This window comes from Leptosomus discolor, chromosome 1 (assembly GCF_034619465.1).
Source record: "Leptosomus discolor isolate bLepDis1 chromosome 1, bLepDis1.hap2, whole genome shotgun sequence".
NCBI lineage: Eukaryota > Metazoa > Chordata > Aves > Leptosomiformes > Leptosomidae > Leptosomus > Leptosomus discolor.
Genome location: NC_141391.1, coordinates 108,246,306 through 108,318,394, shown reverse-complemented (window position 1 = coordinate 108,318,394; position 72,089 = coordinate 108,246,306).

Sequence of the window (72,089 nt, the reverse complement as noted above, 5' to 3'; positions counted from 1 at the left end):
AAAAGGGAAAACAATAAGGAGGAAGAGGAAGTATGTAATGTTCAGGGAAAGGTATAGAAGACCTCTTCTGGTAATTCTTGAAAAATGAAAGGAAAGCATTCTAGTGTGACTTCTTGATTCTTCTGAAATCTTGGATTTTATGGATAATAACTTTAATAATTGTTATTATTATTAATAATAGCTTAATGTATAAGCACAAAGCCAATTCAAAATTTCAGAATTTAAAACAGATTCAGAAGTTAAAAGCAGTTTTTTACAACACGAAAGTGAGAGCTTCTAAAGAAACTGAACTGTCTTGAAATGTTTTTTTGCAGGGGCATGCCTTTTTAAAATTTTTCTTCCATACAGTGTGACTCCTTAATTTAGTCCTGTCAGTGTACTCACATTTGTATTCATTATGCACATTCCTAACAATTTTTCTTTATAAATTTAGTATGCATCATGTTGTTTCCTCAGTGATACTGAAATGTAATAAACAAAAGCAACTCACAAGGTCGTTTTTTGCCGCTCCTATGTTAATAAGCTGAGTTTTGTCCCAATTCTGTATGGAAGAATTACTTATGCTACAAAGGTGAACCGTAGATTCTGAGAACAGCCCACGGTGACCTATCCTAAGCCTCATAATATGAGAGAGCAGTCTTCTCTCTAATAGGTAGGTATAATAGTAAGATAGGTATCCAGCATTACTGTTTATGCAAGTAAATATTTCCATTCCTGTATGAGATACTTGTAAAACGAAAAAAAAACCCAACCCTCTCTTTTTTCAAGAAAACCCTTATTTATTTTTTTTTCAAACTGGTTTATTGGTTTTTGAACTCATAATTTAAATGGTGTCGTGAGAAATAGAAAATGTTAAAGTTGTTAATAAACCATTGCTAACAAGTTCTAATTCCTTACAGTTCAACCTGTTTATTACTTTATATTTATTACTGTAAATGTATATGTGTCTGTGCCCTTAAGAATCTTTGATCTAAAGCAGAGGTAGCTGAAAGAAATTTCAGCAAGAGAAACTTCCAGCAAGAGAAACTAGATTTGTTTCTTTCATGAGGAGAAGGTCCGTTTGAAATAGCCCTACTTTATTCATAAATCAACAGCAGACAATGAACAAAAGCAAAGGTATTTATCTTTAGAAAATACAAGGTCATGGCAAAAACTGAAGAAAAGCGGTTCTAATTTTATACTGTCTTATCAAACTGTGTACATGTTCGTGTTAGTCTTCTGTGTCTCCCGGATGGCATACAAGTATAGGAAAGTGAAGGAGAATCTTGAAATTTTAATTCATGACCTGAAATATAAATTGAATTGGAAACAGAATAGGATAATTCAAAAATGGAATATTAATTTGAAAAAGAATATCTTGCTCAGGAAGGAGAGGAGGGAATAAAGAAATAGCTGCTGCTTCACCTATCAGAGATGTGTACACTTGTTCTCAGGTACATCACAGAGGGAGACTGAAAATATCTGATAATACCCTATATGGTATTATCAGATGAATGAGACTTTTTATGCATAAATGCAAGTCATTCAGAGCACAGACTTCAATATAAAAGCAAATCAAAACATCTGTGGGACGCTGTGGGACTCAGAGTGGAATTCAGCACCTAATCATGACCACTGAATTTAGCATTTTAGGTGCTGTACAGAAGGATCTCTTGCTGCCCCTCCAAAAGGATAAGGACAATCCACTGGTCCCAAGTCGTATCTCCAGCCTCATATAGATATCTCAAAAATCCTGACATATCTAAAATAGCTAGATGTCTTGTGAACTCCTGTTTGGTTATATGAGAAGGAAAAAAAGAAATGGGAGAGTTCTAGATATGCTTCTTATCTACCACAGAGTGACCTTTAATAATGCTGAAGAGAAGGTAACTTGAATGAGGATGGCCAGGAGGCGACAGACTTCAAAACTTTTAGGAAAATAAGGAGAATAAACAAAAAAATAAAATAATGGATTTAGGAAAAATTACTTCACTTGCCTTGGAAAACTGGCTGATGAGCTCTTCTGGGAAGCTGCTCCAAGACAAAATAATATGAAGATGATGATGATGATGATGATGATGATGATGATGATGACAATAGTGTTTTTTTTAAGGAAATGCCAGTTCCAGAGGGTTCAAATGCAACCAATTCAGTTAAGAAGGAAAGGTAGAATGAATAGTGAGAAATCAACTTGACCAATGCATAAATTGTCTTCATTTACTTCGTATAAAATTCTGGAGATTAGGAAGGATGAGGACAGAAATTCAGCATAATCTTACGTGAACAAAATCAAGAAAGTCAAGGCACTCTGTTCAAGATGGTGTCAGCAAATGATGTTAAGAATATGTAATAAAATATTGTCAGCATGTATTGTAGAGAGAGAAGAAATAAACAGACAATCATGTTTCTTCTTCACAGACAAGGACAATTATTGATTAATGGTGCTGAGAAAGCTGAGGTATTTAATGCCGTTTTGCATGTTTTCACCAAAATGGTCAACTGTGACCAGATGACTGAAACAATTAGAAATAGTGATATAAGAATAAAACCTCAGCCCACAGTACTTAAAGAGCAAGTTAGAGTGTACTTACACAAAATAGATGTTTTCAGTTCATCTAGAGGGATAAACTGGATGGCTAATGAGATCCTCAAGTCAATAGCAATTACTTTACATAACTTATGTAATATATATGCAGACTTACAAATATCCTATAAAAAAGGAAGGCCATTTAAATTATTTTATTTCCTTTACAACTTTACAATTCACTTCTTCCTCTTAGGTTGCTCTTCTCCGTTCCTTCCTCCCAGATCATCAGTTGTCCCTCTGCTATGTGCATTGGGCATTAGTATGAATCTGAATAGATCTTAGTTAACCAAAAGGCTTAAGAGCTGATTGTGTCCAAGAGTACAGAAATGTGCTCGTGTATCAGCCATAAGTAAAATTTTCAGCTGTTCTAGTTATAAATCACAATTTAAAGAAGGAATATAGGCATAAAAATTACATCTACAGTAGAGAAAGAGCAATGTATTCACATTTTACTTGTTCTGTTCCCCAGGCTCAAGTCTCAATCTGAGCGGCTAGCTAATGAGTGGGAGCAGTAAAGCATGGTGACACACCACCACTGCCCACTGCTACAGAAGGTTCATCTGTGGGTGGACCGAGTTGGGCACAGTTTTGTCTTAAATTGCTGATGCCAGAGCTCATCTGCTAGAGCCTGAAATTACTTCTTCCAAGGTGCAAAGCAATGTATTATCAGCTTTTAGAATGATTCATTTTTCTGAATTCTTTTAAACATGAATCTGACTGTAAAGGAAGGCTGATTAGTCAGTTCAGTCTTTTGCCCACAGTTCAGTACAGACAGGGAAGTGACTAACTTGTCATTTTTCTTTTACAGACAGCTGCTGGGGTATAATTGGTGAGGGAGAAAACGAACAGCCATCTGTAATTTGTAAAGTCTTGAGGCTGGCAAAAAAGAAAAAGGGGGAAAATCAATCGAGGCAGAGCAGGAGAAACTGCAAGGCAACAGAAAATTGGGGGAAGAATTGGAAAACGATCACATTAAAAAGAAAAGCAGAAACAGTTGTGAGGAAACTGGAAAAGAACAAATGCAAGGCAAACAAGGTGACATTTACTAAAATATGCTAACATTAGTCTTTAAAGTTGAATAATTGAGAAGAAAAGTCTTTGAGTACATATATGCACAAAAGTAGAGAGACAGCAGATCTAACTAGAAGCTCGCCTAGGACTTTAAGTACATAAATATTGTTTTAGGACCAAATTACTACAGTTTGCCTCTCAGTAAGGACTTTTGGCTCAGGCACAGTGTTGTACTGTGGCTGTTGCCTACCTTATTGCTTGCATCTGACCAGTTAGATCACACAAATGAGAGATTTGGTACCATTGTTTTCTTGGAACATCTTTGCGATAGAGTCTTGTTATCCTTATTACAGCCTTCGAGAGACATTTTCACTGAGGGTCCTGATGACTAGTGCAGCATCATGTAAACAGACTGTCGTAAAGCAGGTAATTGAATGTAATTTACCACATCCTTGGCCAAGTCAGATCCTGCTGAATCTTTCTCTGAGGGCTGAAAGAGATAAGATTTGATTGCAATGGTAATTACAATAGTACCTGCACGTACTTGCATATGTACTCCTGTGGGTCAACCCCAATGGGCAGCTCAGCCCCACCCATCTGCTCACTCATTTTCTCCTGCCGCAGTGGGATGGGGGAGAGACTTGGAATGGTAAAAGTGAGAAAACTCATGGATTGAGATAAAGACAATTTAGTAGGTAAGACAAAAGCTGCATGTACAAGCAAAGCAAAACAAGGAATTCATTCACCACTTCCCACGGGCAGGCAGGTGTTCAGCCATCTCCAGGAAAGCAGGGCTCCATCACGCGTAATGGTGACTTGGGAAGATAGACACCATCACTCCAAATGTTCCCCACTTCCTCCTTCATTCCCTCAGCTTTATATGCTGAGCATGACATCATATGGTATGGAATATCCCTTTGGTCACTTGGGGTTAGCTGTCCTGGCCGTGTCCCCTCCCAACTTCTTGTGCACCCCCAGCCCACTCACTGGTGGGGTGCGGTGAGAAGCAGAAAAGTCCTTGATTCTGTGTAAGCACTGCTTGGTGATAACAAATACATCCCTGCGTTACCAACACTGTTTTCAGCACAAATCCGAAACATGGCACCATAATAGCCACTATGCAGAAAATTGTTCTAGCCAAAATCGCTACAAGTACCTATATATTGTATCTGTATAGTAAGTTCCTTTATTTTAATTATCTGTAATATGAAGGAAACTAGTAATTGCAACCTGTCTGCATTAGACTGACTTCAAGAGAAATGTATAATCATACATTCATAATCATTTTCCATTTAGGATGTTCAGAAAAAGTAACCCCTAGATGTGATGGTGATGATCCATAATCAATTTATAACTAAGATCTTATCCTATTTACCCAACTGGACACAGTCCTGGATGACTTGCTCTGGCTGACTCTGCTTGAGCATGTCATTTGGACTAGATGATCTTCAGAGGTGCCTTTCTGCCCCATTATAGCTAGATATGGGTCCCAGCTGTAACAAGCACTATCTAATAAAAAAGGATGCAAAGAAAACATAACTCTTTCTTTTCTCTCATAGGTTATTTCTACCCCTTCCAAAGTCTCCCTTTACTGTGTCTCCTGGCCATCTCTCCCTTTGCGGCTCAGTAATAATGTGGGTTTTAAACAATTTCTCTCAACCTGTTACTTTTTTCCTTCAAACTAGGATGAAGCGCACACTATGACATAAATCTAACAGTTCAAATATGGATCTGAACTTTCTTGAAGTTAGGGCATATCTCAATCTAGGCTTTTGACAGATATTTTGGAGGGAGAGGTCTGGGCACTACAGTCAAGCAAGCAAAAAGACAAGGATGGACACACTGAAGACAAATTACTACTATGTCCTTTCATAAAGGCAAGAGAAAATCTCGTTGATGCTTTTATCAATGCCTGGACAAAGGAGTTGAGTGCACACTAAGGACATTTGCCAACGGTACTAAATTAGGAGGAGCCATTGATTCCCTCAAGGGTAGAGAGTCCTTATAAAGATTTTGATAGAGTGCTGGGCAATCACCAACCATATGAAATTTAACAAGAGCAAATGATGGATTCTGCACCTGGGATAGTGTAACCCTGGATGTACAGCAAGAGCGGGCAACAAAAGGCTGGAGTGCAGCCCTGCAGAAAGGGATCTGGGGGTTTTGCTTGATGCTAAACTCAATATGAGTCAATAACGTGTCCCGGTGGTGAAAAGGGTCAAGCACATCCCAGGGGTGCTGTTGTGTTAAGAGTAAGGATGTGACGTTTGCCTGTCAGAGCCCTCTCAGGGACTCTCACTGAAAGAGTTTTGCAAAGTTCCAAATACAGGTAATTTATTAAGGTGACAGACAATAGCGGGTGCGGAATTGCCGTTGATAAATGCACTCACTGCAATAGCGCTAATACACTGTAATAATGCTGGCCACGTTTTCCCGGGTATTCTTTGCCATAGGGCAAAGGCGCAATTCTTACCAAGAAGGTGTCCCTATCTTGGGTGGAGGAAGAGGAGCACAGCCTGTCAATCATCTCTTCTAGATCTTCAGTCCCTTTCTCCCAATTTTCACCCCTTATTCTCCTCTTTTTATTCTCTAGTTCTTTGCTCCCCCTCCCACGGGTTATGTATAGCATATAGGCAGAGAGTTAAGTGACATAGTCATATATGTAGAGAATTAGGCAGGGGTGTTAACTGTAATATTAATTTTCTAGATAATTAAGCAAAAGTTTCCCTCCAGGGCAGCGTAGCCTTCAGAGTTTTGTGCTGAAACAGTCTTCTGCACTCTTTAGCCAAAACAGAGCCGTCTTGCCTCCGCAAGGCTCCCTCTTTCGGCTGTTATCTCCCCTCAAGAGGTTTCTAGAAGGGAGAAGCAGATACCGGCACCCTTATCCTTTTGCTGTTTTCTGCCAGATGAACGAGTTGCTCAGCTCTCGTCCTTGCTCCGTCCAGGGTGTAATGACTTACAAGCCTAGCATTTCTCCACAGGTGCATGAAGCACAGCATAGCTAACTAGTTGAAAGAAGGGATTGTCCTCTACTTCTAGCATTGGTGCAGCCTCACCTCAAGTACTGTGTGCAGTTTTGGGCTCCACAAAATAAGGATATAAAACTACTAGAATGTGTCCAAAGAAGGGCAACAGCAATATATATATGGGTTTTCAGTATACGGTTTAACTTTTTGGCTACTCTGTATGGAGTCAAGAGTTGGATGTGATGATCAACATGGGTCCTTTCCGACTCAGGATATTCTATGGTTCTATGAAAAATGTTTCACATTTTTAGGTTTTAGCATTCATATTTCAGTAGCAGACAGGTCTCCAGTCTGATCTTTGTGAGCTTTCATCTTCAGATCTTCATTATTTGAAGTGTGGTGTCATAAGCCAAAGTTATCAAGTCATTATCTTCCAGCTGAGCCATCTTGACTGAGAATACGTGTACTTATGAAACACTCCAATTTCAAAATAATATGTCTGGATCTGTTATGATACTGACTGTGTATGGCTGATACACTATACTTCAAAAATGGAATATCCATTAATGAATACTAACATTTTAAGTTGCAATGGCCACCTAGTGAGATTTGAATCTTTTTCATTGCACTACAATACCTTAAAATATGATAAAATGTCAGATTCCCTCAATTTTTTTTTTTTTTTAATAAGAAATACAATTCAGTGGTTTTCCTCATGAAGAAAGATAGTCTTAGACAATTACTGGAGTTGGAAGCTTTTAACTTTTCATTGTTTCCACAGAGTCAGCCAGAGTTAGTCTTTGTGGTTGAGAAAAAAGACAGAAAACAATGATTATAGTCACATATCTAATTAAGTTTACAGTAGAGGTTTCTGTATTTTCTACCTCTGCATCTACCTGAGGCCTTTCTGCTGCTGAGCCAGAAGTGATGACAGTAAAACAATGTAGGCTTTTTCAAATGCAGATTGTCAAATGCTTTCAGTTTGGCTAAAATTAGACTGCTAACTTAGTAAGTTGTGAGCACAAGAAGATCAACTTACAAAACCTGGGTTTCTCAGTACTTAGCTTTTCCACATACATAATTGCAAATGTTGACCTTAAAATTCACAGATGTCATGGAATCAATGATCATCTATGGTTCTGTCTAGACAGAGTTTTGCAAAGGAGAACCTAATATGCTCCATCTACACATTAAAGAAATGCAAGTCTTCTCTGTCTCTGAGACAAACTGAAGCTTTGTGAACATAACAGGTGAGGTGCTAGACCAAGCTAACAACACACCTTGAGATCTTTAGGACTGAACTCTATAGCATGTACAAAGGAAGAGTGGTATTTTGTGAATAGCAAACTGTGCACTATAGTGGAGTTAAGACACACTTAAATACTGTATCAAAATTACTTTTATGTTCACGGACCTACTGCTCTGTGTATATCGGTAGCAAGACTACCTTGTCCAATGCTAAGCCATGACAATATTATCAATTCTTGATTTTATGGTTCTAATATTAACACTTGACTTATATTTACAAGATAACCGTATTGTGACAAATTGAAGCTACAAACATACTGTTAGATATAGTATTTAATTTATCATGAATGTAATATAAATACTTTTTCCTTTCTGAAATACATCAAAAGTTATTCAGTATCATAAAAAATGTAAAAGCATAACGATGATTTAGGGAACCATTCATAATGTGAATAGGACATTCTGCCTAGATTCACTCCGTAGCTAGTAGAGAGCATCTCCTCTAAGGAGCAATTTTCAACCAGATTCTTAGCTGAGGTATCTTGCCTTACCTCTTTGTCCACAGACTACGAAAGCACTTCTTTTCTATGTCAAAGACAGCCTATCTTATGCTAATCAGCCAGCTAAAGACGATGAAGCTGGTTATCCCTGCACTGTGCAAGAGTGTCCTCAAAAAAGCATTTAAAACTTGCTTACTGTATACCTGAGAAAGTTAACAGTAGGTATATAACAAATCAGTAATCTGTGAAGTGGGGTTTTTCTGAGCCCATCCTTAGTACCTATGTGGTTCAACACTTAATTTCCTTAGTTAAATTTAACCTTTCAGTACCTTCAAGGTCAGAATCTGAGTGCCTGTTAATCTACAAATATATTTCAGAAGTTGGAGACCTCAGATGCTCAGCAGGTAACATGTAACTAGAAGGCTGAAGGTTAGACAGCCTCAGAGGCGTTTGTACAGTATAACTGAAAGGAGTTCAAATCTACTTGAAATATTTTACTGTTGGGGCTGCTATTAGTAAGATCTAAAATAAGTCTTGAACAGTCACCCTTCTTTAACAGTATGAAGGCAGAAGGATAAACAGCTTTATAGGGAAAATTTTGAAAAATGGTGTAAAGCAAAGAAAACATACCTCTGGATTTGATAATTCCTTCCAAGAATAGGGTCATTTCCAGCAAGAATGTAACACTAAAAATCATATTTTGCACACAAAGACAACTTGCCTGTGGGCATTATTTTATGTAAGTACTTTTTATGAAAGATAAATGCCATGGTTAGAGTCCTAAGAGACTGAGAAACCTGCGAGTAACCCTCCATTCAATCTTGCCTAGAAAGTCATCCCTTTAAGCAGAGTTGGCAGAAAACGAGTCAATAAAATGTTAGTATGGGACATTTAATCCCTGGTATAGACCACAATATTGAGATAACTTACAACTCTTCCTTACTGATGAGTTACTAGAATAGCTTTGCAGAAATATCTTCTTACTTCTTTTGTACTGGGGAAAGTCATTCTGTGCCAACTTCACATGGGCTGATGTTGTGGTGTATGTCTAAAAATACCAGAAACATGTATAGCAGCTCTTTAGCTACTTACCACTTCAGAATAGTTGGTTATGCTGGATTTCAAATGATTCAGCAATAAACCTCATGCTGTAATTCCAGTTACATTTTTTTACATCTTTTTTTCAAGTTAGTGAAAATGTGATTATTTTAAAACATAAAAAGTATTTGCTGTGAGACTTGAACATTTTCTATTCAAATGGAAAGAGATGTTTTGCTTCACTATGAAGAACCTTATACATGTTTGCCAAGCAGGAAGATATTTTTTGTCTGTTTGAGTTGTTTCAAAGAGACATCAACATCTCCAGAACAGAATAGGGCAAACAAAGATGCAGTGTCAGGAAGGGCTAACCAGGTTGTTTGTATAAATATATAGTAATTAATGTGGTGAAGAGGTTATTGAATCTGATTGATCACACAGATGGATTTGTACCATAACGGGACTAAGGTTTCCCTAGGTTGATAGTCTATTTCAAAACCACAGCAAAGTCTTCATCTAGGAGTGCTCTGAACAGAGGTCTGGTCTGTCAGCTGAACTGGATAGATTGAAAAAATTCGAGTTGATGTGGCACATAGACTATTTATCTGTTATGCTGCAAGTATGATTTCTGTTTTCAATTACTTTATTTTAGCCTTGCTAAAACCTTGAAAAGTAGGATACTGGATGTTCTTATAAATAAGGCCTGTACTTGTAAATTGAAAAATGTACTGTTAACACCTTACAATTTTCCCAGTGTGGTTGTAGCCCGTGTCATCCAGAGGCCTCTGAAACAAGCTGTAGGTACTATCCAGGAGTCAGTGCATCAGCAAAGGATGTTTTGTCAGTAAGCATTTTGACGTGAACATCCTATTTTGGAAGTTAGAGGAGTTTAATTGCATAGAGACAGGACTCTCTGTTTTTTCTAACTCAGTGCTTCAAAGAACAACCCAAAAGTTTAATTTATTAGTAAAGATGTAGCCATAGAGACCGGGCTCCAAATATGTGTTTGTCTGCAAATTTAAACACTTAACAAGATGTTTTTCTGCCTGTCATCATGAGCCATTTTGATAGCTGCTAACATAAGTCTCTGTAAGGGTAAAGCGAACATAAGCAAGGAAAACTCTGTGACATATGGCAAAGCAGTAGGGAAGTAACCTGTACCCCGAGAGTCTGAAAGCCCATGTCACAGTGGCATAATAGAGCAAGACTCGTACCTATTAGGCAGTTAATCTGCTTTACAGTTTAATCCCAGTGACATGAGGCATTTGCAAGTTTTAGGGGAGGATTTTTGAAATGTTCTACCCACAAGCCAGAGAGATGTGTTTCACTTCCATACATTTGCTTATCTAATTCCAACACAAATTTAAGCTGCTTAATCTACCACCCTTTGGCACTCTTTCCCTGCTGTAAAGGGAAACTCTCCTCATGTAATAAAATATCTGTTAAATCTTAAAAATATACACACAAAATTTTGATTGTACAGGTGCACTCTTGATTCACAGAGTATATGTCAGTGTTTCTCCAAATTCTTAATGCTAAAAACTCTCATCACACGATTTTATTTCAAAACTTATTAAAGACAGTGGAAGCTGGACTGGACCCATAAACAGCTTTCCAAATTATCATTATGTATTTTACCTTATTGGGTTTTTAGGTTTGTTTTAGAACAGGCAGATTCCAACCAGTGGGGGATCTTGGTGTTGTGAAGTTTCACTAACTGGATATAATATTAGCTATTTTTTCATTGCTCTAGTCTGTGGAGATGGATACTTTTTAGACCTACTTTTAAATTCCAGTCTGTCTTGGGCATATCTAAGGAAAACATAAAGGCTAGAACATTTGACAAATACACATGTTATTTCCATTAATTTGTATAACTTCGGAACACTCCCAGGTAAAGCAAAAGAGCTCCGTATATATCCTTTTTGAAGTAGTCAGAGTGTCACTAGAAATAACATAATGATGTTAATTTTCTAATCACTGTGGCATATGTATAATGCATAGCAATTGATATTGTCAGACATTTCAGTGGAAATACATGTCAATTAAATTCACTGGGTATACATGAGGAACTGCCATTCATATAGCTCTTGGAAACATTTACTGTCATCTTAATTGCATTGGTGAATTAGAAAAAAATAATCTGCAAGATCTGTACTTAAAATTGATGAAATTTTTCAGCAGATATTTTTTTTAAGATTTCTTTTACATTAAAAGTGCCATTTAATAAAAATCTTCCTGCACATACTCAAAGTTAACAAAGCTCCAATATTGCAAAATATTTAGGTTCTAGAGTGCTTCACTGGTGCTGCATTTATCAGGCACAAGAGTTTTATGTCACTACAGAGACTCTTGAATTTCATTTTACCATTAGAAAAGGTAACATTTCTTGGGGTTTCCCTCAACAGAGCCAGCATTTCTCCATTTTAGAAGAGGAAACTCTTTTGAACAGTCAGTTGAATCAGTCAGTTCAGGAAAACTGTGATGGTCAAACACCAATTCAAGGATAACTCTTAATGTGCATTTGCCTTTATAGTTATTTGGATGGAAATAAAGCACAATCCAAGTATCAAAAAAACATAGAAAAGAATAGTTGTGATGTTTATTTTGTTGACTAAAAACCAGAAATGGCAGGATAACAGAATCAGAAAGACAGACATGTTACAAAGATAAGTTTTGCGGAATATTGTACAATCTACAGTGTGAAATTAAGAACTAAGAAACAAATCCTATTTCTATCGCTCAGAGCAGTTGCTTTTAAATCAATGAAGTCACATTAGTGTACAGACTTTCAGGATCACGTATTCAACTTACACTGCTGAGCAGCTGAAATGAATAGCCTGAAATGCCAACTGAGCATTCACAACCCTTATTGGCTTCACATTGAGTTGTAAGTGCTTGTCATTTCCCAGAATCAGATCTTTCATGCGCAAAGCTTCCAATAAAATCAGGACACTCTGCATGTCTGGACCATCAGGAACTTCATCCTACTATCTTTAATTTCTATCCATAGATATTAATGTCTTTACTATGGAGAAGGCAATTTCTACTCAGGCCTCACAGTCACAGATTTTTTGGTCTAAGTAACCTTTTGGAAACACCGTAGCTCTTTCCTGTCTGTTCATCTGTCTTTAAATACTGTGTGAAGATGGAATGGGCAATTGTTAATGCAGGTTCCAGGACAAAGACTCTGAGAAGCGTCCCTTTGTGCTTCACTATAGACAATTCCAGTAACACAACCCACATTAAGAGCTGCTCAAAATCTTTTAAAAAATAAATGTATTTCCATGATATCAGGGCTTTTAGGCAGGCTAACTGTCCAAATAAAAAATGCAGATCCTAGGCCATTAATTTATTTTTCCATGTTATTTGGCACAGTCCCATGGTTGCTTATACACTACAGCCCTCCACTTCCACCCTGAGCCTCTTCAGCAGGGAACAGGACAAGGTGTTTAAGCCACAAGTCCTGATGTTACTACCAGAGACTGATAGCGCTTCATTTCTTTTTAAAGAGGAGCTATAGAAAAGATGGAACTCCATTAGTTTTAAAGCTGTGAAAAGTACATGCACTGTGATTTCACCCTCCCCACCCGTCAAGGGTAAAGGAGTGGAAAGGAGGCACCTCAGGCCACATTCTTAATGTGCAGCTTATTGCACATCTTTGAGAAAGCACTCACCTTCATGTAGTGGAAGTGAGCTCTCTAAAGTAAAATGTATCACACTGTTTCCAGTGCAAAAGAAGCTTTATTATTGTCTTTTTTATTCCATATCTACTTAGCAAAGCACTCTGAGCACACAGACAAATCTTAAATTGCAGAAGAAATCAGTTCTGTGGGGCTTGATGTAGTCAAAATGCTTTTTGAATAAAGCAGTCCTTGTATCACCATCCAAGATCAGTATATATGGCATTCATTTTAAAATAAAGCAAAATTAAAGTATTAAAAAGACAGAAAAATACCACAGAGTTGTGGTTTCGAAAAACTGAGAACTCCTGCAGAGAACATCATTTCACATCAGAGCAGTGTGAGTTAACAGGGAACATAATGCTTAACATAATCAGAAACATCTGAAAGTGAATCCCATTTTGGCAATGACTGTTCCTAACAGGAAAAGGAGGATTGAGAAAGACAGCCCCTATTAAGCAGCCTAATGTCTTAATACTCTGGCCTATTACATTTCTGGCATCTTACCTATTGCAGTTCTATTCCACCATGTGTAAAGCACAGTTTTTTGTTTAAGGCGCTGAATTTCTGTTGCATAATTTAAGGTGCTGTATGGATAATTCACCAGACCCTTCTGTTGTCAGAGTTCAGTGCACTGCTATTTCCATAACACACAAGAAATATTATGCAAGACATCTCTGTTTTTGAAGTTTTACATTTTCTATCAAGGTGAACTTGTGCAAAAGGTAGATATAGATTGATTGTAGAGGCAAAATGTCATGTCTATGTTATTATGCTTTTTAGATTTTGGTGTTACACTACTAAATATCCTTACAAAAAATGTAATTTTGTTTTCATTAATAATAGCAACAGTGAGCTTAGAAAATACTTCTTGAATGATTTGTGATCAAGAACTTCTTATTTGTCAAGCTAAAATTTTAATGAAAGCTTTACCCACCTGTAGAAAATCTCTCTTTCCATGACATAAACCAGTGCTTTAGCATCTGGAATGATGAACTTGAAGGTAAACATTTCTGAAGGAGTCTCTCAAACTTTCTTTTTCTGTCACAGTAATTTTGATAAGTCCACAATATTTCTTAGGAATAGTAACATTCTCAAAGGGAAAACTGGATTTTCTGTTTTCTTATCATTCGATCTCATTTGTTTTCACTGGTTTTGTCCCAAAAATATTCTGATTGAAACCTTGTAGTATACAGGGTATTAGATACAAAGCTTATTAACACGAAACAAAAAGTTCCTTAGAACTATCTGGATAAAAATATTTAAAATGGTGAAAATGCTTATGATCCTACTACAGCAAATATACTTTTAACCCAAAGCTTTTTCTTTTAAAAAATCAGTTGATAAGCATTTAATCAATTTGGGGTAAGAACTGGGGAAGTCCACTGCTATTTCAAACACTATTGAACATTGTTTAGTTTTGCATTTAGCTCCTCGTAATTTGATCCAACTTCTTTCAGTGCTTCATTGTGGAAGTTATCAATTTAAAACCTAAATCTCTTAAAAATACATCTACCTCTCTCTAACCCAGACAACATGTTCTTTTATCATCAACTGTACATCCCAATGATCTTTGTTCTATGCTGTAAAAAATGCACAGCAGACATTGAGATTATTGCTGTTTCATAACTCATGTTTTGCTTGTTTAAAACTCAGTAATATCTTAATTCAGAAAGCATGGATTACCCTTCAATTGGTTAAAGATATGACTTATCAAGAAATTTCACTTTGAGAATTACTGTAGTGAATATGGCATCTTTGTCTCCATAGTGTCAGAATGTTGAGAACAGATTGCTTGATCTCTATAACTCTTTTGTGTTTTGAAATAAGTGCAGGAGGAATTGTGCCAAGCCTAATTGCTACTCCAGCTACTCCTTTGTGAACCGACTCGTGTTTTGCTATTAGACTCTCATGCTGGGCAGCCAAAGGGGCACTCAGCGTATAATGCAACATTGCTCTCTGAATTACAGAGGGAGATACTGGGAAGATTCCCATTAATCAGGTTCCAAACCAGCACTTTTCTTTTTTGCACTGGTGTGCTTTTCTGTCATCTTGTAACTGATTTTTCTGCATCTTCATTGACGATCCAGTGTTCCCGGACTGGAATACTATATCAAATGCTTCAAAAGACTGCAAGCTTTCTACGGGCTTTTATTTATATCAAAAAAATGTGATTGAACCTGCATTATTGTGTAGGGGTAAGTATGTGTATAACCTCAGAAAAGTTTTTATGTATTCTTTTGTTTTGTTTCTGAAGTGTCCAAAAGCTTTTCAAACAGAAATTGTAGATGATTTCATTAAAATAATGAACTGTGGTGTAAACCTAATACTTATGATAAGGATAAGTCTGATCTGTAATCCAACTTACACAGGAATGGTTTCAAAGTTGAGTTTTTAACCAAAGCACTTCAGAATGCTTTCAAAGTTACCTCCCCTTGAAAATATTAGCTGTAGTTAGATCTGTCCAAAGAATCTAAATAGCCTTTTTCTTGCATGTTTTAAAACTGCTTTATGCTGCCTGTCTCCTCAACATTTGTTGACATGTACAATATACCAACAGTGACTGTGTTTTGCCAAGCACCATGTACAGACAGCCTGGGAAGCTGTGTGAGCATTTACAATTAGCTCTCACCTTGAAAGCGTTATGAATTCTAACTGCTAGTGCTGGACTTGATCATGCAATAGCAATCACTCAACAATTTGGCCAGGCTTGAATAATAAACTGTTAAAACCTGTGAACTCCTAAACATCAGATTTAAACCTAGCACATTAACTCCTGATAAAAAAAAAAAAATCAAACCAAGCCTAACCCTAGGCCAAAGTCTAATCAAAACTCAGAAACTATTGCTACTTTGTGCCAGTCATTTAACCAGGTTATTCAAGTCGACATCAGCCAAAAAAACCCTGTTTCTTGTTCATATCAGGTGGCAACTCTAATCATTCATCTTCACCAGAGTGAACCTCTAAGTCTACGTTTAGAATAAGCTTCTGCTTACTGCCTCTTTCTGTACATTGACATGAATGAGTGTGCCTATGGAAGGGGATGGGGGAACTGAAAGAGATGACTTTTGGGATCACATCAAGTAGAGGTGACAGGCTGATTTGAAAGAAGCTGAATATTAAATTTATAATGTCTTCGGGCCATGCTCCAGCTTTTTGCAGGTGGTTATGTTGCTAATTCATATTATCAGGCAGCAGAAAAAGTGCTTTTTAGAAAGGTTAAGGTGAGCCCAGAAAGATTGATGAAAATCACATTCTGTATGTCTAGAAGGTCAGTTTGGAAAGCACAACAAGATAACTCTGTCTTGCAATGTTAGAGCTTTAATAAAGCACTGTCTGTATCTAAAAATCCACTTTATAACCCCTGCAAACCAGCACAAAGTTTCCACTAGTGATTCTGAGCTTAAGGCTCAACTGTCCTTGCCTCTTGCTTCATTAGTGCACTTTGCAGACGGACTACAAAACAGGCACCCTCTTGCCAGAACTAAGACAGGTCACTGAAAACAGAGCAGCACTCTGCTGCTGTGGGTCGTCCTGTGGCTCAGCCTCAGCAGCAGTTCTGATGTGGAGTTGCATTTTTAGAAAATGAAACTTTGTTTTTATTTTTTTTCATTAAAACATATGCTGTGAAATTCCAGTAAAAATTCACTATAATATTTTGGTATGGTTAGGAAGTAGGATGACATCAGTTGTCCCCATCTTGCTCCAACTCTAAATTTCTCTGCCTTGTGTATGTATACATAGTTTTAACATGCATCTTCAGATACACCTTCCTTTACTCCCCTAATCTACTGTTAGACAGCTGAATTACTGTCATGTAAATTACTCTCTCCAATAAGAACGGAATGAGAGATGGAGAGATGGGCTTCTACATTGTATTATTCATTCATTTGAATGATCTTTGGGTAAAAAGAAACTAATTTTCCAGATTTGTACATGCATATATATTTCAATTAAGCTAATGATGAATATTTCAAATAAGACTAGTACAGTAAAGCAGCTTTTTAAAGCAGCTCATGCCAATACGTTTTTCAAAGCTTTTCCAGACAGAGGAATTAGATAAACACTTAAAAATTCAAAACTGACTATAATGCAGTCTAGCATTGTTCTGTCTGTGGGACTTTGATAGATATTCTTTGACAATGTACTCTCTGTCATGTGGTTTGGAAATTTGTTGAATCAGAATAATGAAGAGGTGCTCAGCTGGAACTAAACATCTGCATATGGTGAATGCTTCATGTAGATCAATGTCTGGTATTTTACTAGAAACTGGCATAATAAAGCCATAATTTAAACAAATAAACAAACAAAAAAACAACCAAAAAACCCACCCTCACATTTTTAACCTTTTCAACATAGTTTGTTTGCTTTAATAAAACTAATTACCTATAGCAGGTAGAACTTGGCATTGGCATTGAACAGAACAGGGAATGTCAAAAAGCCACAGGTTACACTGAAATTAGACTGTGTACTTATGGAAGTGACCTTTTAGAAGTGATAAAAGCCAGTGCAGAGTCCTTTTGAAAATTCCAACTGAACAGAATACATTTGTGTACCAATATATAAATGTAAAGCAAAAAGTCTCAAAACATAAATGTTAGTGCAATGTGAAAAATATGAGCCTTAACTTGAATCTTTTATCTTGCCTGGCATCCTGAATCACAGATCACTCAAAGGTTAATTCGCTGTACAAGTCCCAGAAGGAGGAATTATTATAAAAATATTCTCTATTTGCCCTTCCCACCTCAATTTCGAATGAACATATGGCCATTCTACGATCCTAGAGATCAAAATTAGTACCCATATTTATTAACAACTGAGAGCTACCATTCAGATCCTGGGTTCTGCAGTACGTCTGAAAAAAATTTTTGGAATGTGATTTTTTTTAACTTGCGCGTGGTGGATCACTGTAAGTAGTTATTTTTTATATACCACTTACTAAAAAAGTTTTGAAACTAATTTTTGACACAAAGCTGTCATTTCAAAATGAAAGGTTAAAATCCTCACTTATAAAAAAACCCCTCCAGAAAATAAATACAATGTTTTTTGGTTTATGTTTTCCATATAGACTATTTTCTTTAAAATGTATGAATGTACTGACCCATCCTCACTTGGAGATTTTTTTTTGATTTACCCTCGAAACTCAAATGAGATAAAACATGCCAATCAAATTAGACTTCTTCATGCTACAGTTTTAGTTGTGAATACCAAAACATGACTAAATTTTTTTCAAATAATCCCTGATTTTTTCTCTTCTTGTATTGAACTGTTTAATCTAACTTGGTTGCAAAATATTGTATTCACTATTTTGCTGTATAAAAAGAAATATTGAAGTAAATTAAGTTTGACATTCAAATAGTAAGTCATGCTGTCTTCTGAATCCAATAGTACTAAGAGATCTGAGAAAGGCCAGTATGTACTGCATTTGTTTTAGAACAGTAAGATTGCTACTAATACCTTTATCATAGAAAAAAGGGAAGAGAAAGAAATATATTATTTTCATTCTATAAGATAGGAATCAAAGTTCTGGGAAGTTATGATTTACTGAAGTTAGGAAAAGGAGAGGTCTTTGTCAAACCAACAAATGATATTCTGTGTCCTAGTCTAGTGCATTGAATACAGTAAAAGCTTTCAATTCTGATGTATCTGTGCTTTTGTCAAGCTACAGTTAGTTCAGTGAATATTTGAGGGCCGTTTCACTAGGGTGGTTAAGGCAGATGCTATGTGAAAAGTAGTGTGTCAGCATATTTCTCATATTATGTAAAAACTAAGAGGAAAGAACAGATGGAGTAAAAGACTTACAATGGTTATATTGCACAAAATGTAATTTATATTTAAACAATCAAACATTTTGAATGGACTGCTTTAATTAACTTCCAGAGGAAAACATTAAGCACTGTAGGTGGAGCTATCAGTAGTTTCATGTGATTTATGAGCTATGCATGAAAAGGTAATATTCATACAGTGCTGTGTAACTCAGACTGCATTGCAATAGCTACATATGCGTCTGAGGATAACACTGGATACACTTCACAAGAATGAGTAAAAATGATCTATTAATTCTTGGAAACAGTTGGTTGTTCTTGTTGCATAATTTAATTAAACTACATCCAAATATAATGGAAATCTTGCTAATTGGCTCTAGGAACTTGCTGAGCAAGACTCATACCCTATTGTTAGCGTTTATTCTTTTTCCTCTAAATACTTTCCTGAGTACAGGATCTACAGGGCAGTTGCATCTGGATATCTTTGTGATTTCTTCACCAGAATTTCTTGCTAATGTACAAAGAGACAAGTCCTGCATTTCAGGGGTATAGATATTTTATCTCCACAAGCATTATCATTCTTGACACTTTACTTTAGACACAGTTTTTGCAATAATATGCTTACACGGTTACAAAACTCAAAGACTAAGCATATGTCTTCTGTAAACTACCGTGCCAGATGTTTTATTTTCCTTGTCCACTGCTTCCTGCCTGGGCTACTTTGAGGCAGTCATCTTTCCTGTCTTCTTAAGTATGTCTACTGGTAGTGTCTGGATGGCTCAGTTATCAGCTTTCCTGACTGTTTCATCTAATCCCCTATAAGGGTTTATCCCTGCACTAAACATTTCTGAATAGCAGTCTTTCTGCCGTTCCATCTAATCCTTTTCCCCTAAAAGAGTGCTTCTCATTGTTTAACTAACTGATGTTTCGTCTTGAGACAACATCCTTCTGACTCAGCTTTTCAAATGCCACCAGAGCCAGCCCCATGCAATCTCACTCCCCAACTTAGCATTCACAGGCAGTGCTGAACATCCTCCTCTCCAAATGGTCCCATGGACACCCTAGTCCAAGGGGTGAGTCTGGACTCTGCTGGGAAAAACTGATGAATCACACCTGTGAAGTTTTAGGAGCTTTTAAAAATTGTATTATAAAGAAAACCTATGGCCTTTGGATAAAAAAGTTAGTAGAAAAGTCTTGTGGTTATTCTCCTCTGCCTATGGGGCATGAGCAGTGGAGTGGTGATGAAGTGTCTAGGATGACACATACTGAATTTTTCAGATAAACATACCCTGCTTCCAAAGTTTAATGTTATACTAATTTACACAGCTTGAAGGCATACATAGTCTGTCGATCTCACAAGTCACTTAAGAGTACTTTCCACTTCAGTGAAAATTGTTGTTCGTGTGAGAAAGCATAACTACAAGAAATCCCACATGAAAGAACAACAAAAAAGTCTAGTTCTGTTAAGCTGTTTGTAGGTAAATAAATGTAATTACGGTATGAAACTTCTAGACAGACTTGCATTTGCTTGAAGGCCATTGCTGAAATCCATTCATATTTCTTGATGTACGCAATATGTAAGTTCTTATCTATTATTTGAATGTTTCAGGGATGTAAAATCAGTTTCTTAGATGTTGTAAAGAACAGAACATCAGCCTGCAGCATACCTAAATGCTATGCAGTCCATTGATGAAGCTGCAATAAAACTAAACATCAAAATAAAACTTATATAAAAGTTAATAAGCTTAGCTTCCAAGACAATTTCAAGCATTTGGAGAAATTGCGTTACCAGAAGTCACGATCACTATAAAGCTAGCATCCTTATCACAGAATTGAGGAGGATACAAGCTTTTCTAAGCAGGTTTCCTAGTTGTAATTCTTAGTGTGTGTCTGAGTACCTTAAACGTTTGCCTTATTACAGAAAAGCGGTGAAAACTTTAAAGTTAACATTTGATACTACCAGGAATTTACATGGTACTGGGAGATTACTTGGAGTGAAAGATCAGTGACCTGAATGAGGAAATGCATTGGCTTTTTCAGGCTTTTATAGACTTAGGAATGTGATCAGCAGGCATAAGGAATGCATCATTCATTTTCTTTTAAAACCTGACATTGTGTTCTGAGTCCGGCTGGGCTGGAGTTAACTTTCTCTGCAGCATCCTGTGTGGTACTGTGTTTTGTATTTGTGACTAAAACAGTCTTGCTAACTCACTAACATTTTGGCTGTTGCTGAGCAGTACTTGCATAGCGTCAAGGCTTTCATTTTTTCCCACTCTGTCCCTGCAGCAAGTCAACTGGGAGTGGACAAGAGACTGGAAGGGGACTGCAAGAATCGGGACCATTGAACTTTATATTTGTCTCAAACTTTATACCTCGGCAATTTTGAAGAGGAAGTAGAGGCTGAAGCCATCACAGCAACGGCGCACTGTCTGAAGGCCAGAAGCAGCTTCTTAGAAGAACACCTATTTTGTACACTGAGTCAGAGACAGACGTGGTTTATGACTTTAGGCTAGACTGCAGGGGTTCTTGGAAAACCCCTTGTTTTGAGGACTCTGGGCTAGACAACATGGCTTCTTGGAAATATTTGTTTGTCACTGCACTGAAAAAGCTAAAGGCATGAATTTTATTTGGCTTATGCGCTGAGGCTCGCAAGCTGTGTCATGAAGGTTACATAGACTGGCAGCTCATGATTGGCGTGTGAAAGCAGCATGCCACTGTTGGATTGGATCTCGGCACTTGACCACAGCATGACTGTCGGATTGGCCTGAGACTAAGTATAAAAGGGACTCTTGACAACCTCTTGGGAGGCTGTCTGGACTGGACCACCACTCGACAGAAAAGACCACCTGATCAGATTGGCAGGACACTGCACATCCCTGATGGTGACTATTGCTGCATACTCTTCCTCTCTTTTCCTCTCTCTCTCTTTTTCTCTCTTTCTTTCTCACTTTCTTTCTAAATAAACCTTTGTGGTGGTACTGACAATATATGGCCCCATTTGTGCCTTAATCTCTTGGCGGATATTCAAATCGGCAGCCCCGGTAAGAGTTTACCTCTTCCGGACTGTAACAGGGACACAGCTGGGACAGCTGACCCAAAGTGACCAAAGAGATATCGCATACTATTTGTACTGTGCACGACTAGGGAAAGGAAAAGGAAGGGGGGATGTTCTCGGTTATGGTGTTTGTCAGTAATGTGTACTGAGGCCATGATTTCCAGGAATGGCCAGACATGTGCCTGCTGATGGGAAATAGTGAATGAATTCCCCTTTTTGCTTTGCTTGAACACAGAGCTTTTGCTTTATTTATTAAATTTTCTTGATCTTGACTCACAAGTCTCCTTGTCTTCTTTTCATTTTTTCCCATCCTGCAGGAAAGGGGAGCAAGTGAGAAACTATGTGAGTGTTCAGTTGTTGGCCAGGGTCAACCCACAACACACTGTCACCATTTAGAGTTAATTACAGTGGGAACAGTTTGGTGAAGCAGCACAGATCAACACTGTTGCTGGGTTTGCTAAATTTTCCTGAAGAGAACAAAAACACATTAGTAGCAGCTGATGGGTAAGTAGGCCTTTCCAGGATGGTCATGGGTCTGGCTACATTTGTCGCTGGAATACACTGGCAGTATCTGTAAACACTGGTTAGTCAGAAATTGAAGTTTCTAACTCTTACTTCAAACTCTTGCCTGATAATGCAGTTTTTATTGCCAAATTTTCGACACCCAGCCATGCCCTGGACCTTGGCCTATCTGCAGAGACCTTCATCCTCTTATTTGATAATAACAAAAGAAACCAAAAGAATAAGCAAAGTTAACTTTTACCCAGACATTAAGTTGTGGTGGTTTTTCACAGAAGAATTTGTGAGATTGAATTTGTAATAGTAAATGCTGCAGACTCCCTAGTGTCAGAAGAATTGATATAAGAAAACAGATGAGCATGCTGTGCTCTGAATACTCAAAACAATGTTATGGCCAAAGGAGAACAAACCATACATGTGAAGCCACAATTTTGTTTTAGTCCAATGAATGTTGTTACAGTATAAAAATTAAACAATTAGCCAACACTACAGTAATATGGACACTTATAATTCAAATTAATACAGAAAACCCCCATTAACAATACCCTTAAAATCGTTATACATTTAAACCTACTAACATATGCTCCTTTTCTCAGGTATTCTGCCTGATCTTCCAGTGTCCCCCTGGGTCCTAAGGCTGAACCTTCCTTCTTCCTCAGGAAGATGGGAGTGAAACTCCAATGTAGCTAACATACCTGATACAACCTGCAGAAAAAGAAGCAGTGTGAGGAGCGGTCCTGCTGCTCTGAGGAGATGAGGTGGGATGAAAGAGGAAAGGGGCTGCAGCCCCAGAGAGTTGAATGGTCCAAGGGTCCCTGAAATGCTTGAAAGCCAGCCATTGTGATCCAGTTTGCAGATCAGAAGTAAAGTAAAACTGGTTCTGGGACTCTTTTTTTTTTTTTTTTTTTTTGGTAATTCAAGTATAAATTGAAGCCAAAGCTTGTGATAAGGACTTGGGGCTAAGACTGATTAGTAACTGATCCTAACATAGCAAAAAATCTTGTTTCATCAAAGCAAAATGATTTAAAAGGAATTTAAGTACAGGTTTATTTTGATTGCTGTGATGAACTGAAAACCCATTGAATAGGCTCACATTATCTTTGCAACTATCTTAGAGAAAACATACAGGGAAAATAAATGTAAACCCAGCAGCTATTACTCTAAATTTGATATTAGTTAATCTGGAATAATTCCGTAGGTATTTCCATATGGTAATTCCATCCAAATGAAAGTTACCTCATATCTCATATTTCCTCTGGTGTAGCAGAGTAAAAATTTGCCTTTTTTTCTGACATTAATACAAAATTTCAAATGAAAATGTTATTTATTCAATGCTCAAAGGCACAAAATATTTAGGAATATAGGTTACAAATATGAAAAGCGTAGGTGTAGGGTATTCATCTACCTGACAGAGAAATTAATCGAATCAGCTAAAGAAAAGTTTGCAAAACCCCTTGCTGCCCTTTTATATTCTTCCCTTTGTGTATATGTGCCTGTTCAACAGTTTTGTACAAAGTGGGCAGCTCTTCCTGCTCCTTCAAACCTCTTCTCTAGTCAGAGGTGAGAGAATTTTTAGATCTCTTTTGATCCCATTCTAACCTGAATGAAACCAGACAACTAAGGTTTGTCCCCACTGATGATGGAGGCATTATTGTCTTTGCTGGTTTGAATATATCTATTATGAAAGATTGACTTTCTTTTATTTACCTTAGATTGTCCTATTTGTAGTCTTATTTGAATAGAATAGCTAAATTACTGTACCTAACTCCAAGAGATCCTTACCGCATACATAAAATACAATACAGACTTTTCAGAGTGTACTGTAATGGATTAAATTTGTTGTTTACTGTTGTTGATCAATAATAAGAAAATACTGTGAAATCATTTTGCCTTTCTGTTCTTTTCTTTCCGTCTTCAGCAAGAAACCTGTAGCATACTCATGCAACTGCACAGAGATATCCTTGACTACACTTAGCATTTTAAACAAAACCTTCTCTAGAGGATTTTGGGGTATAAACAAACAGCTAGACCAAGCCTTTAAAAGAGAAACATTTTCTATAGCATTTGATCTCTGTCCCACCATTGCTTTAAAGTATAGTATTTTATTGAATATAGATCCATTGTAACTGTTTGGGGATTACTACGTGAATAGGTTTTGTTGATAAATGGATGTTTTAGTCCCTCTGCAACCTAATTTATCACTGAAATTGGAAGATTTAGAGTTTCCAGATATCTAGACAGTAATGAATTCTCCCGGGTTACCTCAGTTTCTCAGATGAGAAGTACATTTAATATTTGACTTACAGACAGCAAAAAGGTTGAATCAGAACAGATCAGACACACAATCTTTAGAAATTTTACAGGTTGATTCAAAATAATGCTCATCTCTTGAATCCTCTGAAGCAGAACTTCTTCCTTTGGGAAACCAACAACTTTATAGAACCTCAAACTTCTGAAAAGCTCCTTTTTAACTGGCATCCTATAGTTTCCTTACCTCTTTGACCCAAAATATCAAGTGCCAGACCTCTGACTGGGGAATTCACGCAGAAATGTTACCACCTTCAATACTGTAACAAAGCCGTTTTATAAAAATTAAAGGAATCTAAAGTCTCTGGAGTAATTCCATCTGTATTATACACGGAAAAGAAGTCTGTTTGTTTGCTTGCTCAGATATGGTCAGAAACAGAATGAGACTTGCCAAATTGTCAGTTTCTATGACTATTATATCTAGAATTTTTCTCATTGTATGTTAGGGTAATTCTATTTCTTCCGCACTGAATTTCACTTTTAAACCTTTAAACCACTGTGTATTTTTTGAACATGTAATAGGTGGGAGCAAAAGTGGTTCTTTGCTGACAAGGTTGTAAAGAGGAAGGTATAGGGTTTATTACCCTATTACCCTATATTACACCATATTACCCAGCTTCCTAAGTTGTTACTCTGAAACAATCCAGTGATCCTTTTACACTGTACTGTAGATACAGTGACCATGGGTCTTCAGTACTGAATGCCTCTTCCCTCTCTGTGAAATATTGGTCTCCTGTTCCTAGGTGTCCATCCTATTTGGATGGACTCTAGTATATCTCATATACTGGAGACTAGCTCAGAAAATAAATTTTAAAAGGGAAATACTGCCTATAAAAAGAAAGAAAATTAAAAACCCATATGAAAATAGGATCAAATACCTTTAAGCATCACATCAGGGATTCACAGAAAGTGGAAGATCAAACTAGAAGTGTAGTGTTCAGAAGTTTTTAATACATTGTGTGGCCTAGATCAGTAATTCTACATTATTTTTATGATTAAACTGAATTATTATGTACATAAAGATTTCCTTTGTTAAAAGATTTTACTTGTCTTTTCACTGAAGGGCTAACCAGAAAGCTAGAATTCATACAGATGATTTTATGACAATATGCCCAAAGAATGTAGCTTCCTGTTTGGGATTGTGGCATAGGGGGTTTGTATTGATCAATATTTATCAATCAAAATTTGTATTTGATATTAAACAACCTCAGAGAGAGCACTATACTTTAACCTGCCTTAAAGTAACTAGAATGATTATTATTGGAGAGCCTGTTGACTATAGAATATGAGCACAGGCTGAACATCCTACTTTAGGCAGATAAATTAAATGAGATTACTCTGACCTTGAATAAGAAAGGCAAGCTACAAATGAGTACTGAGTGAGGGCAAAGGGCTCTTTCCTCCTTTATATACCAGCAGGATTTGGAGGTCTGGTGTGTACGTACCCTGTTCATTGACACAGAAAGAACAAAGCAGTGCTTTAATATTCAGGAAAAAATGAACATAATAATATTGTAAAAAAAAAAAAAAAAGTACTTTTCTTTCATAAAGATGAAAGGATAAATCTGAAACAGTTTGCTCTGGTTTTCTCTCCAACACATTGTCAAATTGACACACTCCTTGGAAACATGCTGATTTTAACAAAATTGTTTTCAGATGAAAAGTCTTCTGACATTTTACACGCATTTTAATTATGATTTCAACTTACCTTTTCTATATTTTCTAAACAAGCTTTCTGGATTTCTAGAATTTAATACATTTTACCTGAGTTTTCTGTAATTTACAATCTAATTTACGTGTATGGAGTGTGGCACTAGTTAAAGGGTACCATTGTTCCCCCCTCCCCCCAACATTCTGGAATTATTTTTTCTTTTAAGATTAGGTAGAGGAAAATAAATATTTTGCTGTCCTTATTGGTCTAGGCATCATTATCCAAGATCTTGTGCATGCAAGTTTGAGATCAAAGTAAATCCAAGAATTCTGTCCAGAAATATGCAGTCCTTTACCTTTCAACCTATTATTCATGGCTTTTCGGTAATCTTCAGAATCCTTGCTATGGAAGTTGTTCTTCTCTCTGTTTGTAATCAGCCTAAGAGGGTCCACCCCATGGTTGTCTCACCAGCCTTGCCTCTTGCTAGGGAGGCACTAAACTTCCTTCCACCAGACGAAATTCTCCTCTTTACCTGGCACTAAGCTGTATCAGCCCCTATCATGTTCCACTGTAGGGGGAAACATTTCCTAATTTCTTTTGTCTTGTACTGCAGATGCCCATCTAGGTTGCTAGTTTGCAACACTCAAACACTCATTTAGATCAGCTTTACTTCTCCAGATAAGTTCAAAGTTAAAACAACAGTCCATACCCTTGCAAAGCAATAAAGTTAAATGCATTATAACACCAGAAACATGATTACAAAATAAGAACACTGAATAAGTTAATGGAAATTTGAAATATATCTGCCAGTAGTCTCAAAACTTAGTTCTTCAGTGAGAAAGAAACCACTAGTGAGGTTTTTTTCAAGGACATTTTTCTTGATTGTGACATCTACGATAAGTGACGGTCTGCTCATCTCAGATGGTTTTGTCCCTGTCTTCAAGCACACCAAAATATATGTCCTCATTTTTGCAGTTCTGTGGATACACAAAGAACTTCAGCGCAGGGGCTGGATCCTTCCATGCCTTTCTCCTTACTATTTAATTTTAATCTATTTTATTTTTTTGATATTTGAAGTCTCCACAAATGTAAATGAAACTTTTTTGATTGGTAAGCTCTGTCTTGTACTCTGTAACGACCCAGCTCTGTTTTCTTGATTCTTCTTATGGTTGTCATCTTAATCTGATCACTTTGTTTCTTTTGTTCTTCATACACTCACATACATGAATTTTCATTTTTTACAACTGCTTTCTTTGTATCAGAGAAATTTTATGCAGCGTTCTGTAAGGGTCTCATGCACTGATTTCCAGCCAGACCATACTAATTCATCAATACTGCGGATGTCTAACAGGAAAATTTCTGTACCTGCATTACATAGATATTGATGATGAGTCTATGACATATCCAGAACCATATATATAATAGAATACCTCCAAAATAAATTTTCTGTCCCATCTAAGTATTTATTAATTTCTTTACTTCTTAGCTTATATTTTTCTCATTACCAACTACATGCTGAAATTAATTAAATTTCTTTTTTATTAAACCTCCATCAATGGTTCTCTTTATGGCTATTGGTGTATGGATGGTGAAATTAAATTTAAGAATCTACATCTCCTTTGCTAACAGTTTTTGTGTATTGCAGACAAAGACAAAAGTGTTTTGCAAATAACGTTCATCTTCAACACAATTTTGTAACAAAAGTGATATTGTTGCGTTAACTGCAGTGAAGGGTAATTAATTAGAATTTTGAAAGAAATATTGTGTGTTGAAGTAAAGAGAATTTGGAAAATATTTTTGTGGATCCAGGATTTTACCCTTGTAAATCAACATGGAGTGTCCTTAGGAAGAATTGCTGGGACTACAATGATGACCATTATGTTTAGTCAAGTTTTTTAAGTTTACAAGCTGTACAAGAAGAAAATTCAAAATGTCATTGGAACAAGTTTCTTGCGATAGACATTCTTACACATACCTTGATTTGGAGCAGTAAAGCTTGTGCCTAGTTTTGAAGATCATAAATACTGCAAGACCAAGTAGGAACAAAGAACACAGAAACCAAAGAAGATTAAATTAAACTACGATGAGCTACATCTCTCTACTCGCAAACAATCCGTCATATGGTTTAATAGAATGTTGCCATACTGAACAAAAAAAAAAGATTAACATGATTATATAACAGCCAACTAGACCTTCTAAAAATAAGTAATAGTAATATTAAGAGCAATAACAGTAACAACACTGCTAATACTAATAATAGTAAAAATCCTCTTAAGTTTCTTAATATGTATTGCCAGTATGGCTGGCTGCTTCTAATAAGTATTTACTTCAGTAAAAATGCCGCTCACAGTTTATTATCATCAAGCCTGTTTTGTGGGCTAGGAAAGCCTCAATGAAACTTCAGCTGATTTGAGATCATAAATCACCATCAGCCTCTCTGCTCAGTTGTGTTTCTTGCTTTCCTCTCTTTTGCCTGTTGTTGCACATATTTGCTAGCTATTCTGGCTAAATATTTCTGGTTTTCGGTATATCTGGGATTTTTTTCTGACTGAAATTAATACAGCTTCCTACGGAACAAAAGACTTCTCAAAGTCTTTGTCTTCCTTTAGTCATGAGAGGAATTTTTTTAATTCCAAGGTACAAGCCATTTTGTAGAATTAGGGTGGTCCATAAATCAGCCTTTTAGGCTTTTGCATTTTGTGCAATTGTGTAATACTCCTCACTTCATCATCACTCTGAATTTAGACGTTCTCTCAAATATAATTCAACAAAAGTTGTAAACTGAGCATGTATAATGGTCCTTTTCATTCAGATCTTTTTTTGTCTTCAGCGGATGCCAACAGAATACACCTGTTGAAGCGAAACAAGGTCAAGTCAGTTGGAAAAGAGGAAGCAGAGAAATTTCTATAGAAGACATTTACCTGTAATATTGCAATGACACATCAAAGAAAACTTTACACAAGAGGAAGAATGGTCTCAAAAGACATATGTAAAATTACATTGATTTAGGAGGAGAATGTCATTTTTACGTCTGTTTTCATCCTCATGTCATTAAATATTAATGAAAAATACATCTTTGTTCGACGTCGTGATTGTTGTTACGATTCTTATTCCTTATCTCTCAAAAACTGTATTTTCATTGCTTAGTTTATTATCCTCCTTTTGGTATCCCATTGTTCCACCTATATAATGGCCTGATTTTCCATTGTGCAAAGTCTCATAACTGTTTCAGTTCGCTCAAATGTGGTCCAGCCCTTTCTATGCATCTTTGAATGTCTAAATATGTGTGTATTCATTTCTAAGCATTGCTGCTTTCCAGATTTGTATCAAGTTTTTGCACAAGAGGTGTGATGGCAGTGTTAAGTGCTGCCTATGATGATGTTTGTGTTCATTGGGAACTGGTTATGGCTGTGCTCCATCTTACACATGTTTTGTCTATTCCTAAATACTGTATGTAGTCAAGGTCTTCTTAGAGAAGACTGCTGCTACCTGTTTCAAAGCTTGGTAACCCTGTAATAGAGGAACAAAATTTTGAGTCTTTCACAGATAGATATTTCACAGTGTAATAATGCCTAAGTGAAGTAAAGTTTGTAGGTAGAGAGTGTATATTGGCTTCCATGAGCTAAAGTAGTTGGAAAAGAACAATTCAGCTTTCAAGCAGAGATGTTCTTGAGATTATAATGCGTATAATTATGCATTTACTAACTGCATAAGAACAGAGAGATCTGTCCACACCAAGCAAAAGGCACCCTGAGTTATCATCTGTACACTTTCTTCCCTGCAGGATATTACTTCAATGGTAGTTAAGAACAATAGCATACCAAAAATTCATCTAGGCTTCCTCCCAGATGTTCTTCTTCCAAGAATTGCCCTGTAGGACTGTTTCACAACTTTTCGTTTCTTTCCTAGTTGAAATTAACTGGAGGTATAAAGACTCCACCAGTAATTGTCATAATGTTTATATGTATCAGTCACCTTTGTAATGTAGAAATGATATATTAAAGCAGAGAGGAAAATACACAAGTTGCTCAGCTTTTATGAAAAATGCTTGAAGAAATGACAGTTTTCCATCTCAGAATCATGACTGAGTGAAGATGCGCTGGTTTGAGAACCCTCACCCATTCCATGGCTTAGGCTGTGTTGCTACTAACAGGCATCCGTAACCTCTTGACAGGTTTGATTTTTGTCATAAGCAATTTATTTGAACTTCAGTTACATCCACCCCTAAAAGTAGGAGGGAAGTGCAGTAAGTTACTTCAGGAGAAAAGTTTCCATTTTGCGCAATAAGTTCCTCACTTTAAAATGCCAGCCTCAGTGCCTTGGCTCTACTTTGTCTTTGAATACATTAGAGTTGTTCATTTGGACTGCTCCTACCCTTTCTGGCTGAATACACCCCATTCTCTGTGATCAGCTAGCCAACATGTTAATGGAATGTAATTTGAGTTGCACATAATTATCTGGATGGGAGACTACCACGCTTGTGTACTCGAACGGATAGCTGATTATGTAGCTTTATTATTCAGAGCAAATGGGAACATGAGTTACATGCTGTGTAACTGAAATGAGTAGGGCCCAAAGGTTCACTCTGATGCTTATTAAACTGGCTTGCCGTAGTTAATTCACTTGTAAAATAGGATTTATAATGGAAACATTTAAAGTGGGAACAGCAAGTTACCCCCACCTACCAACAGCTATGAAAATATTATCATATGGCAGCATGTTAAAACAGAAAACAAGTTCAGCTGTGTACGTTGCAGTACAAATTCTTTTATATGACTAATGCAAAGAATCTTTAATAGGTAGTTCATTATTTTTTTTATAGTGTTTCTTGATAAGGGAAGTCTAAGAACGTACCCTAACTTTTGCTGGTCTGTCTACTTTGTACATATTGTCACAGAATTAATAAGTTTTGTACATAATCAATCTTTGAAGAAGTCTCAAAATGAAGTATTTGTTTTCTTTTGATAATTTCATTATATGACATGTTGATTATATCTGTCTTTATTTGGTACCCACAAACACAGACTAAAGTAAAAGTGGTGCCGGAGGAAGAAGTGCAGGTGGAAAGTGGGCATGGAAAGAAGGCCTTGTTATTTTGTTTGCACTTGATTTCTGCAAATCTAGATTTTGGAGTTTTTTAGACCTCTCTACATTTTCAGAGTCAGGCCCTAATCATATGCATCCTAAATAAATGTAACTATCAATATAAATTCACCACCAGTACGGGAAGTTTCAGTTCTGAAATTTCATATTGTGTGATACCAGCCAAGACAATTCCAGACCGGCTTTTTAGGCTGGTGACTCAGTCAGTTTTTTGGGCTGGTGATTCAGTCAGTGCTGAAAGTCCCATGAAATCTGCAGGCAGAATTCATACTTTTTGGCGCTGCATGGTACAGCACAATACTTATTAGGGCGGGAAGTTAATTTTAGATCTCTGTATTGTTTCAAAACAATGACATGGCTTCTCATCAAGCGATCAAGGTATTAGGCTTTCAAAATGCCTTTATGAGGGCCTGGAGGCTGTGGTGAGCAATACATACTTTCATGAGACCCCATCTGGGGTACTGCATTCAGATCTGGGGCCTCCAGCACAAAAAAGGACCTGAATCTGTTAGAGTGGGTCTGAGGTAGGGCTACAAAACTGATCAGAGGGATGGTACACGTCTCCTGTGAGGAAAGGCTGAGACATTGGGGTTGTTCACCCTAGAGAAAAGAAGCCTCTTGGGAGACCTTATTTCACTGTACAAATGGATCTTACAAGAAGGCTGGAGCAAGGCTTTTACAAGGGCCTGTAGTTACAGAGTAATGGTTTTAAATTGAAAGAGGGTAAATTTAGATTAGATTAGAGTATATGAATTAGAATAAATAAATTCTTTTCTGTTGTTTACTGTTCCAGTGGTGAGACACTGGAACACATTGCCTAGCTAAGTTGTGGATGCCTCATCATTGTATGTGCTCAAAGTCGGGTTGGACGGAGCTTTGACCAGCCTGATTTAGTGATAGATGTCCCTGCCCATGGCAAGGGAGTTCGACTAGACAGTCTTTGGAGATCTTTGGGTTTTCCAACCTAAATCATCCTATAGAATCATAGAATGATTTTGGCTGGAAAAGATCTTTAAGATCATCAAGTCCAACCGTTATCCCAACACTACCAAGCCCACCACTAAACCATGTGCCTAAGCACCACACCTATATGTCTTTTGAACACCTCCAGGGATGGTGACACAACCACCTCCCTGGGCAGCCTGTTCCAATGTCTAACCACTCTTTCAGTAAAGAAATTCTTCCTAATATCCAATCTAAATCTCCCCTGGCACAACTTGAGGCGATTTCCTCTCGTTTTGTCATTAGTTACTTGGGAGAAGAGACCAACACTTTCCTCACTACAACCTCCTCTCAGCCTCCTTGTCACTAGGCTAAACAATCCCAGTTCCCTCAGGCGCTCATCATAAGACATATTTTCAGACCCCTCACCAGCTTCATTGCCCTTCTCTGGATTCGCTCTAGGACATCAACATCTTTCTTATACTGTGGTGTCCAAAACTGCACACACTATTCAAGGTGCGGCCTCATCAGTGCCAAGCACAGGGGCACGATCACTTTCCTGCTCCTGCTGGCCACACTGTTTCTGATACAGGCCAGGATGCTGTTGGTCTTCTTGGCCACCTGGGCACACTGCTGGCTCATGTTCAGCTGGCTGTCAACCAGTACCCCCAGGTCCTTTTCTGCCAGGTACCTTTCCAGCCACTTGTCCCCAAGCCTGTATCGCTGCATGGGGTTGTTGTGACCCAAGTTCAGGACCCGGCACTTGTCCTTGTAAACCTCATCCAATTGGCCTCAGCCCATCGAACCAGATTGTCCAGATCCCTCTGCAGAGCCTCTCTACCCTCAAGCAGATCGACACTCCTGCATATTTTCATGTCATCTGCAAACTTACTGAGGGTGCACTCGATCTCCTCATCCAGGTCATTGATAAAGATATTAAACAAGACTAGCCCCATGCTATGAAAGAGACAAAATCAACTATAGTGATGAGGGAAAGCTAGAGAAGGTTTTGAAAATGGACTGAATTGGTGTAGGAAAGAAGGCAGGGAAAAGAAGTTTAAATGAGTGGGAAAAAACATTAAGTAGAAAAGTACAGGCTTAAAAAGTAGTGGAAAAAGAAACAAAACACACTTGTGAAATTGATGTTTCATAATTATTTTCCTTTTATTTGAAATATTCTGTATTTTTCCAAATTTGAAATCAAAAGACAAAATCTGAAAAAGCATATTATGCCAACACTGTTAGTATTCTACAGTCCAAAGTAAAATGTATTTTTTTCTGGCAGGGGAATGCCAGAACAGGGGAGTGCCGGAACATTACTTACATGTCACCAGAATGTGCTGAAACCATCAGAAATGGATACCAAACACACTCAGACACTTAGCTCATATGCAAGTACAGCCCTTGTTTTTCTTTTTAAATGTTAATAGCCATTCAGAGTCCTTGGTATAAACATCTGGGTTCCACTTTTTGCTTGAGATGATGGTGGTGGTGGTGGTGCTAAAATGTGTAGGATCCAATGAAACATTTGCATGACTTTCACCCAAATTGTTAAGATATGCCTGCTAAACACAGACAGAATCTAAAAAAAGAAAGGTAATCAGTTGAAAAAACTGTTTGTTAGACCGACTCTATATTTTAAAAATTGCTTCTAGAGATATGATATTATAAGAAGGATTTGGCTTGTAGTTGGCTAACATCAATCTAGCAATATGTTTATATTGCAATTATAGTTATTTTGGCAGTTTTGTCAGTGAGCAAATTGGGTTTTTTCTACTTGTTTTAAGAGATGAAGAAAAAAGTTTCCCTCCTCCTGCATAATATACAAGCCTCTGTACTGTAAACAATGACCTGTATACAGGATTAAACACTGAGAAATGTATTGGAACTGTAAATACTTTTATTAATAATGGCAGATATCTACTGCAGAAGTTTGTTATAAATGAATATAATGATATTTTTGGAACATTCATTATTACTGCTAATGTTGAGAACCTAGTATATGGATTCATCGTATAATAGCTGACTATCACAAATAAGAGTATTGAATGCTGAATTTATATCAGTCTTTTTCAGGAAGGAGTTGTGCCATAATTGCCTGACAGAATATATACGCTAACGTGGATGAAGGCAAATTAAATTATGTTGTATATTGTGAAGAGTTGAAATATTTATTTGTTTATTTTATCCAAATGTGATTAGAAATCACATTTTTGTGTGTGTCACAACTTTGGTGTTTAACAGGTATAGATATTCACTTTTGAAAAATACAGGAATAAGTACTTTAGAGCAATGCATGTTTTCCTGTTAACAGTATTCATATTTTTACACGGAGAAGTCACAGGTGGGTTTATATTCCATTTAACATAATTATATTGATAAATAAACAGTTCCTACAGTTAATCACACATCTGTTCTCAAACATATAAAATGTGAGTGTGTGCACACACACCTACTTGTGTCTGAAACAGCAAAAAAAGAGAGAGGGAAATATATTACACGACACTTGCCATGAAAGAAAAATACCTCCTTTCATTAGCTGAGGTATAGCTACAGGAATTTCTCCACAGTTAATGGAGCTATCTGTGGTATCTGCCATATTAACCCTGGTGGTTTTGCTTTAGAATGTGTCCCCACATTACTACTGAAATTTTGGGTAGAGAAAGGCAGTATCTAACTGTGCAAACTAGGTTTACTTACAGAAGATGTATTGAATCTTTAGGTTTTGGCTGAGATCTTACCTCTATTAAGGTGCATCTGCATTTTGTAATTTACTTTGTTCAGATTAGCAATTAATTTCACCCTTATTTGCTATGCTACCTGAGCAGCACAATTCTTCTAACCCTGTGCTAGCATGCTGAGACAATATTGACTCAAGAAGAAACATGTCATTAGTTGATTCTACAGTGTCATTTACTGCATCTTCCTTGGTTCTCCTCAGGGACTCAGTATATTTTATGAATTTTTTTTTTCCCTAAGATTAGGCATACAAACCACTATTTCTGTTTCTAAGACACTAAATATTGCACATAATGTTCTTTCAAAGTTTTAATAACATTAAATTCCCTTTTTTCTGCAATGCTAGCTTGAAACTATCTCATGTTTTAAAGTTCTTTTAATGGAAACAACTGTGAAGAAACAAGTCGAGACTTTTGTGAAGTTCAAATAATTTCAGCAGTACGGTTTAAATCATTGAAACCTTTTTAATCAAAAAGAGTGCTTGAGTAGAAGAAGATAGGATTTGCATGAGATCTTGGAATGTGGCAACAACTAAAACGTGCAATTACCAACTTGCAAAAGCAACAGAACAGAATTGTGGAATGTAAAGAAAAGAAGGACGTAATAAGGCAGTAGAAAAAAGGTTTTGAGAAAAAAAGTTTAAGATAGAATATTTCAAATTTTAGTGCCAAAGCCACTTCTGCTGATTGCAATTACGTGGCATAAAGATAACTACTATAGAATACTATCTCCTATATCTGAAAAAACTTCTGTGAGAGTAAACATGCTGAGAAGCTGGAGTTTTCAGTCATTACTTTTTTTTTTTTTGGTCAAGAAATTAAGGGATAGTATACTGAAAAAAATATTTAGAACTGAATTTGAAAATGGGGGGGGAGTTAAGTCTTGTTATATATCTAGTCTGTAAGATTTGGCGACTGAAGAAAGTAGTTTCTTGACTGATCAAACAACTTTAATTTGCAAATTATGCCTAAATAGCAGCAAATTGCTTTTAGTCAATATCTAACTGTGCTAGCGGTCCTGGTAATCTCAAAAAAGAACCTTGCAAAAATAATTTCATGAGGTGAGTCAGTTTAAATTGTACTAGAAAACATTAATCTTAAAATGTCTTCTAGATGCAAACAGCAACTACTGCTTGCATGTTAATAAACAGAAATCACAATTGCTGCTGTTAAATAATATGGGATTAAGATTGTACCCCTGGATCTGAAAGCAGATGAGATTCTCCATTCATGGATTCTGTTACTCATGATATTCCATTTAGGGTCTGGACAATTTTTCTGGCAATATAACATAATGATTAAGATACCCATAAAAGCTCTGAGTAAAGTGCTTTGTCCCTTGTTACAGTCATAAAGATTCTCTACAAATGAGTCAGCAGATTATGGCTATACTGCATGTTCCTGTAGCCTCCAATAAAGTGTCCGTTCCCCTTTAGGCAGAACATGCTACGGTAATTCCAGCTACAAGGGAGGATGCTTTAGGCAAGTTCTATCATCATTTGAAACACAGGGTGCCACCACGCACTTTTTGGGGACATGAAGAGCAAAACTATTCACAGGAGTTCAACATCCAAGTACATCCTAGATCTTTACAGTGGCATAATGTCACATTTTTAGCAGCTTTACCATTTGATTTGCTTTCCTAATTTCTGTGGAGAGAACATTTTCATAGTGTGATTGCAATGTATCTTTTCTTAATGGTAATAGCCATTATAACACGGATATTTAAAATCAGGACTTTTTTTTTTTTCCCAATCTGTGTGCAGCAGTATGTTTCTCTCTATTAAATATTATAAATAATTTTATCAACTAATCACTATTTATTGTAAGTTCCACCTTCACACATGGTCTTCATTTTATCATCTTGATACCATAGTCCTGTCAGAAAATAGTGTACTTTTAGCAAAAGCTAATACTTGAGAGTAAAAAGAGCTCTGTCTGTTATCACGGTGACGTCAAAAGCTGCCCTTTGGTTGTTTTTTCTCCTTTCTTCTCCACCTCCTTATTGTCAGTGATCGCAAACTGCATGTAACTCTTTATGTCACACATGGAGCATACAGAGAAGCTCCGCATGATTCTTCCAGTGTTTAGCGTGGGACAGAAATGCCAGTTAATTTGTTTTCCAAGTACCATGGCTTTACTCTCATGAGATGCAAAGCTGTGCCTCTCCTGTCAGCACTTGTTGATGACATTGTTCCTTTCCTCTGATACCACAGTCCCAGAGGTTCTTTGCAATGAAAAAGTATGTGCCTACTTGGTTTTTATACAAAAAAATTAGCAGTTGCAGTAGTACTGATGGAGTGACTGTCCTCCAAAGATGGGGGGGGGGAAAGGGAGTGGGAAGAGACTGAATTGTGTATGTCTCACGAATATATAGATGAATATGAAGGAAGAGTCACAGGAGGTGAAGGCCACAGATCTAGCCTCTATCCATCTTGGCTGATCTACCCTGAGGTTATCGGGTGGTAACACAGTCAGAATCGTAGGTCACAAGAAGCATCTACTAGCTTTAATGCAGCTGAACCCCAGCCCATGTATTCTTTCTAAATATGAACAAATAATGTTATTCCAAATTCTCTTGGGTCTGTTAAGCATTTTCAGTAACACAAAAAATGTTCATTCTTAATAGCACACCTAAATATAGGAATTTTCTATACATTGTCATTGTCTCAGCCAGAAAATGTAGCATAAAGCACTATGCTAGGAAATGAAGATGCAAATAAAATGCTATAGATTGCATTTCTTCAAATCAGAAAAAAGCAGTAATCTCAAAATTAATTGCCCAAGATTGCTTCATCTTTGTTGTTACATTACACTGACGTTAATTTCTATTAATGTTACTGTTTGTTTTCTGGGAGCACAGCACTTATCTATGGAAGGGGATGCAATGTTTAAGTTATTCCCTCCCCTAGTTCTTGATCTTTGAAAATTTGCAAGGTTCCTGCTACATAACACAATTATAGAACTGTGCCATATGCTTTATGCATATGGCAAGCATTTTGGAGAAGCTCTCAGTGTTGTGTTCTGCAGATCTATGCAGAAAGTGCTACTCTGAGATTTGTGGAAATTGTTACAGCTGGAAAAAGATCGTTTAATTATAAAACAATAATGGAGCTGGGTTGGACTACTTAAGGGAAACCTGACACAGATGCTTGTGTAATGGAACCCAGTTATTAATTTATAGAATTAGCCCTGCCCTGCAAGCTGCTCCCAGCATGTGAACCCAATTGACTTCAGCAGGACTCTGCAAGGGCACAGTGCCTTCCAGCCAGATGGACCACTTTGCAGGGTCAGAGATTAACTGTACCATTTGAGTTAAATAAAAACTGACACAAACAGCTACGTCAGGCTTCCAGCCTTCAATGTAACTATCATACCATCTCACTTTTTCACTGCTTATTTTGTGTTGTTATCATGTACAAACTGCTGGATTTGTCTATGATTTGATAGAATTTTATTCAGGAAGTTAAGAGCCAGATTCTCAAAGAGTAATTGTTCCCATGAGGTGAAAGGAAATGTAACTAGCTTTCAAATTCTGACTGCAAGATAGAATGAATTGGGGATTCTGACCTGTGTATCTCTTTTACTCTGTAAGAAACAGTGGCACAGCAGTTGGATGGTCAACTTCATGTCTGCTAAGGGTTTTTCTCTAAAAACAGATTACATCTTCTATGAATGATGAAGAAAGGCAGAGTAGACAGTCTGAAAATCTCTCAACTGTCAGAACTACTTACTGCAGAATCAAGAACCTCTCATTTATCTCAAAGGTCAAGCTATCTCTGTGCAGTGAGATCTCCTGATCTCAGTATAAGGGAGAGTACATGAAGGAGTGTTAGGTTTGAGTTCCAAGTGAAAGAACAGCACAGTATTGCCTCTATATGTTCATGTCCATATTGCAGTAATCCTTCATCGGTAAGAATCTGACAACATGCAAACCACCCTGTGCAGATTGACAATTTTATTGCTGAAGTACACAGGAAACAGAAACCAGAAAAATCACCTATGTTAAACCAAGTATGTTTTCCTTAAAAGTATTACATAAAAGAAACTTTAAAAACAAAAACAAACAGACAAAAAAAAAAAAATCAAACAAAAAAGACAAAACCAAAAACCCTAACCGAACCAGAAACTTCAAAAAAAAAAAAGATAGTAAGAGAAAGATACCTCCTAACTCCCTCAATTATCTTGCTATTTGTTTCTCGGTTCTTAAGAGAATGTATCTGAGACACTTGATTTTCAAAAGACAGAATCTCACAGCTGAATCTCATACTTATAAACGGTACCTCAATTCTGTCCTTGCTTTAAGGCTAAACTGTTTTTCCTCAATGTTAAAAAAAATGTTCAGATGAAAATTTTTACCTTTTTTTTTTTATTATTTTACAAAGAATGGGAAACTGTTGTGTCATGTAAGTGACCATTAAAACAGTCATACAGAACAGTGTTTCAAATACCTTTGCAAATGTAAACTTAGCTGCTTCAACAACTTCTAACACAAAGACATTTATGCTTGCTGTGAAGTATTTGCTATCTGTCTATTGCAGCTGATTCTACATTACAAGAGGATTTTTTATTACAGAATACATTAAAAAACCCAGAAAAAACATAAAACCACAGTCCATTACCATCCTATTTGTATGTGAACTACTCTTGACTTTATATTAGTATATTGATTCTGTAAGGTAGAATCTAAACTAGTAGACAAAATAGACATCTCAAAAATGTTTCAGAAAGGTAAGGTGAAACAATTACAGGTATAATATCAGTTAACCATAAAGGAAGTATATTAGATCTTTTTGTACAGGCAATTATTCAGGCATTAAATGGCCATTGATCTATTTCAGTCAAAAGTTCATTTCTAATTATGACTTTTAGTTTTACAAAACTTAAATGATCTTCTTCTACTTCTTGAAGTCTTGATATCATTGAACTTCACATTTATAAGAACAACGAATAAGCACACTCCTTCTCTACAATCATAGAATTGTAAAGTAGTGTGTGTTGGAAGGGACCTTTAAAGGTCATACAGTCCAACCCCCCTGCAGTGAGCAGGGACATCTTCAACAAGATCAGGTTGCTCAAAGCCCTGTCCAACATGACCTTGAACGCTTCCAGGGATGGGGCATCGACCACCTCTCTGGGCAACCTGTCCCAGTGTTTTTTGTAAAAAAATTCTTCCTTATATCTAGTTTAAATCTGCCCTCTTTTAGTTTAAAACCATTACCCTTATCCTATCACAACAGGCCCTACTAAAATGATTGCCCCTATCTTTCCTGTAGGCCCCCTTTAAGTACAGAAAGACAGCACTAAGGTTTTCCCAGAGCCTTCTGTTCTCCAGGCTGAATAACACCAAATATCTCAGCCTTCATAGGAGAGGTGTTTCACTGCGTTGATCATCTTCATGGCCCTCCTCTGGACCCATTCCAACAGGTCCATACCTTTCCTGTGCTGAGGACTCCAGAGCTGTACACAATACTCCAAGTGGGGTCTCATCAGAGCAGAGTAGAAAGGGAGAATCACCTCCCTCAACCTGCTGGGCACACTTGTCTTGATGCAGCCCAGGGTACGACTGGCTTTCTGGGCTTCAAGCACACATTGCTGGCTCATATTCAGTTTTTTATCCATCAGCACTCCCAAGTCCTTCTCCACAGGGCTGCTTTCAGTCCACTCATTGCCCAGCCTCTATTTGTGCTTGGGATTGTCTCAACCCGGGCACAGGACCTTGCACTTAGCCCTGTTGAACCTCATGAGGTTCACACAGACCCACTTCTCAAGCTTGTCCAGGTCCCATCCTAGAGGTGTGTCAACCTCACCACTCAGTTTGGTGTCATCTGCAAACTTGCTGGAGGTGCACTGGATCCAACCATCTATGTCATTGATGAAGATATTAAACAGCACTGGTCGCAGTACAGACCCCTGAGAGACACCACTTGTCACCAGTCTCCATCTGGACATCGAGACATTGACCACTACCTTCTGGATGTGACCATCCAACCAATTCCTTAACCACTGAACAGTCCACCCACCAAATCCATATCTCTCCGATTTAGAGAGAAGGATGTTGTGGGGGATCATGTCAAAGGCCTTACAGAAGTCTAGATAGACAACATCCGTAGCTCTTCCCTTGTCCACTGATGTAGTCACTCCATCATAGAACACCACTAGGTTGGTCAGGCAGGACTAGCCCCTAGTGAAGCCATGCTGTCTGTCTCGAATCACCTCCCTGACCTCCATGTTCCTTAGCATAGCTTCTAGGAGGATCTGTTCCTGATCTTCCCAGGCACAGAGGTGAAATTGACAGGTTGGTTGTTCCCAGGGTCCTCCTTTCTATCCTCTTCAAAAATGGGTGCAATGTTTCCCTTGTTCCAGTCACCTGGGACTTCACCTGACTGACATGACTTTTCAAATATCATGGAGAGTGGCTTGGCAACTACCATCAGCCAATTCCTTCAGGACTCTGGGATGCATCTCCTCAGGTCCCATAGACCTATGTATGTTCAGGTTTCTCATGTAGTCACAAACCTGAACTTCTCTTACAGTGGGAGGGACTTTGCTCTCCCAGTCCTTACTTTGAGCTCCATTCACTTGAGAGGTTTGGGAAGAGAGGTTGCCAGTGAAGAATGACACAAAAAATTTGTTGAGTACCTCAGCCTTCTCCTTGTCCATGGTTAACAGTTTGCTGATATTGTTCATCAGGGGGGTATGCTTTCTTTGGCCTTCCTTTTCCGGCTGACATATCTGTAGAAGCCCTTCTCATTATTCTTTGCATCCCATGCCAAGTTCAGCTCGAGCCATGCCTTGGGTTTCCTGACCTCATCCCTACACAACTGGACAGTGTCCCTGTAGTCTTCTCAGGATACCTGTGCCTGTTTCCACTGCCTGTGCATTTCCTTCTTGCCCTTTAGGTTGCCCAGCAGGTCTTGATTCAGCCATCCAAGTTGCTCTCCTTACTTTCCTGATTTCTTACACCTGGGATCTAGCACTCCTGCACTCTATGGAAATCAGCCTTAAATATCTGCTAGCTCTGTTCTGCTCCCTTGTCCTTGAGGGCAGGATTGCCCAGAGCTTGCCATGCTGCTTTTCCAGCAGATGTTGGGGTGGTTGAAGTCCCCCAGGAGGATGAGAGCCTGTGAACATGAAGCCTCCTGTAGCTGGAGTAAGAAGACTTCGTCCATAGGCTCCCCTTGATGGGGCAGCCTGTAGAAGACCCCAACCACAAGGTTCCCTTTGTTGCCCCGGTCTCTAATTCTTACCCATAAGCTTTCAGCCTGCTCGTGGCTGTTCTTCAGAGACAGCTTTTCACACTCTGTCCATGCCTTGATATAAAGAGCAATGCCTCTGCCCTTAATTCCTCACCTGTCCCTTCTGAACAGCTGTAGCCATCAACAACCGCACTCCAGTCATGGGATTCATCATAATTTCAGCAATGGCAACCAGGTCGTATCTTTCTAACAGCATGGTGGCTTCCAGCTCATCCTGTTTGTTGCCCATGCTGCGTGCATTTATGTAGAGGCACTTCAGTTGGGCTGTCAGCCATGTCACCTTCTTAGAGTAATTCCCTTAATTCCTTTGAGGGATTTCACTGGTGTTCCCCTGTTGGCTCCTATTACCTCAGGAGCCCCTGGCTCACCTCTGTAAGACTTCAAGTGTGCTGCAGTGTACCCAGCATGCCTCAGAGTGACAGGCTGAGGGCCCTCGCTAGCACTCAGTCCCTCTAACCATGGTGTGTCATCCCACAGCTTGTCTCAGGCAAGCCTGCTGTTATTCCCCTCCCCCTTCAAGTCTAGTTTAAAGCTCTGTCAATGAGCCCTGCAAGCACCTGAGCAAAGACCCACTGCCCTCTTTGAGAAAGCTGAATCCTATCTGATGCCAGCAGGCCTGGTGCTCTATGTTCATTATTGAAAAACCCAAAATTATGGTGGTGACACCAGCCATGGAGCCGTGTATTAATAGACTGGGTCAATCCACTTCTAATATCGCTGGCTGCAACTGCAAGGATAGAGGGAAAAATTACCTGTGTTCCAGATTCCCTTACCAACTGACCCAAGGCCCTGAAGTCTCTTGATTGCTCTTGGACTACATGTTGCAGCTTCATCACCACCCACATGGAATAGCAGTGATGGGCAATAGTCCAAGGGCTATACCAGGCTAGGGAGTTTCCTAGTGATGTCCTTAACCCGGGCGCCAGGGAGACAGCAGACAACCCTAAGAGAGGAGTCTGTCCAGCATATTGGACCCTCTGTTCCCCACAGAAGGAAGTCTCCTACAACTATAACCTGTCTTTTCTTCCTCAGGGAGGTGGTTGTGGTACAGCAACCTTGACAACGCCTCTGGTGTAGATGCACCATCAACCACGTTATCCATTGCCTGGCCTTCCACATCCAGACCCTCATACCTGTTGCAGCTGGGAAGGCAAGGTGGGCAAGGATGGGGTTTGCCTGCTGCCCTGAGCATGGACTTGCCTCTCTTCACTCCTTTCCTTTAAGCTACCACCTTCTGCCTGTCAGGGGAAGGATACAGCATCCCCTTGATTATGTGGTTTTTTTTTCTAGTTGTTGTTCCTGTTTCTGTCTCAGGGATGGCAGAGCATGGTTCCACCAGTCTGTCTCTTTCTCAGCCTCCCTGATGCTCCTTACCCTTTCCACTTCTTCTTGTAGCTCTGCCACCAGAGCAAACCCTTAATCTATTCTTATGTTTTCTTTGAGAAACAGAAATGCTTTTGGGCAAGAAATGGGTCCACCCATTGCAGTATCATATATTTCACTCAGTACTACAAGATTTTATAATTTTTTTACATGTTTGCCTATAGAAACTTGATCTGTGTAAAATTTTCTAGCTTTATTAGTTCTTTCAGTACCCTTAGTTGTGGTTATATTGGCAGGTTTCATGAGAAATCTTGATTTGCTTGCTGGTGATTCTTTATAACCAGACAACATAATGGATAAGAAGCTAAGGAAATCATCCACTCTCAGACAGTCAATGACAGTACATCTTTTTTTAGGGTAATATTTGAAGCCAATAGTTGTAAATTGCTTTCCACTGAGATATTAATGATTCTGAGGTAGAACTCAGAGGTTTCTATCAATTTAGGCATGCTGACATTTTGCTGAAGTAAGAAATCTAGAAAGCAAAGGCAGTAATTCCTAAACTGTAAAATTACTGCTCTTACTCCATATGATTAAATTCCATAAGCTTACTTTGTAGGCAGATGATACTTTGCAGACTTTAAAGATTCTCTTATATGACAAAAGTTTTCATGTGAGCTTCCATGACACCTACACATTGCATAAGACTTTATTCAGTGGAAGTAATAATGATATGTTGGATAAGACAGTAATAACTCGCAGTTCCCAGGGATGTTCATAATTATGATACATACTGAGATTATGGGGTGCCTCAGCCTTCTGCTGTGATTTTTCACAGATATTTGTACTGAGTCTGGCTGGGATAATTATAATTTTTTTCACAGCAGCCTGTACAGTGCTATGTTTTAGACTTGTGACTAAACCAGTGTGGTAACACTGATGTTTTGACTATTGCTGAGCATTCTAGGCCCTTCTGTTTTTCCCATTCTGCCTCCCAGCAAGTAGGCTGGAGGTGTGAAAGAAGCTGGGAAGAGACACAGCCAGGACAGCTGACCCAAACTGACCAAAGGGATCATGCTTAACAATACAGCTCAAGAAAATGGGGAGGAAAGGAGAACGTTCACGGTAATGGCATTTACTTTTCCAAGCAACCATTAGGTGTGATGAGGCCCTGCTTTCCAGGAAGTCGTTGAACATCTGACTGCTGATGGGAAGCAGTGAACAAATTCTTTCTTTGCTTTGCTTATATGCACAGTTTTACTTCACCTATTAACCTGTCTTTATCTCAGTCCATGAGTTTTCATGCCTTCCTTTTATTTTGTCACTCTTGCTATTCTCTCCCTCCATCCTGCTGTAGGTGGAGGGTGAACTAGTGACTGTGCAGTTGTTTAGCTGCTGGCCAAGGTCACCTTTACACAATAGTCTTTGTTAATCTAGAATCACTGAATAATCCGTGTTGGAAGGAATCTCAAGAGGTAGTCTGGCCCAGCCTCCTGCCAAAAGCAGGGCCAGATCTGGCATCAGACCAAGTCATCCAGGGTTTTGCCCAGATGGGTCTTGAAAGCTTCCAAAGATGGAGACTGCACAACCTCTCTGGCAACGTTCTCCTCTGCTTGACTGTTTTTGAAGGGAAAAAGGTTTTTTGTTGTATCCAGACTGAATGCCTTTTTCTCAGTTCATGCCCACTGTCTCTGATCCACATGACACGTTCCTTGGTGAAGACCCAGGCTCTGTCTTCTCAATGACCTTCCCACAGGCAGCTGTTAGGTTCCTCTGAAGCTGTCTTTCATTAAGGCTGAACAAGACCATCTGCCCCAGTCTCTTCTTGTAGGGCATGTTCTTTGGCCCCTGACTGTCTTGACGACCCTCCACTGAACTCACTCCAGTTTATCAGTGTCTCTCTTGTACTAGTGAGACCTGAACTGGACACAGTAATTCATACGTGGTCTGATGAGTGCTGCGTAAAGAAGAAAAATCACCTCCTTTGATCTACTAGCTGTGCCCGTGTTCATACAGCTCAGGACACTGTTGACCATCTTTTTCTGCCAGGACCCACTGCTACCTCACACTCAGCTTGCCATCAGCCCAGACCCCCACAGTCTTTTTCGGCACAGCTACTCCCCACCCATTCAGACTCCAGCCCATATTGTTGCAGGGGCTAGTTCATCCCAGGTGTGGGAATTTTTAAGAGGTTCCTGTCAGGCTGTTCCCTACCGAGGTGCCTCTCAAAGACGGCCCTGCCCTGGCTTCTCCTCCGTTTAGTGTTATCCATAAACTGAATAAGCATGTACTCCACCTACTCTTCTAGGTCACTGATAAAGATCTTAAATAGGATAGGTCCCAGTGCATATCCTGAGGAAGCTCCACCTGTGACTGGCCTTGAGCCAGAGTAAGAATCACTAAACATTATCCTTTGAGACTGACCATCCAACTTGTTTCTCATCCATCTAGTAGATCTCCTGTCTAGACCACAATGTTCCAGTCTGCATATAAGGATGCTGTAGGAGACCATGTCAAAAATCTTTTTAAGTAAAGGCAGGAAACACTTACTACTCTCCCCTTATCTACAGGTCTTGTTATTTTATCTTAGAAAGCAAATAGCTAAGGCAACCATTGTTTATCCTTGAAGAACGTATACACAAAACACAAAATACAAGTCTAATATTTCCTTTTTGTTCTAAGCAAGTGCTGTACTGGGAATTTGCAAGTACTGTAGAAAGGACTTTTGGGATGTTCTCATGGCTTTTTTTGTCGCTAGCTCTCATGACTACATTATTGAATTGAAAGTGAATATCAAGAATTCACTTTATTGCTATATAATGCCTTCTAACAAACAGTGGGCTGATTACAATAGACTAAGGACAGACTTAGATTAAGCTTGGGGAAAGATGTTAATTAGGCAAATATTTCCTGCATTTTAAGCAAGAGATACAGCTCCAGTTGCAATACCAAGTTATTAATAATTGTCAGTCACATGTGATACACAGCAGGGTTTTTTGACTCTGTCTTTGCATTATGTATTATGTTTGTGATAATCAGCCCTGGGACATCAGTACATCACTGAGTTTTTCTACAGCTTTAACTTTTTAAGTGATAATGTTTCTATGTAACTACTAAAAGTAAAAGGCCCTGCATTAGAGTCCTTTTGAAGTAATTTTGTCCTCTGAAGAAAAAATCAAATAAATTATTTTTTTCTTCTTCAAAGATAAGCAGTATATGGAGAGATTTTTCTAATATTAATTTACTCTAAGGCTTTAGATGCAAACTGTGTCAGAAGTTTTGCATTATTTTCTTTTTTAGTATGATAATCATCATGCTAAAAACTTTTCCGATACACTTATTTCCTTTCATCCAACATTTGTCCTTGGGTAACCAATGAAAGAAATTATAAGGGCTTCTCATTGTAGTAAAAAAACTTATTGTAGTAAAAAGCCTCTTTGTAAGTGCTCCCCACCTTATTGCTTCTTCCTGAATTTGGAATTGACTGAAAAGATTTAATCATGCTATTGTGATTCTTTGGCAATTTTAGTTGCAGCAACCACAGAAAAGAAAATGTACAGTGTATGTGCCCAGCTCAAAGCGGTCTAAGCAGCAGCCTAAGCCACAAAGCACTTTTGAATTAGTTAATTTTATGTGTTACATAACAAGCAATCACTTGATGCATCAAACTCTTTGCTTTGACACACTTCATCTGTTTGTTTCGTTATATATAGCAGTTAAGAGATTTTTCATTTTCTTTTCTTTTCTGTTTTTGTTGTTGTTGTTGTTGTTCTATAGGAACATTCTCCAGTCACACAAGACATTAAGGGTGGGTGATCTTGCAGAATTTCTTCAATACCAGCAAATATTTTACTGGTTGGTTTAACCAGGAAGTACCTCTAGGCCATGGGAACAGTCAGGTTCTGACTGAAGTCATCGGCTGTTATGGATTGTTTGAGTCTTTGATAGAAGTGGACGACAAGTCATCAACTGAGCTATCAAACATCTATTTTCCCAAGTGTTTAGACATTTCAAACTTTCTTTTTTCTGCTTCAGTACGTTACTCACAATCTGTCCATTCAGGACTGTAGATTTAGTCCATGTCTTTACAGCTTGCTGCAGGTTCTTCTGTGCCCTTTGGCCTGCACTGTAAAACAGTAGACGTCTGTATTTAGCTACATAGTTCTGCTAGTAGACTATTGAGCTCAGTGTCATGCTGACACATTGCATGGCCTCAGAATCATAGCTAGATCGTGTCTACCCAGGTCATGTGTAGATGTAGCAAGTGCAAGTGTGACTTCCACTATATAAAACTCAATTCTAATGTATTGTTTTGTTTCGGTTCCTATCCTCACTACAAGACTGTAGCTTCAACACCGAAACCTCCAACCCCAGTCAAATAATTATTTCTTTTAACTGTGTTCACTTTTCTAAATGCATTGTTTGGTGGGTTTCTTTGAGGTTCAGGTACCTTTATGCAAAAGAATATAAGATGTAACTGAGGACCCCAAACTAAAAAGATGGTACAAACATGTTCCTGCGGAAATAAGATATCTGAAAATCCAAATAATTTCTTATGCACTATAAATAATAAAACAGATGTATTTACAGGTCCCCCAATACTCAACTCAGGATTTTTTTTTCATCAAAACATGATCTGCCACACTAGTTCAACAAGAGGATAGAATAAATATAATACAATTTTATAAATGGATTCTGCTTCTGTGAAAATTTCTCCATACCATAAAATCATTAGCAATTTTCATTTGAAGCATTAAAATACGTTGTTGGGTTGTTTGGGGTCTTTTTGTTTAGAAAATCTGTGACATTTACAACTCGCTGAATTGTAAGTGTTTGCTTTTGTATTGATTGCTTTACACTTCCTAAAAATGATAATAGAAATTCGTCAGTAGAAGTATGTGCACTGTTTCTATGTACAGAAGAATATTAAGAACTAGTTAGTGGGTTTGCTGCCAGCTGAGTCCTATATGATTACACTTGCACTGTTTTTTCCAGTCTAAATTTTGTTGAAAATGGTACAAATATGTTCTTATATACATGAAAATTAAAAAGGGGGAAAAAAGCAGTGTATTTTAAAATAGATGGCACTAATTGGCATTCCAAATTTAAACAGTACATTAAAAGAAAAACAACATAGTAACATACTTTGTTCATTTGCTAGAGACTGATGTTATTTGAAGACATTTAGCCTACAAGCAGTTACAGTAGCTTATCTTTCTTGTGATAGAAAAGAGGAAATCTTCAGAATAGAAATGAACCATTGATTTACTGGTGTTGCTGTAGCATAAAAATGGAATATAACATATATCAGGACCACAGACAGAATTAATAAAGGAAAGCAATGAAAATAAATTAAGAGGTTGAGTGGGATTCATTTTTGGAGCATATAACTGGGATACATAGTCTTCAGGCAGAGCATGAAAAGATTTGAGCAATATCTCCACATTAGAGAAGAGAGGAAAAGATGAGGATAGGTATGATTTCACTATAAACATGTTTGTATCTATTAAGCAGTATCCACACAACTTAAAGAACAGAACAAAGTGAAGAAAAACTGTGAAACAAGAACACTGCTGAGCCTTAAAAATAAGTCATGTAGACTGAATAGACTGTTAATCAGCCTGTTTTTTTCTTGGTTAAATAGTATTTTTTGATAGATATTGGTAAAATATTTTAATCTTGCTTCTGAAAACTCAGCCTGCATTTGTTTTTCCTTTCATAAGTAAATTTATCCCCAGTATTCAAAAGTGATGAGGCTATTTATTTTTGCAATAGTTAAATTCTCATTCAAAGTGATATAATATACACCAAAGTGTTTCACTCAATCTTAGCAGGCAATTTCTTATCAGTAAAGAAAGGCAACAAAATTCAATTTCTGTAATTCAGTTTCTGCACTGTTTGCTTTGTTTCACAAGTTGAGGAATGAGTTGGTATTCCTGCATTTATCTTACTATGGAGCCAACACTAAATTATACACAATGTTATAGCAAAATTTTTCATATGAGTAATTAACACACAGATCACAGAAGCCCTTGGACAGTGGCTTCCTTCCATTTACAATGTTAAAAACATAGAAAGAAGTAACTAGCAGTTCATGATATCTAGTCACTAGGCCAACCAAAAAGTAAGATTTACTATTAGTGACAGTATAATAATGAAGGAAGCAAAAGAATGAAAATTATTGCTGATTTTTAAAAAAAAAAAATACTTGATAGATTAATTGATATACTTGTATATTTGTCTTATCTAAGTGTTATCTAATTTTTCTAAGAATAGAAATCAATTACATTGACGAGACCTTGCTTCTTCCTAAAATGAAAAAAAAAAGGATTGTTTGCTGAATTTTAAGAAAGTTAGATGTTTTCCCACTCATTTTCCTAAAACTAAGTTTTAGGAAATTCTTTGTACAGGAAGAATTTAAAGATACTAATTTCTACAAAGGAAGAATTTCTTTCAATGGCTCAGAGAGATAAATATAACAGTGGGCTTGACTAGAAAATTGGCACATATATTAAGGCATAGTATTATGGATAAGAAATCTACATCTTTAATATTTAGGATAGACAGTTATTCCAGCACTTGCTCTTTTGCAGCAAGCCAAAAAGAGCAGGAAAACCTGTTGCTGTCCTTACTAAAAAGTTTTGTTTTCTCTTTTTGCTAGTATTTATTAGAAGTTTTGCAGCCATCAGATGAAAAAAACCTCTGTAAGTGATGATACCTAAATACTGAGGGGCTGAGCATTGGAAATATTTGCAACAGATTTCTAAACTTCCTCGCTGCAGACAAAGTTGGAAACTGAGATTTCATTGTGGATATCTGCTGTGTGTAAGAGGAAGAGACGATGTCTTCTTATACTTCTTAGAGAACTACTTTAAAAGGTTTGCTTAATTGTACCAAAGAATGTCTTATTTCTGCACACAAAACTGTCAAAATCTGCCTAAAAACATCCTTTCAGATGGCTTATTTGAGCAATGGAGATTTTAATTTTTTCCCCCCACCCTGTGACCTTCAAACAACTTAAAGCCTCCAGTAACCTTGTATGCAAGGTAGTCAAGAGAAATCTACATGCTGTCTGTAGGATTAAAGTTTTTCATACAGAAATCTGCAAGAGGACTATCAGTATGCATTATTCGATGTACTCCGTACAATTCTGAGAGGAGATATTTGTAGCAACAGTGAGAAGAAAGTGGAAAAATTAGCTTTTTAGTGGTTCAACTTGCATTCAGACAGGAAAATATTTCTTATGTACAGTCTAGTGTTAGCAGAACACTTCCTATAAATCTGAGGAGCTGAAAACAATTCCCACTGGAGCTCTGGAAATCATCACTGCTGAAGTGTTGCATTCTGGAAGGGCTGAGTAATTAAGAATGTGCTTGCCAGTTCAGCATGGTGTGGCAGCAGCTGTCTGTTCACTCAGGTGGGAGAACTGAATTCTGGAGAGCTCTTGAGTCACTTTCCCTGTCTTGTTTTTAAAAGGGAAGGTCTATGCTTCATGATCTTCCCTTGGTTTTCCATCACTGCCTAAAGCAAAACTTCACCCCAGAGAGTTGTGTTCACCTTTTCCATCTTTTCCTTCTTCACTACAGACATTAGGTTGTTGGAATATTACAAAGTTATAAATAAAATGTGTAATAAAGGGTCGGAGCAAGCCACTGGATATCTCCTGGTAGCTTGGAGACAGAATGGGTATTCTAGCACCTCTTTCTGGCCTTATTTTAATAAACAGAATATTTTCTTATTGCCCAGTATCTAAGCAAGCAAAAGAAAGAAAACACGGAAAATAAGAGGAGTGAGGCATAAGTGTGTATGAAAGAGAATATATTCTGTTGCTAGCAGCAAGACATTTCAGTTTCAACTTTGTAGGAGGTTTTTAACATACAGAAAACATTAATTGAAAAATGAGTTTCTGACTGGGGAGGGAATTTTATTGAAATATGAACCCTTGCAGACATCATAAACTCAGACGTTAGAAGAGAAAAAAAGCATGTTACTATGGAACTGCCTGCAGGAGTTTGAAGTCAAGCACATGCTTTCATATCTTTCTTTGTTGTTTTGTTTTGTGGTGTTTGTTTTTTTTTTTTCCCCACTACTAACTCTCTGATTCTACTTTTTACTCTTTTCTGTTCTTTCTCTTTTACTTCTAATTCTGCCTTTAAAGCATACTTGCAATCACTTCAATTTCAACCCCAGATTCCTTCATCATATACAAAACCTGAAATGACCCAGCACCAAATTTGGCTTACGGTTTTTAAAGCACATCTTGACGCTCCATTTTGTAAAAAAACTCTTCCATTTTGATTGAAAATCATTTCCACTGAAGGAAGTCAGGTCAGTGTCACCACTACAGGTAATACTAAAAGAATGAAAAATAAAAGAAATGAATTCTGCATACCAGCTGTATTCTGTCAGTATCCCCATATGGTTACATCACCTTTGGTACTGTAAGACATAGTCAAGGACTGTAAAAAATGAGTGGTTGATTTCTTTCAAAAAATATCATATATTGTAAGCAGCAATCAAAGAAAAAATACTGTGTGGGGAATGTCAAAAAGATTTAATAGCCAAAGGACCCATGGAGTGAAAATGAGACCTCAAGTCTCAAGCAGCACATCACAGAATCATAGAATCACAGAGAATCACAGAATGTTAGGGGTTGGAAGGGACCTTGAAAGATCATCTAGTCAGAACAGGACCCTGTCAGAGCAGGACCACCTAAAGTAGGTCACACAGGAACACGTCCAGGCAGATTTTGAATGTCTCCAGAGAAGGAGACTCCACAACCTCTCTGGGGCACCCTGTTCCAGTGTTCTGTCACCCTCATAGAGAAAAAGTTTTTCTTTATGTTAATGTGGAACCTAAATGTTCTTTTTTTGTTCTAGTGCAAGTTGTGCATTTACATACCACATTTGTATCTTCCATGCTTACCTTCAAACTACTATTTCATGAATTAAATTGTTGGTGAAGCAATGTTTAAAACATTTTTCCCTTTTTGTATCCAACATATTTCCCTCTTTGAAAGTATGTATTCAATGCAAGTGTAGAATCATTTTTTTTTTTTTCTATATCCACTGGATGACCACTGTCCAAATACTTTTTATTTTTACATTTCAATCAGCCATCAGCCCCTATTTTCTCTCTTCATTACTTTTGATGCCTTAATGAGGAACCACTTTATCAATAAACCATAAAGTTTGAATTTTTATCTGGAAAAGTGAGATATAGGGTTATAGTTCACATAAAATTTATTTTGAGAATCGTGGAGCTTGCCTGCTTGTACTTACACTGTTGACTGCTGTTTTGCCTGCTCTCCTTTCCTTTTTCTTAAGGTTAGTGTTAAGTGGAAGTTGTCTTTTCACACTAGTTTGCTAAATAGTATGGATATTAATTTTGACCATGAACACTTACTGAAAGGCTAGGTAATTAAACTTTAAAAAACATTCCCAAAACATCATTTTCATCATTAGAAGTTGCCCAAGAAAACCTCTTTCTATATCTTACTGATTTTACATTGTTTACTCAAAAAGGCATATGACTGCATGCAATGTCTTGTAAAAAAATAACAGTTCTGTTCCATTTGCTTCCTTCCTCGTTATATCTCCATTCTTTTATTTCTGCTTTTTTCCTCTACTATTTTCGTATTTTCTCTCCCATCATCTATTCCTTCTCTTTTTCATTCTAAAAAAAAGGAAAAAACTAGGATAGAGAGAAATGAAGTTGTCAGAAGCAAATGGATTTTGTGAAATAGCTGTTTTACAGGTCAGCAATGTTAAACAGATACTGACTGTGTTGTACAGGTAATCTTAAGACCATGATTAATCTGAAATAACTGCGTTTGACTAAAGGTTATTGTGCAATAATATTCAGTACCTAAAATCCATTTGGTCTCATTCTTTTTCTTCCTACTTTCATCCCTCCAGTACAATCATACATCTCAGTTATGACAACTTTTTTCATTGAAAACTTTCTTCATGGTTCACGGACATCCAGCTAAGGGCCAAGGAAATTTTTGAAAACATCCTGAAAGAGTTATTTCAAAAGACATCTTGAAACAAAAGAATGGAAACTGTTGTTGGTAATAAAGGTAAAGAACACTTAAGAAAGACTTTCCTTGTCTGTAAGTGAGTTTGTCATGGCACAGTTTTGTAAGCATGTAAAGTGGAGAAAATTTGGTTTTGTCACTACTGCCTGCAGGATATGTGGTTGCTTAACAATTATCTATGAAGCCCTTTTTGGCTCAGAAGAACTTTGGCTAGTCTGATGTCTAATGATAATGTAACTGTAAAAACAACAATTTTAAAAATGTTTACTGTATTACTGTTGACAAAAAACAAGAAACCAAAACAAGACAAATACAAAAGAACCCCACTGAAAATGTTGCTGAACAGTTTGCTTGAGAAAACACATATACATAACTGCACATACAGGTTTAAGTCTGTCAAACACAAATGCCTGAAGCTGGACAGAGTGGTCAAGGAAGGAATTAACATTATAGTAACTAGGCTCTTCACATTCTGGCACTGCTGAAATTTATCATCCCTGCATTTCCCTTTCACGTCCTACCGAGTGTCAGAGGGAGCAGTAGCCCCTCCGAACAGGATTAATAGAAGATTTGATCTCACTGAGTAAAAAATTGTTTCTCAAAGGCACACCTTAAACCAAACCTCCCTGTCTCCTTGCCCTCAGGCATTTAAAGGTCAACTAAAATACAAAAATACACATACAGGTATAAGAACTACAACCTTCTACCAAATTCAGCCCAGAAGCTTTTTTTTTTTCACCACAGATAGGTACACAACAACAGCACTGCAGTATCAATCTCTTTGTTTATGGGTACAAACTGGAACACTTCACCAGTCATGACTGAGCATGCTGTATCTCAGGATACCTGACATCTGAGAGGTTAAGATGCTCTACTAAGCCAGGGGAGAGCACAGATGAAGTCTTTTATCTGAATGAAAAAGGAAAACAGATTTAAGTCTGGCACAGCTGAGTTTTCTACACAGGAATGAGGCATAATTAACTGTGCTGGATGATTTCTGTTTTATCTAGGGCTGGGGTTTCAACAAGCTTGCCTACTGGATCAAGCACTGCAAGAAGGACAGGCAGGGGACAAGAGCTGTTTGTAAGCACCAACACAAGAACTCCATGTGGCCTAAAGTTTTATCATGAAGTTTGATTTGGTGGAAAATGCATATCACCATCAACAAAAATCCGCAGAAATATGTATTAAATTTGACATCTTACTCCATTTCAAGGAGGGAAAACTTAAAATATACTTGATAAAGATGGAAAATATTTGAGAAATTTGGGTTTTTTAGTTATGATTTTACTTACAAATATTTAGCTTAGACATATTTCAATCGTATTCTAAAACTGACAAAAGTCATAACATTTTGCTTGACTTTTTAGCTTGTTTGTTTCTTCTTCAAGCTTTAGATTCATGTAGTGTTTTGGAAAGGAGTGAAATCATGTTTCTAGTCTGATCCAAATTGGACTTTTAGGGGGTTTTCCTTTCTAAATAATAAAAAAAAAAAGGTTATTATTTAGCTAGCTAAGATCAAAGTCTTATTTAGCAATATGAACAGTATTGTAGTAAATTAACTGTAGAAACATCCTTTTTTAAAAAAAACCTGCAGTTTGTGAGGCATCTGTTTCTACAATAAAGCAGAATAATATACAACTTCTTTTCTTTGTTTTTTTCCAAACAAGCATCTCTGGTAATTATTCAGCAATTTGGTTTCCAAATATGTTTTTAAGATGCTTTACAGGCTCATGAAAGGCCAATAAAACAGCGTGGAAAGGATTCCTCTAATGGCTTTTGATGAATGCTTCTTTTCACAGCCATTAACTCTCTGTGAAGAACTCTGCAACAAATGGGAGTTCATTCTCTTACACAGTCGTTGTTGGAGCTCTACAGGATTCTGTGATATGTATTTATAACCACCATTGAATTAAATATATATAAATTTCCCATTCCAAAATTCCTATTAAACTAACAGGAAAATATTTGCTTCTCGGTCAGTATGTTCATTGGATTGTCCTTTGTGTAATTTTATCCTGTAAATATCAGTTTAGAATCAATTTCTTTGATTCTGCTTTGAAAGATTGCAGGAGTGGGGAAACACACACTTAGTGCCACTTAGCTCTAGGCAACAACGTCACAACGTATGTAGGAACCAGTTATAGCTATTTACAATTTGACTAGCCTTCTGTGCCGTTAAAATTCTTGAAGAGCTTCCACAGCTCCGCCTCTATGATAATATTTTTTTTCTGAGAATGTATCTGGTTTGGGAAAGTTTGATGTTTGGGTTGCTTTTTTTTTTTTTTTCTTTTGGATGTCATGTCAATGAGAAGAAAATACAGATTTAGGAAATGAAGGAGAGTCTAAAATAGATACAGTAGTAACAGTCCACTAGTGTCCCAATGGCAGGAGCCAAGTACATTCACCAGGTTGAAGATATTAATATTTAATATTTTCAGTGGCTCATTTTCTTTAAATGGAAATCAAACCCACAGAAATAAAATCTTCAACACTATAAGAAAATTCCGGAGTCATAGTAATATTGACTTGGAGCAACTCTGATCACTTTTGGGATACTAAACACAGCACAAATGTCCTCTCCTGACAACTAATGGGAAAGAAATTTTTTCCAGGAAAAAAAAAATGGTGAACATAACCTAGGAATGTACTAGGAGCAGGGTTGTTACAAAAGCAATTAGATGAGGAAGGTGCTACACCTTTCAATTATCAGCATCTGGGATATATTTGAGAATATGATGGTGGAAAGGAACTTGGGACAGTCTAACTATGAAAGAAAACCAAGAAAAAACACATGGAAGAAAGGAAGGAAGGGAAGGAGGAGGGAAGGAAGGGTGGGAGGGAAAGAGGGAAGAAGGAAGTAAAGAAGTAAGGAGAAAGGAAAGGAAGAAAGAAAAAGAATGATGGAGGGAGGAAGGGAGGAATGTAGGAAGGAAGGAAGGAGAGAAATTAAGACAATTTTTTTTTAAAAAAGGCGTTAATGACTTCAGAAGAATCCTTTAGTAAACTACAAAAACGGAGTTCAAAGAATTGTAATGGCAGAAGTGCAGATTATTTCAATGCAAAAACAAATAAAAAGCAAGGAAGATAGGAAACAATGTCATCATGATAAGGCCATAATAAGATAAATCATTATAAGAAATTATGTAATCCTAATTATGAGTACTTGAATTCCCTCAAAAACAAGAAAGACACACACAAAATTAGAATACTAGGTTTATGATGCAGAATATCTGGAGAAGAGGAAATATAATCCCCATTTTCAAAAAGGGAAATAAGGAAGACCTGGGGAACTACAGGACATTCAGTCTCACCTCTGTGCCTGGCAAGATCAGGGAGCAGATCCTCCTTGAAACTGGCATATGGAAGATAAGGAGGTGAATTGAGACAGCCAATGTGGCTTCACTAAGGGCAAATCATGCCTGACAAATTTGGTGGCTTTCTACGATGAGGTTACAGCATTGGTGGATAACAGAGGAGAAACTGACGTCATCTATCTCGACTTATGCAAAGGATCTGACACTGTCCTGCATGACATCCTTGTCTCTAAGCTGGAGAGACATGGACTGGGTGGATGGACCATGCAGTGGATAAGGAATTGGCTGGGTGGTCACACTTAAAGAGTCACAGTCAATGGCTCAATGTCTGAGATGAGACCAGTGACAACTGTCATTCCTCAGGTGTCGCTACTGGGACTGGTGCTGTTTAACATCTTTGTCGGTGACATGGACAGTGGGATTGAGTGCACCCTCAGCAAGTTTGCCAACACCAAGTTGTGCAGTGTGATCAACACACTGGAGGGAAGAGAGGCCACCCAGAGGGATCTTGACAGGCTGGAGAGGTGGGCCTGTGTAAACTTCATGAAGTTTAAGAAGGCCAAATGCATGGTCCTGAACCTGCACTGGGGCAATCCCAAGCACAAATACAGGTTGGGTGATGAGCAGATCGAGAACAGCCCTGCGTAGAAAGACTTGGGGGTTTTGGTAGATGAAACACTGAATATGAGCCAGCAATGTGCGCTTGCAGTCCAAAAAGTCAATTGCATCCTGGGCTGCATCAACAGAAGCGAGGCCAGCAGGTTGAAGGAGGTGATTCTCCCTCTCTACTCCACTCTCGTGACACACCATCTGCAGTACCGCTTTCAGCTCTGGGGCCCCCAGGGTAAGAAAGACATAGACCTGCTCGAGCGAGTCCAGAGAAGGGCCATGAAGATGATCAGGGGGCTGGAGCACCTCCCCTATGAGGACAGGCTGAGAGAGTTGGGGTTGTTCAGCCTGGAGAAGAGAAGGCTCCGGGGAGACCTTCTAGTGGCCTTCCAGTATTTAAAGGAGGCCTGCAGGAAATGTGGGGAGGGACTCTTTACCAGGGAATGTTGTGACAGGACAAGGGGTAACAGTTTCAAACTGAAAGAGGGGAGATTTAGATTAGATCTTAGGAAGAAGTTCTTTACTCTGAGGGTGGTGAGGCACTGGAAGAGTTTGCCTGGAGAAGCTGTGGCTGCCCCCTCTCTGGCAGTGTTCAAGGCCAGGTTGGATGGGGCTTTGAGCAACCTGGTCTAGTGGCAAGTGACCCTGCCCATGGCAGGGGGTTGGAACTAGGTGGTGTTTAAAGTCCCTTCCAACTCAAACCATTATATGATTCTATGAATATTAGCACAGGCCTATAGGGACAAAACTCAGTATACTCAAAGCACAAAGAAAGATACAAGAGGAACAAAATATGAAACATTCTGTGTGGCATACATCTTACCTAAATTTAACTGTCAGAGATAAAAAAGTCTCCAAAAAGCACCTTCAAAAAACAGCTCTGTTCACCTTTCTTATGAAGAGATAATTATCCTTTTCTTCTGGCTGCAGAGGGAGTCCATATAACCAAAATCTATAGAGTTTCTATTAATACCATAAATTAGGTGTTATTAAAGCCATTGTCCTTAAGTAATTAAGTAATAAAAGAAAGACTTACAAAGGAAGACAAAAGACTTCATCTCCTGCTCGATGATGAAAGTTGTTGATCCCAAGGAGACAGAACTTATTAAAGCCTTTTTGCTTCTAGTTTCATTGTCGTCAGACACTTAAAACAATATGTCGCAATGACAAAGATTTTTCTTTCAATAGATATAGGATGTATTAAAGAGTAGGTGAGACAGATGTTTTCAAGTTGGCTGGGTGTGATGAAATTCACTATATCACAGTCTAAGAATTGGCTGGAGTAATCCCAGAACCATTTGCACTTGTCTTTGAGAGCTTATAGAAAACTGGGAAATCCAGAAATGTAAAGAGGAGGGCAAACAGAGGGAAAGAAGGACGGAAATTATTGTCCAGTCAGTTTCACTTCCCAGAAAAATGTTGGAACAAACCAAGTGCTGTATAATGACCTAGAAGATAGCAAGATCAATACAGACCAGTATGGATTTATCATGATCTAGGCTCATGAAGATAATCTAATTGCTTCTACAACAGAGCAACAGGTCTTGGGGGTTGCAGAAAATTTGCAGATACTTTGGCGTTACTAAAGCTTCTAACATTGTCTCAGGTAACACACTAAGGAAACACGGTCAAGACAGAGTGTCTGCTGAATGCCTAACTGATTGGAAAATTATAATCAAACAGTGATTATTTTTCCCCTATCAAATGAAAATCTGTATGAATGCAATTCTATACTGAGTCTGATTTTAATATTTTTTTTAATTTTTATGTTTTACAATTTTAATAAAAAAATGAAGAATGAGAAGGCAAATTTGCAACTGATACCAGGCTGGGATTATTTACTAGCATGACAGAGGCCAGGATTAGAATTTGGCATGATCACAGCCAACTGGAGAAACAATTTGGAGAGCAAAAACGTACTTCAGTAAGGACAAATGACAAGCTATGCACTCAGCAGAAATAATCAACTGCCATAAATACAAGATGAGAAACAAATGATTAGACATCATCACTGTTGAAAAGAAACCAGGCATTTAATGGATTACAAACTGAACATGAATCAACAGTGTCACATAATTACCATAAAAGGAAACACATTCTGGAATATGTAAACTGGGTTATTGTCTGTGAGGCATTTATTCTATTCAGCACTGGCATGAACTCTGCCAAGCAGAATGTACCACAGTTCAAGAAGGATGCAACCCAGGTGGACAGGATTCAGAGAAAAATAATGAAAATTGTTAGACTTGTGAAAAACTAGCTTAGGAAAACAAGTTGGAGAGGAGGCAGAAAGAACATACAATAAGTTAAATGGGTAATTAAAGTGTCATAAAAATACAATGGAAGGAAGATCTTCCTTTGGTAAACTTTTGGGTAGAACAGCTTGTGGACAACACATCTAGAGCTGTTTGGTTTACATTTTCAGTGGAAGCTTTCTACAATACTGAAGTACAGGAAGGTATTTTGACGGAAATTATAGAAACTCATCTATTGAAAGTTGAAGAAGCAATTGTCAGCAATGGCAGAATTGTAGTAGATCTTGTTTTGCAATAGTAGGTGATTTCTTATGTTGATGTATTTCCTTGAATTTCTGTTATGAAGCTTGCAAAATAATCTCAATTTATTTCTATGCTTGGTTTCTGCTAATTCAAGGGCATATCTTCTTTTCCTTATTTGTTTTCATGGTTTACTTGAAGAATTCTTTGTGATACACTCGGTAGAATTTTTCGTAGATAATTGTCCCTTTTATTCAATGGCTAGAGATCTAAGCCAATATTTTTAAGGGTTTTGTGAAAAACGATGAAGAAAACAAACTGATATATGCTACACAATGATATGCATATATGGTATTTTTAAACTGCATTTTCAGAGTCTATATTAGAGAATTTTGAAAGTGAGTATATTATGCTTTAAATACATACCTTTAAGTATTGTAGTGGCTTCTCTTAGTGACTTTGATTCGTTGGTTACAACTGCTGAACAGTAGAACAGAACAATACTCTTTGAAATAGCAGCCCTGAACTTCAGATGTATATAGTGACAACAACCATCCAGATTTGGCCTCATATTGTTTAATGAAATTTTACCTTCAATGTCAGTTTTCCACATGCAGATTTTTTATTCAGCTGTAGAATTCTGTTACTTGCTCTGCAGGTAACTCAAATTCCTGTAAAAGGAAATATATCCACTTTTATCTAAGATTTTTTTTAATGGAAGCCCAGGAAATACTTCCTTCATTAGTTAAAAAAAAAAAAAATATGTCTGTGTTATTACTGGAAAGTATTCTTTCAATGTATAAATGTAATCAAGAGTCAGAAGATGTTAATAATTTCAGTGTTTTGAATATTTTGAAGTCGTGTGTGTGTGTAAAGCCTACATTTTCAACTGAACTTTATCTTGGCATGTTTTTCTTGTGATGAATATCAGTAAAGAGAAAATGTCACTGTTCACACACAGAAATTATTTTATTACTGAAAACACAAACAGTACCTGATTTGCTAAAAGTTCTTTTATAAGAATGTCAGTAGATAAATAACAATTGAAAATTAAATTCTTTATTGCCATGATCTTTGTGTATAATGTAACAAGTAGTCTGTTCATGTTAGGGTTTATTTTTTTCAAAGAACAAAGTTTTATTCTATTAATATTTTTTTCTAAGAACTTCCTTTTTGGCAATTAAATTCAGTCAGTCTACCTTGTCTTCATCTGTGAAAAGCAAACAACAGAAAAAAGGGAAAAATTAATCCAGAAAACAATCTTTCACTGTAGAGAGAAAAAGAGGTCTATAGCAAAATCATCCATTACTGGAACTGGTCTGAGGTGTTCTTCGCAACTAACAGCAATAATACACAACAATTCCCAAGACTTAATAAACATCTTTCACTGTTAAACTGTAACAGAAAGGTGTCCAAACCCATTCTTCTTTTATAAATAAATAAAACTGGGATGAGGATGTCCCGAAGAGAGACAGAGGTCAGCAGTGAGGCAAATATATAATTCTTTAAAGCATGCCTTAAAACTGTATGTTTATAATAAATTATTTTCCTATATGCTTTTTACTTCAATTTGGATCACCTCATAATCTTGCAAACTCATGTTCAGTCACTGAGCAAGTGCTAATTGTAATCTGGAAGTATGCTATAAATATGCATCAGTCCTCTCTCTGAAGGACCAGGGATAAACAGTATGTTGTTTTTTCTTCTACAAATGAATATGATGTGCTCTTATTATTTGATTTAGGAATGTATGGACATATTTCTAGTTGTTTGGTTTTTAAAAAGTCTATTTGAGAACTCTGTATTTTAGCTTCTCTATAATAGTTTTGAATTTAGTTTCCCAATGACAAATTATTTGTATGTTTAGCAAAGTGAAAAAAAAAGCATTGTGTCAGTAAATTAAAGCCAAAAATTCAGTTCTGTCTGTGCTTGAATGGTAGGTGTTTAACTAGACATATGATCAATTCAGCTCCAACTTCCTTTGAGAACTCTGACCCCTCAAATCAGACTTGCCTTCTCCTGATGGGTCAGTGCTGAACAGACTTCACTTGTCTCTGCCTCGTGCAGCTATTAAAGAAAGAAAACAACACCACCTCGACAGGACTCCTTCTAAATGAAATCTCTGCAGATTGTACAGTGGTGAGATGAACAAGTTTCCCTACTGCTTCACAGAATCTGAAATGATTGCAGTTAGTGCAAGTAATGTCTGCAGGGTTTTTTTACAGAGTGTTTTAAAATCAAAACTTGTGCCTACCGTGTGACTTATAAAAGAAACATTCCATTTCAGGGAAGGGGCAAACTGCTGTGTGTTCCCCACTGGCTAATCCTTGAAATCGGCTTTTGAAATTCTTTTGCATTTGAAATGAATGACAGCCATTCACCTGTTTGTTTAGTCTGAGTTTCACATTCAGAGAAGTGGATAAATGCCATTTGAATAAAATGCTCCAAAAAAGTGCCTTTACAGAACCTCTAAGCATGTAAAATCTTTCAAATTCTGGATCTTTTAAGAGCACCTTAGTCTAAGACTCTAGGAAATTTATATAAAACTTCATTCTAAAAGATTTGAGGTGGGTCCCTATTTTTAGAATGTTATAGTTTATGCAGTGAGTCTGTCAAGCCAATTTTCAGAACCTAAGCCTTAGTACAAAGCTGCATCCTGTTTTCTTAGAGTGACCAAGACTAAACAGCCCAGATGTTTATGTACCCAACAATTTAGCACGTGTTGTGGCATAGGTATGTTAACGTGTTGCAATAACTATAGTTAAGTCTCCTCCCAGCAAAACACATTTGAAAGGGAACCTGTTTATTTGTAGTTTGCATATAGAGTTATGGGATGGGATGAAAACTTATCCTGAATGTCTACAACTGCTTGAATTAAATCTGTATTAGAATGTGGAAATAACCCACCACTACCAGTGAAAAGGAAGGGAAAAGAATAATGAGCAAATTTCTGATACAGATCATGAGAAGGACATTCAGAGTATCTTCAAGGAACACTGAAGAGTTCGTTACTAGAAATGTACACCTCATAGACAGCTCAAAGAGATTTCTGATATGAGATATTTCTAAACCGTTGAATTTGAATTCTGCGCAGAGCAATTTTTTTTACTTTATCTATACTTTGGCTGCCATTTCAGTAATCACAATTAAATGTATGACTGTAGAAAAGTCTTTGAAAGATTTTGTTGCTGGTCAAATATGTCACTGCTCAGAAGTTACATTTTACTAAAGTATTTTATAGATTTTGTTATAATTCTCTGAATTCACCAATTAGTAAGATGAAATTGTGTTGATAAAATTATGTGACTTCTTAAAATTGAGGATTAAAAGATATCATGATCATACAGCATTCTGTTTTTAATATTTCTGGTTATTTAAGCATAATAATTCATACAACAGTGATTCCTGGGGTAGGAATAGGGCAAGTTTCGAGAGCTAAAATTATTTTTTTTCTGAAGCAGTAGCAACATAATTTAAGTGTTCTATCACTAGTAATTTGATTTGCTGTTCATTATAATAACAGTAATAATAACAAATTCAATTGCTATTAATGGAAATGTCATATGCACTTTCATAGAGGTTTTATTGTAATTCAGTATTAATCAGTGTATCATTAAAATAAAGTGTTATCATCTAATTTGTATTTATTCAAGCATAAAGGCAAAAAAAGTCTATTATGATGTACTGTATCATTATGCAATCCGTTCATTTAATAAAACAATTTTGCTATATAGTTCTTTTTCTTACATTGTAGTGGAGCAACAGTGGTGCTGATTCACATCATATACAACCAATGCTCTGTTGCAATAGCAAGGTTAAATTTGCTCAATACTTTCCTAGCAAAAACATCTTTGCAAAATCTTCAAGGTTAAAGCATGTTGAAATAGTTTTCAGGACTATGGTGCATGCCATCCATAATAAAGGAGTATTTTTATTTGAACAAGTTATCTTTATTAACACAGAGAGTTGACTAAAATATAGGTTGATATAGCAGCTTCTAGCCTGTATGAGGCATATTTTTCTCTATTTCATAATTCTCTATTTTCATAATTAAATTAATTTCTCACTATTCTTTGTTTTAATTAAAATTAAGGTTGAACTTTTTACTCATTTTACATTCTCAGTAGAAAGGACAAAATTGCATCAAAAATCATTTAAAATTGCACAAGTAGGAACATTAATTTCATGGACTTCTGTCATTTTTGTAAAGTAATCATTGGGTATGTACGGTGTCCCATTTTGGTGAAAAAATCCCCAAGTAATTTCAAAAGTATAGATTATATAATTCATTTATTCATTGAAGATTGAATTAAAGTTCAACAGCTATATTCACAAATGACCTCTAAGACGTTACAAGACTCAGGATTATGTAGATTTAAGGATTGCTTTGCATTTTTGAGGAGTCTGGCTTCTGCAACAGAACCAGAGCTTGGGGTTAAGGTATTTCCATCAGTGTAAGGTCTGGGTAGAGTTGAGCTCTCTGAAATGGAATAGAGAGAAACCGAAATGAAGAACAAGAAATCTAGAACTAGCAAAAGAAAACAGTGAAGAAAGAGATATGTCTAAAAAGACAACAAAAAAGCACATTTGCACAGTAATTAAGGCTCTTACTTTAAATTATTTTAATTTCTCCCAGCCCTTGTTGCAGCTTTTGCTTCATAATGCTTTAATGCTAACTTAAGATGCTAACTTAAGATGCAAAAACAGCTCTTGACAAAGAGGTGGGTCTCACATCTCCTTATAAATTATTCTGATCCCATCTATAGGCTAATAAAGCTTTAATACTTCCCTGAAAACTTACTTTCAAAATGATTGATGAAATGTTGCTTCAGATCAGCCAAAAAACAGGATTCTTGCCTGGATACTGAAAAATCTGTGCCTGAAACCCTTGAAGCCATAAATCCATTTCAGTTATGTCTCTTGTTATATTTGCCAGATTTTTGTAAGAGGAGAAATCATCTTCAGGAGAATCAATCAGTAGGAATGCATAACGGATGATGTCTTAAAATCATTGAGTAATTTAGATTGGAGAGGACCTCTGAAGGTCATATGCTCCTACCTTCTGCTCAAAGCAGGGTCAACTGCAAACTCAGAACAGGTTGCTCTAGGTCATCTTGTCCAGCTGAATTCTGAGAATTCAGTGACAGAGACCTCACAGTATCTCTGGGCACCCTGTGCCTTGCAGTGGAAGAGTGTTTCCTCATACCTATCTGGAATTTCCCATGTTCAGCTCTTGTGACCCTCTGTGAACCTTTAGGAGGTGTCTGGCTTCATCTTTGCTGTACCAACCCTCAACCCACTAGGCAACCAAGGTCCCTCTCAGCCATCTCTTCCTTAGTCTGAACAAGGCCAGATGTCCCAGAGTTCCTTTGAATACCAGGTACTCCATCCCCCAGACATCTCTGTGTCCACCCACTGGACATGCTCCAGTTTGTCATCCTCTGTCCTGCACTGGGGAGGCTTGAACTGGCCATAGTACTCAGGATGCAATATCATAAGTGTCAGGTAGAGGGGATTAGTAACTTCCCTTGACCTTTCAGCCATTTTCTTAGTAAGACAGTTATAAATGGCACACTGCTGGCTCATAGTCACCTTTCCATACAGCAAGACACCCTGGTCCTTTTCTGAAAAACTGCCTTCTAACCATCTACCCCTCAGCCTTTACTGGTGCATGGGGCTATTCTGTTCCAGATGAAGACTTTCAATTTGCCTTTGTTGAACTTCACAAAGGTTTCCATTTGCAAATTTCTCCAGCCTGTCAAGAGCACTTTGAATGGTATCCTTGCCCTCCAGTATATCAACTGTTAATTCACACCAGTATTTGACATTGCCTGTGAATTTGCAAAGAGTGCACTGCATCCCATCATCCAGAACAACAACGATAAACAATAGTGGCCACTGTTTTAAATCCTGAAAAATGTTACTCTTACCTGGCTACCAGTGGAACTTCAAACTGCTGACCACAGACAACTAAGCCAAATGGTCTGGCCAGTTTTCCAACTAACTTACAATCGATTCATCCAGTCCTAACCTGCCCAACTTGGCTACAAGGATGCTATGGGAGATGGTGTCAAACACCTTGCTGAAGTCAGGAAAAATGACACCCAATATTCTTTTCTATCTAAACTGCTCATTTCATCACAGGTGGTTATCATGTTGGTCGTGCATGATTTTTCTTTGATAAATTCATGGTGACATGCCACTACTTTTCAAAGATGACAGAGGAAGGCCTCACAATGTTGTTGGCGAGCTCCCTCAATGCATCCCATCCACTCCCTTACTCCCAGTTTGCCTGTATGGTCCCTAGTCAATCTCCTTATAGCCTGGGCAATGCTTCATTCTCCCAGGCTCTGCCACTAAGCACGGGGACTAGACAACCTGAGTGCAAACCCTGACTGCAAAGAGAAAGGGAAAAAAAAAGGCACATTAAGTTTTCCTTGTCCTCATTCTTCACTACACCCACACATTTGCTGCCAACATACCCAAAGAAAACTTTTTTGTTGCCTTGTAATTCATCTGCCGGTATCATGCCCAGCTGAGCTGTGGTTTTTACAGTCCCATAGCTGCATGCCCACGGACTGTATCTGTATTTTTACTGGATAGCTTCGCCTGCCTTTTACCTTTTGTATACTTAATTTTTGTGTTTAAACATAGTCAGGAAGTTCATGGTCAGTCAAGGCAGGTTTTTGTCAGGCCTGTTGGGCTTCCAGCCCATCAGAGCAGACCATTCCTGTGCTCTGGGGAGTCTCCATGAAGGAAGATGCTGTGCCTGTGCACATACCTGAAAAGGGGCCTGGGTGCAGACCTACTGTGAGATTTCCATGGCACCAACCCGTACAGTAAATGCCAAGTCTGTACAATCAAACCAGCATTTTGTTTTCAACTTAGAACAGTGAGGAGAAAGGGCTCTGCCACTTTCTAGGACACTGATATCAGAGTTATTTGTAGATGTGAAAGGGATAATTACAGACTGGACTTCTCACTTTGAGACAAATTCTACTTGTTCGTACTAGTAAGACCCATCTGTTTAGATACTTTCTTCACAGTAAGTAATCAGGTACTGTTAGTAACAATCAATCATCTTCAGATCATATTTTGGCATTGGAATAAATGTTTTTAAGACTATTATTTTTCTCATGGTGCAGTACTAAATTATATAACCATCATCTTTAGTTCTACCGCCTCCTTATTGATTTGAAGTGAGTATATCAAACATATATATATATATATATATATATATATATGTATGTATATATACAATGATATATCTCAGCTGTTGTGCTGCTTTATTCCAATCACTAACACCAAAGGGAGTTTTTGAATTAATGTAGACCATTAGTAAATCAAAAAAGCAATTCAATACAACACAGCAGGGAGAAGATGCAATATCTACAACACTGGAAAACTATTTTAAGAAGGGCAGTTATTTGTTAAGAGATAGGGAGTTCAGAAAGACAATATAACAGAATGGTCTAATAAAGATCAGAGTTGTGCTGAACAATAATTTAAATCAGAATTGAACAAAACAAATCCAGCAAATATCTCTAAAAACGTATAAAGTAAAATCACATGCTCTAGCAACCCAGGCAGTTGATTATAACCTTGGTCAAGAATAGATCTCAGAATTTTATGCTGCTCTGTGCCTTAAACCTCAAGGTACACCCATGAAAGTACCTAAGAACTTCAGCATACAACTTTTAGCCAGCTAGCTTTGAAGTACATAATCCCAGAGATTTGCTTGAGCACCTAACCATCATTATGGAGTATATGGAAAAAACTCTTATCTTGACATTGTATACAACATTTCCAGCATGCTGCATAGGTAGCCAGTGAAAGGCAGAATACTAAAGGAGGTAACTTTTATATCCTGCGTTTTAAAAATTTGATTAGAATTGAAATTTTCAAATTTCGATCAGGACTGCAAAAAAGATTTCCTGTATCCTTGGAGTACGCCATCTGGAATTCCTTTTAATGCGAATAAATATACACTTTTTTTTTCTTTTTTTTTTTTTCTTTTTTTTTTTAACACAGACATGAGCAGAATATTGTGATATTTCAAGTTCATGCACAAGATACCACTCAAACTTTCCACTCCTCATAGAAACAGCTATGATTAATAGGTCCCTCAGGCTTTTACAGCATTAAAGGCTCTCCTCAGTTCTTGCTTCCCTAAGTTCATCTCAGAAGCTGGCTGAATGTTAGTGGATGATTTAACCTTCTTACAACTGTGTTTAAAGCCTCTTGAGAAGGCATATAGCTTTTTTTGGTGTAAAAAGTAGAACTTCTACTTTGTATTCAGAATCATCTTTATAGCAAATAATTCAGTAATCAAAATAAAGCGTAACTGGAAAGCATCGCTAGGTGCTAGGAAAGGCAAAATAAGTCAGCAGTGTTTTGACTAATAAAAAGGATGAACAAGGAGTCAAAAGAGACCCTAAGGATCTGTACATGCTCCTGAGTAGAGCTAAACATCTTTTTTGGAAGCTGATGGCTACTTCACATACAGTTCTTCAAGGCCTGACAAGGACTAATGTTGGCATTTGGACTCTACTAACAGTAATGGCAGACGAATCAGTGAAAAAAATTTAAAAAAGGTACTTTTCAGCAAGGTAACTCTTGACATCCAATCCCATGGCATGTCACTATTTCTGTCAGTGGTGTCAGAGATACTGAATAGAAACAGGTATATTCTTTTTCTCTTCAAGTCTCTGATGTTTCTGAGAGAAACTATTAATCATCAATCTTTTTTAGTTATACTAGAGGAAAATGAGTGGAGATACTGATCTGTCAAACATCCACTGACTTGCATAGGAAGGTAAGCGATACGTTCTGATCCATTGAGACAAAGCATACAGATTATGATTGCAGACAACTTGTCTGTGTACATGAATATCAGAGGTTTTATTTTTGTGTCATAAAAGTGATTGCTATGCTGTATCCTGATTTGAACTGTGATTGTAAAGCACTCTTAACTTTAGATCTTAAATGATGGCATGTGTTCTTAGAACATTATATTTATTACTCTTTGTCAAACAGTAAGAATTTCATTAAAAAGAATACAGATAAATAGATCAACAAGTCTGAGAGCTGACAGATATCTTAGGAAGGTAGGTTACAAAATACTACAGAGTTATATATTAGGTAAGCTGTAGTTTGTTTGGCTTTACTTATTAGAGGAACTAAGAACAAATTGACTCACAGAAACAAGTCTGGACAACTTTGAACATATGCCCTTTTCATGACACGGGTTGTAGGTGAGCGTGAATACCCCCATAGTGGGGTATTCTACTCTGCTCCTATTTTTTGATTCAGCAGGCTTGCAAACTGAGATGGTTATAAATTCTGGCAAGACCTGTGCCATCTGTTCTGGATATGGCACTCTGTACCTCTGAGGGATAGCACATAGACTGTAATTCTGAGCATTGATAGTGCCCCACTTTACTTCCTGGTCTTGCTGAATTCCAGCCACTCTGAAGTGCAACTCAAGCCTACACGCTCAAAGCGGTACCATTGCTATAAAGCAGCGAGGTGCTAAATGTCACTTTGTGAAGAAGTCTGATGACTGCCTCTGCTTGTCTTTTTGGCTGCTTTACCAATTTCTCCAATTTTCTCTCTCTCCTCTTTTTTTTTTTAGGCGAAAATAGTCTGCACTGTTTAAAATATAAGTTATTCTGCCCTAAGCAGCTGGCACACAATAAGACAAAAAGTAAAGTCACCATCCCTGGGACTTCACTTCCTGATGTTTTTATTTTCTTTCAGTTATCATCATCAGCTCATGAGGGAAGAGTTACTAGGCAAGTAAACTAACAGATTTATGACATTCTGTGAATTTCTACCCAAAAGCTTTTTCCATCTGACCGACTGGGTCATTTTAGCTGGAAATGCATTTTTGATGCTCTACTTGATAACTTACAAAATGTGTAAATGTGGGGGGGAGGTTATACTTCTTTCACTGCTTCAGTTCAAGGAATCCAAATATCAGAAGAGGAGACTTTGTTCTCAGGTTATCTAGGGATCTTTCTGGTTTGTAGTAGATAAAAACAAGGGACAGGCTTACTTTTTTTTTTTTCTTTCTTTCTTCTCCCCACCCCCCCACCCACCATTTTCTTGCTATAAGGAAATTCCACACTGTCTGATAAAGAATTATGTTTATATTTTTCCAAGTTCGGGTCTGGATGGTTAATTTCATGTGAGAGAAACTCCTGGCCAGAATAGTGGGAAAGTCTCCACAAATCTTTAACTAACTGTCAGTGACAATGAATGTGACATGCCCATGAATGTGACATATGTTACTCAAAAGATGCTACAGAGTTCATGCACAAAATGTGTAAGTATGGTACATATTATCACATACTCATTGATTTCAGCAGGCTGGGGAATAGGTCCTTGCCTCTAAGCCAGTCTCAAGAATCCTTTCATTAACTCTAAAGTCCAAATTAATTAGATAATAATGAAAAAGTTAGTCTCCTACTTTGAATTAAGTTTCTGAAACAAAATCTGTACTGATAAGAAAAAAAAAAAAAAAAGTAGGAAAACTAACTGGTTAATTTGAATGTCTACATGAAATATTCAGAAGTGAGCAATATGAATTTTCCCTCCTTTCCTTGCAGTCATTTCACTGCCTTTCCATGGAAAAATTCTTGCCTGTCAGGAAGGCAATTATCAGATAGTACATTGGGAAAAAGTCCCACTTCTCATCTTCCTCGATACTCTGGGCAAGTCAGTTCCCTTTATTTCTTTTCTATCTTTGTCAGTTTTGGATTTTTATACTGCAAGTGTGTATCTAGACTGAAGAAATCTGTCTCTAATTCCAATAGAGTGCACTAAAGAAGTGGGTGACTACTTAGACTGGGGCCAGTGATGTTTTGGATATGGATCATTCTGTTATCTACTTATTCATCAGTGCAGCAAGTCCCCAGTTTTGGTTCAGATCTTCAGGCATTACTGCAACAAAAAACTCAAAAGTGATTTTAAATTTAGATCTATGTATTATACACTTTATATTATAATAATTTCTATGTAATGTTTTCAGAAATAATCTGCTACAAAAGATGCTTTCCTTCACCGAAGAACATTATAGAATTCCTGAGACAACCGACACATCTTATAATTGTGTTTCAATTGTTTATCCCTTAAAGAGTTAATTCCCATAATCCGGGAATGCAAACAATGAGCTTTTAAAATGGACCACAGAGAAAATGCAAAGAATCATTCAAAGAACAACCTATTACTTGTCAGTCCCACTTTTTCACATCAAATTATTTACCACCAATTACAGTGTGCCTTCTGCCAGATATCATGTTTCAATGATTAAATACAATTTTAAGTAGGATTGATTTTGTAACTCCTGATATACACAATTCTTCACTTCACAGTAATGCTAACAAGGTCTCTATTAGGCAAAACCTACCAGCAAGAGTTGGACATCACTGACAAGTTATTTGCTGTTATTAAATATTTTAGAGGCATTAAAACCAAGTAAAATATGAAGCCATCCTTACCTGAAATTATAGAAATATTTCAACTCTATGTCACCCTCTCAGAGGGCGTTAGGTCTAAAACAAGAGTACATCATTGTAGAAATATAACACAAAAGGCTAAGTAAGTTTGTTTGTTTGTTTGTTTGTTTGTTTGTTTGTTTGTTTCTTTCTTTCTTTCTTTCTTTCTTTCTTTCTTTTCTTTCTTTCTTTCTTTTTCTTTCTTTCTTTTTGGCATAGGGATTTCACACTGTTTTTCAGGAGAGAATTAAGAATTCCAAAGATATTAAAGGTATTTTGAAGACTAATCTGTGATAAATGCCTTAGGTGTCTGTTCACATCTACAGTTAAATATTTTGTGATAAAGAACACTAAATCAAATAGACTCTGTGTTTACATTCTGTGAGTCACTAGCTGCTTGATTTTCTTTCTCACTTTTTCCCAAGAAACTTTACCTGTATAAGAAAGGTGAGCAGGA